General features: G+C 37.4%; 2 protein-coding genes across 9 annotated transcripts; one reads left to right on the top strand and one right to left on the bottom strand.

The window, feature by feature from the left end:
- Positions 1-5,115: 5,115 nt before the first annotated feature.
- On the bottom strand, positions 5,116-22,552 carry LOC129257522 (SAFB-like transcription modulator). Of its 6 annotated transcripts, none has more exons than XM_054895863.2 (11): positions 21,508-22,552; positions 21,072-21,094; positions 18,605-18,757; positions 17,995-18,114; positions 17,403-17,436; positions 15,357-15,858; positions 14,182-14,222; positions 13,169-13,278; positions 12,568-12,717; positions 10,476-10,719; positions 5,116-9,796 (listed from the first exon to the last, which is right to left on the bottom strand). In XM_054895863.2, the coding sequence occupies exons 1-11, from the start codon at positions 21,614-21,616 to the stop codon at positions 7,512-7,514; spliced, it is 3,771 nt and encodes a 1,256-aa protein (XP_054751838.2). In that variant the 5' UTR covers positions 21,617-22,552; the 3' UTR covers positions 5,116-7,511. The 6 variants fall into 6 exon arrangements, with proteins under 6 accessions (XP_054751838.2, XP_054751839.2, XP_054751840.2 ...); XM_054895864.2 differs by having other exon boundaries at positions 15,357-15,855; XM_054895865.2 differs by having other exon boundaries at positions 15,357-15,801.
- Positions 22,553-53,599: 31,047 nt separating this feature from the next.
- Positions 53,600-69,462, top strand: LOC129257524 (uncharacterized). Of its 3 annotated transcripts, none has more exons than XM_064096729.1 (11): positions 53,600-53,782; positions 54,530-54,580; positions 55,945-56,111; positions 58,035-58,132; positions 58,891-59,006; positions 59,971-60,086; positions 60,560-61,886; positions 62,888-63,020; positions 63,607-64,001; positions 65,074-65,236; positions 67,485-69,462. In XM_064096729.1, exons 1-10 carry the CDS (start codon positions 53,740-53,742, stop codon positions 65,223-65,225), a joined length of 2,598 nt encoding a protein of 865 aa, XP_063952799.1. In that variant the 5' UTR covers positions 53,600-53,739; the 3' UTR covers positions 65,226-65,236; positions 67,485-69,462. The 3 variants fall into 3 exon arrangements, with proteins under 3 accessions (XP_063952799.1, XP_063952800.1, XP_063952801.1); XM_064096730.1 differs by lacking the exon at positions 67,485-69,462 and adding an exon at positions 65,755-65,900; XM_064096731.1 differs by lacking the exon at positions 67,485-69,462 and having other exon boundaries at positions 53,643-53,782; positions 58,891-59,010; positions 59,975-60,086; positions 65,074-65,334.
- The last annotated feature ends 2,627 nt before the right edge of the window (positions 69,463-72,089 follow it).

The raw sequence follows: 72,089 nt of genomic DNA, 5'->3' as shown, positions 1-72,089 counted from the left end.
TCCTAGCATCCGAATGGGTGGATATACAAAGAATAAAGAAGAACGATGTCGAAAATTTTTTCGGGTCTCTCGCCCCACCCGCGACCTGATCGAAAGTATGGAAAATTGAGCAAAATAAGTATTTAAAAAAAAAGCCCCCAAAACCCCCCAAACAAGCCGTCTTCGCTCCGAGGGGTCTCCTAGCATCCGAATGGGTGGATATACAAAGAATAAAGAAGAACGATGTCGAAAATTTTTTCGGGTCTCTCGCCCCACCCGCGACCTGATCGAAAGTATGGAAAATTGAGCAAAATAAGTATTTTAAAAAAAAGCCCCCAAACCCCCCCAAACAAGCCGTCTTTGCTCCGAGGGGTCTCCTAGCATCCGAATGGGTGGATATACAAAGAATAAAGAAGAACGATGTCGAAAAATTTTTCGGGTCTCTCGCCCCACCCGCGACCTGATCGAAAGTATGGAAAATTGAGCAAAATAAGTATTTAAAAAAAAAGCCCCCAAAACCCCCCCCAAACAAGCCGTCTTCGCTCCGAGGGGTCTCCTAGCATCCGAATGGGTGGATATACAAAGAATAAAGAAGAACGATGTCGAAAATTTTTTCGGGTCTCTCGCCCCACCCGCGACCTGATCGAAAGTATGGAAAATTGAGCAAAATAAGTATTTAAAAAAAAAGCCCCCAAAACCCCCCAAACAAGCCGTCTTCGCTCCGAGGGGTCTCCTAGCATCCGAATGGGTGGATATACAAAGAATAAAAAAAGAACGATGTCGAAAATTTTTTCGGGTCTCTCGCCCCACCCGCGACCTGATCGAAAGTATGGAAAATTGAGCAAAATAAGTATTTTAAAAAAAAGCCCCCAAAACCCCCCAAACAAGCCGTCTTCGCTCCGAGGGGTCTCCTAGCATCCGAATGGGAGGATATACAAAGAATAAAGAAGAACGATGTCGAAAAATTTTTCGGGTCTCTCGCCCCACCCGCGACCTGATCGAAAGTATGGAAAATTGAGCAAAATAAGTATTTAAAAAAAAAGCCCCCAAAACCCCCCAAACAAGCCGTCTTCGCTCAGAGGGGTCTCCCAGCATCCGAATGGGTGGATATACAAAGAATAAAGAAGAACGATGTCGAAAATTTTTTCGGGTCTCTCGCCCCACCCGCGACCTGATCGAAAGTATGGAAAATTGAGCAAAATAAGTATTTTTAAAAAAAGCCCCCAAAACCCCCCAAACAAGCCGTCTTCGCTCCGAGGGGTCTCCTAGCATCCGAATGGGTGGATATACAAAGAATAAAGAAGAACGATGTCGAAAATTTTTTCGGGTCTCTCGCCCCACCCGCGACCTGATCGAAAGTATGGAAAATTGAGCAAAATAAGTATTTAAAAAAAAAGCCCCCCAAACCCCCCCAAACAAGCCGTCTTCGCTCCGAGGGGTCTCCTAGCATCCGAATGGGTGGATATACAAAGAATAAAGAAGAACGATGTCAAAAATTTTTTTGGGTCTCTTGCCCCACCCGCGACCTGATCGAAAGTATGGAAAATTGAGCAAAATAAGTATTTAAAAAAAAAGCCCCCAAAACCCCCCCAAACAAGCCGTCTTCGCTCCGAGGGGTCTCCTAGCATCCGAATGGGTGGATATACAAAGAATAAAGAAGAACGATGTCGAAAATGTTTTCGGGTCTCTCGCCCCACCCGCGACCTGATCGAAAGTATGGAAAATTGAGCAAAATAAGTATTTTAAAAAAAAGCCCCAAAACCCCCCCCCAAACAAGCCGTCTTCGCTCCGAGGGGTCTCCTAGCATCCGAATGGGTGGATATACAAAGAATAAAGAAGAACGATGTCGAAAAATTTTTCGGGTCTCTCGCCCCACCCGCGACCTGATCGAAAGTATGGAAAATTGAGCAAAATAAGTATTTAAAAAAAAAGCCCCCAAAACCCCCCAAACAAGCCGTCTTCGCTCCGAGGGGTCTCCTAGCATCCGAATGGGTGGATATACAAAGAATAAAGAAGAACGATGTCGAAAATTTTTTCGGGTCTCTCGCCCCACCCGCGACCTGATCGAAAGTATGGAAAATTGAGCAAAATAAGTATTTAAAAAAAAAGCCCCCAAAACCCCCCCAAACAAGCCGTCTTTGCTCCGAGGGGTCTCCTAGCATCCGAATGGGTGGATATACAAAGAATAAAGAAGAACGATGTCGAAAATTTTTTCGGGTCTCTCGCCCCACCCGCGACCTGATCGAAAGTATGGAAAATTCAGCAAAATAAGTATTTTAAAAAAAAGCCCCCAAAACCCCCCCAAACAAGCCGTCTTCGCTCCGAGGGGTCTCCTATCATCCGAATGAGTGGATATACAAAGAATTAAGAAGAACGATGTCGAAAAAATTTCCGGGTCTCTCGCCCCACCCGCGACCTGATCGAAAGTATGGAAAATTGAGCAAAATAAGTATTAAAAAAAAAAGCCCCCAAAACCCCCCCAAACAAGCCGTCTTCGCTCCGAGGGGTCTCCTAGCATCCGAATGGGTGGATATACAAAGAATAAAGAAGAACGATGTCGAAAATTTTTTCGGGTCTCTCGCCCCACCCGCGACCTGATCGAAAGTATGGAAAATTGAGCAAAATAAGTATTTTTTAAAAAAGCCCCCAAAACCCCCCCAAACAAGCCGTCTTCGCTCCGAGGGGTCTCTTAGCATCCGAATGGGTGGATATACAAAGAATAAAGAAGAACGATGTCGAAAAATTTTTCGGGTCTCTCGCCCCACCCGCGACCTGATCGAAAGTATGGAAAAGTGAGCAAAATAAGTATTAAAAAAAAAAGCCCCCAAAACCCCCCCAAACAAGCCGTCTTCGCTCCGAGGGGTCTCCTAGCATCCGAATGGGTGGATATACAAAGAATAAAGAAGAACGATGTCGAAAATTTTTTCGGGTCTCTCGCCCCACCCGCGACCTGATTGAAAGTATGGAAAATTGAGCAAAATAAGTATTTTTAAAAAAAGCCCCCAAAACCCCCCCAAACAAGCCGTCTTCGCTCCGAGGGGTCTCCTAGCATCCGAATGGGTGGATAAAAAAAGAATAAAGAAGAACGATGTCGAAAATTTTTTCGGGTCTCTTGCCCCACCCGCGACCTGATCGAAAGTATGGAAAATTGAGCAAAATAAGTATTTGAAAAAAAAGCCCCCAAACAAGCCGTCTTCGCTCCGAGGGGTCTCCTAGCATCCGAATGGGTGGATATACAAAGAATAAAGAAGAACGATGTCGAAAATTTTTTCGGGTCTCTCGCCCCACCCGCGACCTGATCGAAAGTATGGAAAATTGAGCAAAATAAGTATTTTAAAAAAAAGCCCCCAAAACCCCCCAAACAAGCCATCTTCGCTCCGAGGGGTCTCCTAGCATCCGAATGGGTGGATATACAAAGAATAAAGAAGAACGATGTCGAAATTTTTTCGGGTCTCTCGCCCCACCCGCGACCTGATCGAAAGTATGGAAAATTGAGCAAAATAAGTATTTTCCAAAAAAGCCCCCAAAACCCCCCCAAACAACCCGTCTTTGCTCCGAGGGGTCTTCTAGCATCGGAATGGGTGGATATACAAAGAATAAAGAAGAACGATGTCGAAAATTTTTTCGGGTCTCTCGCCCCACCCGCGACCTGGTCGAAATTATGGAAAATTGAGCAAAATAACTATTAAAAAAAAAAGCCCCCAAAACCCCTCCAAACAAGCCGTCTTTGCTCCGAGGGGTCTTCTAGCATCCGAATAGGTGGATATACAAAGAATAAAGAAGAACGATGTCGAAAAATTTTTCGGGTCTCTCGCCCCAACCAACAGTCATACTTTAATCTTTGTGAAACATCCCCCTGAATATGTAAGTTTTTCCACAAGTCAAATATACCCAATGTACATATTTCCACATCATATTGCATATTTATACCTTCTTAAGAACGCTAGCAAATAGAAATACAGCTACCGGTAATCACATAACTTTTAAGTCTCGCCTAATACAGATGGAGGGGATAAAAAGACACCCTAAACATGATGCATAATGGCATATATCTGAAAAAAATAAAAAAACCTTTTTAAATTGTTTGTCACCCTAGATGCCTCATGCTGCAAAAACACCATTTACATGTCTTTTTTCCTGTCAGGCGTGTGTAAAGCAATATAGTTGGGTGGCCCTCCTGGCCAAATAGAGATGCCAACATGAAAATGTGGTATAATTTGAGGGCTGAGCAAGATGTGTTTGCAAATGCATCTTTTTCCCAATCATTACTGGAACCAGAAATGTATAGCATTTATATTTTTGGTGAACAGGATTTTTCATGGTCAAATATAATCCAAAGCTCTTGGACAGGAGTATCATCAGCTGGCATCTCTGTAAAATCACATACTTCCAAGGAGGGATGACTAGTGCCACTGCTCCTAATTTGTGATTCACATCCGAAAAACCTTCCACAAAAAGGTGTTGCAACAACTAACAGATGCGATTGATTACTGTTTGTGCATTGAAGCATTTTTGTGAGAGGAGGCCAAGAATCACCGCAAAGAGCCCCTTAGAAAGGAAATACTTTGTCCATGGGTATAAGTTATAACAAGGGGGTATTTCACAAATATTACAAGTCGACTTTGAGAATTACTCGTAGTTGGTTTCACAAAGTGCTTGAAACATGTTTACCTCAGTACATGTTACACGTTAACATTTCAATGATAAACTGCACCAGAATGTACATCCATCGAGAGTATCTGACCAATGCAGTAATGTTATATATTGCATCACATTTTGCAATTCATGTGTGACCCAGTCACCCAAGTCAAATTTACTCTTTGTGAAACACCCCCAGGGGCCCGTCTTACAAAGAGTTGCGTTAATCCGATCAATCGCAATTATGGAAAGCCAGCTAAGTCAACATATGAAATGCATGTTTGTTCAAAAAAATTCTAGATATGAATATATATCCATAAAGTCTTTGATTTCTTGACAATTTGGTGAGTTTTCCTTTGTTTACAAAGGACATTTTGCAAATTTCCTGTAGAAAAAATTATGACACTGATGGATTTCCAGTGTTACAGTTGACTGGATCAATCGTAACTCTTTGTAAGACGGGGCCCAGAATATACGCATGAGCACAATTAGGACATATAAGGTTTTTTTTTTAATCTCATGTCAGCTGAATTTATTCTGAGTCACTGTTAAAAGAATTTACAAATCATCTGCAAGCCTTGTAGTTACACAATATCCATTTGCTCGAAACACTTCCTGGGTTACATGAGGTGAAATAAAACAAAAAAGGGTAAATTCACACTTTACGATCTCCAAAAAGAAAGTTACCTGCCCATTATAAATGTTATGCATTTTGAATTCCAATCATTAGTGCAGAAGTGTAATTTCTGTTCTTCTGAAAATACACATTTTCTAAAAAATTACATTTTCGGGGACAGGGTGGTCTCTCAAAGCTCCACTATCTGAGTTTTTATTTTCTTGCACATATAAGTGAACATTTTCTTTCCTAAAAACATGAATAAAAAAGAAGAAAAAAATGTACAAAAACCTGTGATTCAATGCAGAGCCATACACAACAAAAATACATACTATACTGAACCAGTTGGGTGCTTCTTTTGGGAAATATGAAATATTGGATTATTTAAAAACACACAGGATGAAGCTTGAGGTATGAAAAGCAAATACTTGCATACAAATCATGACAGTTTCCTTGACTGAAAAATATTCCAGTCACAAGATGCAGCTTTATCTTAAATGGGTAAAATATAATGACACATCATGAAAAATGAAATATGCAGTCTCAATACACACACCTAGACATGTACACATAAGCCTTGATTGAACCATCTAAACATATGAATTGGCATTGACAACGAGAGTACATCTTGGGGGGAAAGAAAAGGCAAATAGATCCCATAACCATTGGAAAGAATTTCTCCCACAATAATATACAAGCATATATATACAAATTACAGTGTAATAACAATAAATTTTTTGAATGACAAAAGCAAGAATGATCAATTTCCTATTGGCTTTGTGGCTAGATGTATCTCTAATTTGCGAGAAAAGGAGCAAAAACTAGGGCCTTAAATGTGCACATTATTTGGAAAAATTCAAAGGAAAAATCACTTGCCATATTACCTCATTATAGAAAAACAAAGTCTTACATTCTAAATATTCCTAATCATAACCAAAAATTGTAAATCTAAAAGAATGATCAAATCATAATGTACAACCAAATTCCTGTAAAACTGAAACTGTATACCGTAACCATTTACTTTATTTCTCAAGCAAAACTTTAGTGTATCATGTAAACATAATTAACCATATCTCCCAACAATTCAAATGAAAACAACTATCAATAGCTCTGTGTTGTATTCCTAAAACTAGACTCTAACAAAGCAGAAAAACAATAATTTTCTTGTTCATGTTCAGTACATGACTCGATTATCTCTAATATGATTTCAAAAAGACAATAATTTTATGTTCCAGTATCAATGTAGTAAATTGGGAAATCATGTATTTACAAACGCGAGTGCTCATTACATCTTAATCAATGGAGTTGATCAAAAGTTTGGTAAATCTTCGGTCATAATCATCAAGCATACTAGAACTCACCTAACGACGTGCACATGAAACTCTAACTATTAATCAAAACAGAAAAGCTCCTTCTATATTGATATATTCCATAAGGAAAAAAGAAATTTATTTCAATGACACATGTGATCAAGACATTAATCAAACTTGCACATATCTTTTAAAGTTAGAACGTTTTTTTATAACTTTTTCATTTTTATAATCTTAATATTTTCATGAATACTGTTAGAAAGGAATTGAAGACTTGAATTTCTATTTACAAAGGGGTAACAATATTTGAAAGTATTGGGGGAGGGAATTTTTATCAGAGCAAATCTGCAAATTATGTTTCTAATTACAGAAAAATAAAGATTAATCTAAAAGTGTTCTTTTTTAATCTTAACAGAAAATGATTACCCTTAACAGCAATAGTATAATATTTGGGAACATTGGCAGCACAAGGAAGCAAATACAATAAAATGTCTACTAAATACAACTCGAGTTGAGGGAAGGATCCCTATTATGCAGTCATTTCATAAGTTTGAACTAATGCAAAAAAGCTGAAGAAGGTGAAAATTACAGCATATCGCAGTAAAGCAATTACATAATCATGGGATAAAAAAAAACATACGTATCTTGAATTCTGGCTGTGTATAGGAACAAGATCAATTGAAATGCATCTAAAAGAGAAGAAAATGCTTGCATATCTTCCAGCACACAAAATTCAACTCATTGTTTTCTCCGCAAAGCATACTACTTGATACATGTAAGGGAACATAATGATATGTCCATGTTTAAAAAGTGCTGCCCCATGTTGCCATATTTTTCGTGAAATAAATCTTGTAAATAAAAGGGAACATAGACATTGATAAAAATATTTATACAGAGTACTTAACCAAGATATGATTTTGACACATCTGACCGTAAAATCTTTGCAACAAGGGCAAAAGAGACTGATATTAAAATCGGCGTATCCCTTGCGTACCTTGGAATGAATCAAAACGATTATCAGCTGGTAAGTTGTGTCTGTCTAATCCATAGCTAGACCCACCTGTACTGGCATTCATACTGCTGAGGAGGTTACCAAGCGCGTTATTGCCAAATGCAGTACTTCCAAAGCTGGATGATCCTGTGCCGCCAAGCATGGAGTTGAGGGGTTGGGAACTCTGAGAAATGCTTGAGGCGAGGGAGGAAGACATGGCTGATAGAGAATTACCCCCACCCCATCGGTCTGGTTGAGTGCCGAGGCCCGAATCTATCCTGCCGGCAGGCCACTTCTCTCCTCTGGAGGAACTCCCAATGATGCCCGTGCTGATGTCACTGCTCGGGGTGTGCCTTGGCAAGGGATCCTGTATGAGTGGTCTGTCGTTGAAACTACCAATAGGACGATTGTCGTTGCCTCCCGTCCATCCACTGGGTTCTTGGTTCATGTTTGGCTGGAAATCAGGCAACCTGTTACGACTGAAGGTAGAAGGGTGATCCACGATCTCTCTGGGGGCTGGACGCTCATGGTGGTGATCAACGGTTCTGAGCTCTACCCTGCGGTCACTGGTCTGACGGGGAGCTTGGTTCGGCTTCCAAGAATCATGGTCTCCACTGGTGACTCTCCTAGTATCACTATTGGATGAACCGCCATGATGATCTGGTTTCCAGTTGTCCCCTCTGCTAGGCTGGGGCTTGCTTCTTGCTGGAGGAGATCTACGCTGAAAGTGTGTATCTCCAGCTCCATCAAAGCGATTCCGGTCCTGGTTGAAGTTACCTCTGTCTCTCTCTGGTTCTCTGCGAGCATATGTGTCGGATAAAGGGCGATCTCTCTCTCGGTCATTCCTTCGCCTATCCTGGAACCCAGTATTGCCACGGTTGTTGAAATCTTCCTGTGGAGCTCTACCTCCCTGATTATCGTATCTTTCGTTACGGGTGTTGGTAGCTATGACACGCCTCTCATCCTTTTCTCCACCAAAACGCCCTTGAGAATGGGGTTCCCTCCTGGGAGGTTCCTCTCTTTTAGGAGGATCAACACGGCGAGGAGCTTCCTGCCTCTGATGTGGAGGAGCGGTGGTTCTTGGCTCTCTAGCTTCTCTTGTTTCTCTCGTTTCTCTGGGTTCTCGTGTTTCTCTGACATCTCTTCTCGGGAAATTCTCTTCTCTCCTGCCTGCTGATGATCTTCGCTGAGCGTCTGGTCTACGAGGGGCTTCTTCTCTCCTGACTGGCTCCTCTCTCCTAGCTGGCTCCTCTCTCCTAGCTGGCTCCTCTCTCCTAGCTGGCTCCTCCCTCCTCGAATGATGATCATCCCTTCTTGTTGGCCCATCACGACGATGAACCTCTTTCCGTACATCTTCTCTTCTTCCTTCATCCCTTCGAACATCATCTCTTCGCGCTTCATCTCTCCTGGTATCTTTTCTAGAATCATCGCGTCTTGAATCTTCTCTCCTGTCTTTCCTCGGCTCATCTCGGCGTGCCCCTGCCCTGTCGGCTCTCTGGTTCCGTCCATCATCTCGGAACCTTCCTCCACTGAAGCGTCCACCTGTATCATCCCGTCGATCACCTCCCCGATGGTGCGTCCTATCAAACCTCCGCTCGCCTCCCATGTCTGGCCCCCTCTGGTTCATCATCCCCCCAGCAACATCCATAGGACCTTGCATCATGACAGGTGGTGGCAACAGGCCAGTCTCCATAGCCATTCTGCGCTTCTGCTCTCCCATGTATGGATCCATCTCATGCATGGGCATACCTCTGGCATCCATGGTGCGTTTCATCGCTGTACGATGCTCTTGCTCAAGTCGTAGCTGCATGTTTAGAGCCCTTTCCCTTTCCAACCTCTCTTGCTCTCTCTGCCTCTCTTGCTGAAGACGCATTCTTTCTCGCTCAAGCCTCTCCCTTTCCTGTCGCTCCTGCTCAAGTTGCATGCGCTGCATTTTCAGTTGATCACGTTCCCTCCTAACCTTATCTTCCTCCTCCCTTTTGCGACGTCTCAGAATTTCTCGCTGCCTTCTGAAGTTTGCCATCCTCTCCCTCTCTTTGCGTCTCTCCATATCTCTCAATTCTCTTTCTCTTTTGGTAAGTCTGGTTCTATCACGCTGCTCTTTGATCTTATCAAAAGATAGGATGTCTTTCCTATCCCTCTCTTTGTCTTTATCAGACTTCTCCTTGCTTTCAGACTGTGATTTTGATTCTGTATCTGATACTGGTTCTGTCTTGGAAGTTGATTTGTTATCATCACCAGCCTTGGCAGGGGATTTTCCAGCTGAAAGAAAAAATTAAAAGATAAAAGGTAAATATCCTAAATGGTCTTTTCCCAATGAAACATAATTTTTGAAATTCTCAATAAAAAAACAATAAATGTGGGTACTGTAAAATTCATTTGTATGCATAAGCATTCCAGCTACGATGTCTACACTTCTTCCTTCTATATGTTCATTTCACAAAGCAATTGAGAAACAAAGAGTAGCTACAGGCTCTTTACCTATATCATTAGCACTTTTAAAGAATAACTAAGTTATACATCATCAAGTATTCTTCGTATCTAACAATCTGATCTCTAATTCTATTTTCTGTCTGTTGTTTGTGATCCTTTCCTGTGACTTTTCAGAAAAAAAAAGACGTAGCATAAGTCGACGTTCCATAAGTAGAATATTCTCCCAAGTCTAAGCAAATTTTTAAGACCATATTATGCAAAATAAGTATCATATACCTCTTCATAGACGATTTAACCTAGTCAGACAGATTTCTGTGTCTTAATAAATTTGACTTCATTAAAGTTACAATTTTGTACTGCATTCTTTGTTTCTTAATCAGCACAAGTGCACTTCTTGCTCTGCTTCCCTCTTGTCTATGATTCAGTTTTCTTTCTGCTGCTTATATTTTTTCCTCTTGATAATTTGCACGATTTTTTTTTTGTCCAAAAAATATATTTGATATCATACCTGGAGATGCTGCAGGCGGCTTTGTTTCCTTGCTATCACTGCCAGTCTTCTCTTCAGCAGGTTTGGTCTCTTCTTTTTCAGTTTTCACCGCCACAGAAGCAGCGGCATTGGCCTCTTCCTTAGCTTTCTCCTTCTCCTTCTCCTTCTCCTTTTCCCTTTCCTTCTCTTTCTCCTTCTCCGCCAGGAGCAGTGACGGTGGAATGAGAGGCGGCTTCCTCCCTCCTGGAACAGGATCATTACCAGCCTAGCAGAGGCCATGAAATGGAGAAAAAAAAGTTAGAGGAAATCGCTATGTATGCCTTTGCAGAAGCCAATGACATAAGTCAATCGTCTCTAAATAAAAAAGAACACGTTCATACACATGACACTGCATGCAATATTTTTCCTGTTGAGTAAAAAAAAATGTACTGTTGAGTAAAAAAAATAAAAAATAACAAAAAGAAATTTGACAAACAATCTATGAGACAATCTTTACACCTTACTTTTAATCTCTGGAAAAACTCTGCACAAAATCAGATCTTCTGAAAGGAAAGGACTAGGGAGGGGGGGGGGGTGCAGGGTGTCATATCTATTTCTCACTCTATCTCTTTAAATCCATATAAAATAATCTGGGAATAATTGCTACCACATAAAATCTGCACATTATGCAAAACAAAAACAAGTGGAATGCCTCTGGCAGTCTCGCCTGCATTACGCAATTTAATATAGCAGCAGTGCTAACTTTGAAAACTACTATAAAATAATCATTCACAAAAACATCATTCATATAATGACATAATACCACGTTCATTGACCATAAATGACATTTGAACGGAGACTTAAGACTGTCAACTACACCCATGTCCACATTTCGTTCACTCTATCCATAAACTTTCAAAGTTATGATGGCACTTCAACAATTACCCCAACATGGCCTAAGTTTATTGACCTTAACTGACCTTTGACTTGGTTTTGTGACCTGAAACTCACAGGGGATGTTCAGTGATGCTTGATTACTCTTATATCTCAAGTTTTATGAACTAGATCCATAAACTTTCACAGTTAGGATGGTAATTCAACAAATACCCCCAACACGGCCAAAGTTCATTGACCTTTAATGACCTTTGACCATGGTCATGTGACCTGAAACTCGTACAGGATGTTCAGTGATACTTGATTACTCTTATGTCCAAGTTTCATGAACTAAATCCATAAATTTTCAAAGTTATGATGGTAATTCAACAAATACCCCCAACTTGGCCAAAGTTCATTGACCCTAAATGACCTTTGACCTTGGTCACGTGACCTGAAACTCGACCAGGATGTTCACTAATACTTGATTAACCTTATGCCTAAGTTTCATGAACTAGGTCCATATACTTTCTAAGTTATGATGTCATTTCAAAAACTTAACCTTCGGTTAAGATTTTGAAAATAATTTTCCCAACATGGTCTAAGTTCATTGACCCTAAATGACCTTTGACCTTGGTCATGTGACCTGAAACTCGACCAGGATGTTCAGTAATACTTGATCAACCTTATGTCCAAGTTTCATGAACTAGGTCCATATACTTTGTTATGATGTCATTTCAAAAACTTAACCTTAGGTTAAGATTTGATGTTGACGCCGCCGTCGGAAAAGCGGCGCCTATAGTCTCGCTCTGCTATGCAGGCGAGACAAAAAACCTAACTCTGCATCAGACACTAAAACCCTATCTATGCCCTTTAATTACTCTGAAATTACCTAACCCCATCATAACACTACCCCTATCCTCACTGTTTTCAAAGAAATGAAGACAGATGCAACTGTTATGGGAACAGGCTTCTGGACCTCATCTTACAAAGAGTTGCCATTGATCCGATCAACCTCAACTACTGTATGACGAAATCCATCAATATCATAATTTTTCCTACAGGAAATTTGCACGACGACCTTTGTAAAGAAGAGCACACCAAATTGTCAAGACAACTATGAATGTATGAGTATACATCATATCTAGAAAACATTTTGAAAAAAAAAAAATGAAGTTGGCATTGCTGGCTTTCCATAGTTGTGGTTGATCGGATGAATCCAAACTCTGTAAGACGGGGCCCTGGTCTTCCTCTCTCTTACCCATTCAACATGGATAGTTCTGCCATGGAGCTCAGTACGATGGAGATGATTCATAGCCCTCTGAGCTTCGGAGCTTGCAGACATCATCACAAATCCATAGCATAAGGTTCCGGGACTACGGGCGTTGGTCACGACCTTGGCACCAGCAACCTTTGCAAGAGAGAACAGATATTAAACGGTGTTACATTAGCTCAATTTAAACCTCAAATACTGGGAGTAATCAAATTCCTCTTAATTAATCAAATAAAAGAAAATATAATGAATTCAATCAAGATTTAATAACTAAAGAAATTATTATGTTAGGAAGGAAATAAAGTGAATTTTAATTAGTTATTAGCTGTGTACGTATATAAGAAAGACATGTACTGCTCCATACTCTGTCATAAGCATAAAAAATTTGATAAGGCTATTGTGGCAATAAAACAATTCAACCGTTATTGCTAAAATTGTAATGAATAATGCAACCAAATCAAACATTTGCATTTTCTTCCCATTTCTCTTAAAACAAGTAAAAGAGTAAAGAACACAGGAAATTCTTAAATAAGATTAAAAATTTTGTTTTGGCCCAACTAATCATGTACACGGCAGAGAAAAATCTTACCTTCCCATACTTGCTGAATGCTGCCTTCAGATCGGCTGCACGTGTGGTCTTGGAGAGATTACACACCCAGAGGTTACGGCCACCTACTCTTCCGGTGCCTGGACGACGCTCTGCGGAACAATCAATGTCAACTAAGCATTGTAAGAAGCTCTTCAGTGCAAAAGCATAAGCCATCCATGTACCAAACTAAGATAACAGCACATGAGGCACTTAAAGACATATGAGCAAGTTCTGTATATTGCTTGTGGAAGCCAAAGTATTTTTATGCGAGAAACTTGACAAAATACCAGAAGATAATCCTATGGAGCCAGACCAATATGAAATTTCACACAATGCAAGTTAAAAAGGGAAGCACAATGTAAGGGGGTTTATACACTGGCTGGGAATCTATGCCACTAAATCAACTAAATGGTACAAGACCATAAAGATTCTTACTGGTATACACTACACTGTCAATACCATCTGGTTAAACTATTACTAAAATCAACACAAGGGGTGGAAATGCACTTCATCAGAATTGGAAAATAAAAAAATCTTTTTAATATCCGAGAGTCTTGTTGAATTATAAATCCATCAAATGAGAAATGGGCAAACATTTTAGAATACAGAAGTGACCTTTCAATGGGTAGCCCTTGGTAAACATTAATTTGTGGAATTTGACTTATAAACATAATTAAAAGGTCTTCTATTATACAAATACTTAAAATGTACCTATTCTGATTATCACACTTGCATATAAACTAATCTATACTTGCCCAGAGTGTACAAGTTTGGTTCTATGATATGAAATATGTAAATTCCAGTTGTAGCTCTTCAGAGAAATGTAAATGTGCAAGTTCAAATTCACACTTCATATTTTTAAAGAGGCTATGAAAACATTTCTACCAAGCATCTACCGACGAATATCTAAACCTACAATGTTGTATTGATTATGTTTTGCGAGTTTTATTACCTTCTAAACTTTACCTCAACACCTAAAAAAAACTGAGAATGAATGATCCAGAACGACTTACCCTTCTCTGAGCCAGGTTTGCCAGTGCTAGAACCAGTAGAGCTGTTAAAAATAGTGATAAATAATGGGTGTTAGACCCTGATTTTGTTGAGAGCATGCCCCCTCCCCTTTCTAGCTGATATACATATCACCAATTCCATATACACATCATGCATGCATGCTTAAGCAATATTTCAATTACGCTTTCAGCTTTTTTCTGTACATTTATTTATTTTTCCTTCCAGTGTCAAACACAAATCACAATCATACTCACATCATAATTGCTCACATCACAACTGCACACATGCAGACAGTCATTCATTTTAGAATATATACTCATGCATAACCAAACATTACAAATCCTTTGTTTCATTGTCTACAAGGATCTTTCCATTCTAAACCCAACTTGATAATATACTTAAAAAAAACATATTGAATTGATCCTCCATCTTGAAGAGCTAAATCTCTCTGCATATAAATGAAAATACATGGAAAAGTACTTCTGATCATTGACAAGTTTCCAATCCAGTGCGGCAACTCCACCAGGTTGCAGATCAAAGCTGAACTTCCGACAGCTTCAGCCAAGGAATATTTGTCCCCATCCTCAAAATCATACAATTTGGCACAACATACCAATCAGATTGCCTGACCACACTCGTCCACTTCGTCACAAAACACATAATATACATGAACATACTACAGGGAAGTATGCATGTACTTTTTTACTTGAAATGGTAACGGTGCTTTCTATGCAATCGTGTGTAAATTAGAATGTTTCTGAAAGACTTTCTTATAAGTTTGTTTAACTGTCCAGTACATTTACGTTATGAAACCAACCACTTTGCTACTAGTTAAAAACTTCAAAACAGCAAGGAGTAAGGCATAATTTTTTTATCAGTACCATGATTCTTTTTGGAGTTGGGAAGCAGGACCATTTGGTTTTCAATAAGTATTCATTAAATTGATCTTCATACATAAATTACCATGTACTCTTTGACAGCTACATGTATGCAATCCATCTTGTTATGATCATGTTATTTGCAATAGTTAACAACCTATACTACAACTAATCCACTTGGTATGCCCTTATATGTGCCAATAAAAGACTTTGTCTCAACCAGTTTGGCCAGTAATTTAGATCCAGGGCTTCTCTACTCTTACTTTTGAAAGAAAATGGATGATGTGATGGCAACAAACCTTCTCCGCTCGGCATCTTCCGTGGAGACTTCCTCAGGGGAATCTTTCTTGTCCCCCGTTGTCTCAACACTAGCAGTGCTATCCCCAGCTGTCTCCTCATCTGTCTTACTAACAGCTTGTTCGGCTTGCTCAGAAGATTCTCCTTCGTCTTTCTTCTCCTGAGTTTCCAACTCCCATTTCTCCTTCCCAGGGGTGGATTCCTTCTGGGTATCCGCATCAGCCTGCACGACTGCAGGTGTGTCTTCAGCTGCGGCCTTGTTTTCTGGTTTGGTTAGCACTCCTTCAAGCTCCAAGATTGAAGGCTCATCGACATGTACCACCAGGGACTCGTTATCAACTTCTTGCTTCTCTGTGGTGGATGCGTCAGTGGTTTCCTTCTCCACCTTGTTGGAATCAACGGCATCTTTAGCTCCCGTCGAGGATAACCCGGAATTATCTGTTTCAGCTGAGGTTTTAAAGTGATCTTCATAAGTAGAGCTTTCATGCCCAGAAACATTTGCTGCTAAATGTGGTCATGAGGGTAGATATTTCATAGCCATGGAAAGTGATTGAAAACAATACATTATTAGGATACCACAATTGAAACAGCAAAAACTCAGAAGTTGACTTGCAATGTCTTCTCTCTTCCTTAAAAGGCTTTCTGGTTGCCATACTCACCAAACCTGTGCACCTTTCCTATATCGCAAAGGCAAAAGTATTATACTTGAAGACACAAAGATATCTATTTTTAATCTAAAATATATTAGAAAAGTGCACTCTAAATAACTTGTTAGAACTTTGGCAATCTTTTTGTTTCTGTGGCTTTACGTATTGCATTCCAACAGTTCAGTCAAACTGGCAAGATTCCTTAGTTTGCAATCAAGATACATTAGTCTCTCAACTTGGGTCTCTGTTAAGGAGCGCTGACATCAATTTTCAGTTGTTACCTCTGATATATGACTTTGGTTGTAGTCGGAGTAACCTGATGGGTCATCAAGCAATTGCTGCAACACGTTCCTTTTGTCTCTGTCAATCTCAAGTTTTTAGCTTAGAGATGATTAAGGTCCAACATATGCTGTTAAAGTCATCTGTGGTTGAAAGTCTTTTCTTTTTTCACTGTGCCCGACAAGCAATGTAGATTGTTGACTATGGTAGTACCTTGATGATTTAGCATCGGCCAATGTAGATATACCTTAGTGTTGAAGTACATCAGGACTTCAGTAATTTGCAACACACTGCACTTCTCGTAAAACCTCAGTCGATCTGAAGAGTTGCCAGAGTGAAGATAGTTCAAACTGCATACTATCTTAAAGTAGAATGCCTTCTTTTCCCGATTTGTCCTGTACGACAGTTAACACTTGACATTTTTATGCCATCAATGATGAACAAGTCATCACAAAACTGACAATACATCTCAGTCTGCATGGTTACAAATTTATTTGAAGTCACTGTCAAATTCTGAGAAGTGATGAGTTCTTTTGCTGCAGATGGTCCCATTTTCTGGTTCTCCTTAGCTGAACAGCAACGATTTCATCGGTTTCATCAGATCCTGCTGGTTGAAGATACTGCTACAAAGGAGAAATTATTTTCACTCCAACCAGATAGGTAAACATTACGACCTTTAGATTTCTTATCTCATCATCGGCGTCAGAAGAGTTGGTTGCTGAAGGTGCAAATGATGTTGATTCTTGTTGCAAAGAAGTGAGTGCTTCAGCCATTCCTCTGCTCATTTCATGTTGCAATGTATGGTTGCTACATCTCAAGTTGCAAGGATTCCATATTAGTTTTTCCCACTTTTCTGTTCAAATGGTCACCTGCAAATTCCAAGGTAACATCTTCATCATCTATGTGGCACAAAATGCTCCAGAGTTTCAGAGTTCAACCCTTCCACGGTTGTCATGTACCTTTCCTTGTCTTCTTGTAAAAGCCACAGAAACATGCCATAATCGAACCTATTACTGAAATAACCACCACCCATAATATGAGTACTACCCCCTTAGCCAAATTAAGTATGTCTAATGTCTAACATAATGCTTTTGGTTATTGCCAGGACACAGATGGTCTTACCTTTGGTCTCCTCTACCTGGTCACCTAGTGCTTCCTGTAGAGCAAATGAAAGAAGAAAGTGGAGAGCATTATTAATAGTCTTTGAAATTTCACTGAAAGACTTTATACATGGTACGGACCAAGTCAGTGTGTAAACTAGCGAACTTGCATCACAACACTTTCACAGAATATCTCCATTAAAGTTCTATCCTTACATTTATAGGGATATTCTTTCAACATGCTTCAGGTTTCTCTGAGCTAATATGTTTGGTTGGTAAAATATAGCAAAAACTTTTTGTAAATAATTATCACCAAGATTCACAACCTATGGCTAACTTTTATCAACTACTGACTGCAAGAGCAAGATGTTGCACACCAGCCTGTTAATCTGCCATTGAGTAAACATTATTTTCTCTCTAAAATACATCTAAGAATTGACCTACACTGGAACTGCGTATGTGTGCTATTAAAGGAGATTTAAGTATGCTTTACAAAAGGCATGGACACACCACCATATGACTCTTGGCTCAAACCCTTCTCCTGCCCCCGGTTATCTGAAACACAAATTATTTGGAAGCCAAGCTCATCTACTCATTACATTGAGTAAACTTACATCTTCGGTGAGTAGTTGGTCATCATCGGCAGTGATGTTGATAGCATCGTCATTCATGTCGTCCATTTCACAATCCACTGAATCAATGACAGTCTCGGGGTCAAGCTTCCCAATTACATCCTGTAAAACATTAAAAGGACTTGTCAAATGTCTGTCGAAGAATAAAGTCAACCCTGCATAGGTCACTTTATAGAAAGTGATTTTGTTTGAGTTGAAGCAAATTATTTTGACCAATCTTTAGTGAAATATAAAAAATTATTTTTCACTGACAATTTGGCTCTGAGCCAATCAGATGCATGGATTTCAGTAACATAATGATAAATAGGAAGTGGGGCTCACTACTTATTTCATGAAATACTCCCCAGATTATGCAGTAATCTCCAAGAAATTCTTGTCACATATTAAAAAAAATCTCAAGGTGTGCTATGCTCAGAATAAATCAAATAAAAGGAGTAGAAGTTCAATTCACATTCCTTGTATCTTTCCTGGAGGAGGCGGTGAAAAATCAATGATTTTCATAAATCTAGACTATGAACATTTGTAAATGAATAATTTGTAATACACTAGAGCCACTGGTTTCATGTAATAGAGCCCATGGAAAATTGCCTACCTCGTCCGAGATCTGGAAGTCTACAGCACCAGCATCCATGCTCTCTTGAGAGAGACCATCCATACTGGGATCCCCGGTGGAATCGACCTGCAGATAGTCACCATCCATCAGCTCGTCTGGCTCTAATTCTTCCATATGTTCCTCCTGCTCCTCCTGAAAAATAAATATTTTAAAAAAATCATGAGATCACGACCTGTTAAAGGTATGTACAGATTAATAGCATAAAACAACAAATGTGCGGTGACCTGCAATTTGGTGATGTGCTGATCGCATACATGTATCTCCGAAAAATGATAGTTGCACAGCTGGCATGCGTAAGATGTTACATGCTCCAGTACTAGGCAAATGCTTCTCTAGTACATAATGACCATGCTGGTTTACCAAGGACTTGATTCTTAAGTAGAACGGGTCCCTCATCATGGTGTACGTATAAACACACTGCCATTTTATGTCATTCAGCAATAAGAACCCTCAATTGGGCTAACTTGCGAAAAAAAAAAAAAAAAAACAAAGTGAATGATGGTGGCTTTTAATCATTGCCACTATGATTAAGACAAACAAAATTACTTAACAGTTCTGTTTATTGCACATCCTCTTTAAAATAACCAGTGCAAAAACCCATTCTATGTGCACATGGATAGTGCAAGTGTTTCTCCCTTTTCACACAATGACAGGTACTATCTTGCTCAATAGGCTTGCTTCCACCAAATAATTCAAATTCTTAAGTTTCTTTCCTAGAAAGTTCTTTAAGAGGTGAAGACCCATAACTTTACATATTCATTATATGCTAACTTTTCAACACATTATATGCATACACATGTACTTTTCAAACAAAGGGAGTTCTTGACAACCCTAAAGCTTACCAGTAGCTACCCAGGCATACCATCATATTTATAATGTAGCAGTATTCAAACTGGATTACAAGTATTGTAGTTCATAGTATATGGCCACCAGGTTAAAAGAATGCCTTGTTACTAGGCTTCTAAGAAAGTAACTGCCATACATTTGAATGAATTACTAAACAGAAATATTCATTCAACCTGTTTAGTAATGAATAAACTTAAATGCTTGATATAGAGTTTGCATACTTATTCCTAGTCTGGAATGCTTTTTGGTCGTTAAGTTTTTGTCTACACATATATGCATAATTTTGAATAGGCTTAAACAATTCTATTAATGTTGGCAACTAATTATATTCAATTTTGCTTTGACTGTTTTGAACAGAGGAACATAACAATTTTGAGGTTATCATGTGTAAGACAAAAACCCATCAACAAAGTTTACAAAATCCCCTATTGTGAAATATGGTCAACAGTTAGCATGGGAACTACATGTATTACATTAAAATTGTGTGGAAAATTTCCTTTGAGAATTACTCTTTCAAACAGTTGGCATGGAAACTACATGTATTGCATAGATGCATGTGGTAAATCTCCTTTGTGAATGGCTCTTTTAAACGGTTGGTTGGCATGGAAATTACATGTACTGCATTAAATTGTGTAGGATATCTTCATTATTAATTAGTCTTTCAAACAGTTGGCATGGAAAATACACGGAAACTACATGTAATGAATTAAGTGTATAGAAAATCTTCTTTGTGAATTGCTCTTTCAAAACAGTTGGCATGATAACTACAAGTATAAAGATATAATAACTACTACATGTCTCTGCGAACCAATTCTACCATCTAATTTGGGAAGAAATAAATTCACACAATTTCTACTTACCTAAATTATGTAGCTTACAATAACTTTCAGAAATCAAATAATCTTTTAAAATAATATTGCAATCTTGAGTCTAATTTGCTAATTTTCATTAAAGTTGATGCAGATCATGTCAATATGACATCCCGATGATTAAAATCAAATCCTTTAAGAATTGAATTTGCCTTTCTATGTTATGAATTTTTTACTATTATTACTAACAATTCAAGGTCCTGTTTCATAAAGACTTGTTAAACAAATGTACAATTTCTTTAACAAATTTACCATCAGCCAATCAAATACATGAGATGGAATTCAGTAGCTTTTAACTGTTGTTTCAAATTTGTTATTATAACATCTTTACAGCAAATATCATAATAGTTTCTTCTAAACTGGGGTGTAAAGTAGACTATGAATGCAACACATACAAAGAAGCTTACATTGTATATACCGACAACTGATAGAATGATAGATCCATTCAATTCAGATCTACTTATGCATGTATGAATTAGTACTAGTATGAATGCAACATATATAAAGAAGCTTACATTGTAGACACCGACAACTGATAGAATGATAGATCCATTCAATTCAGATCTACTTATGCATGATTTCATGAATTTTGTCTCACCAATGCAATACAGAAAAGATTACTACATACACACAAAGATAATTTTATACTGTCGTATCATCTTCGTATAACACCATTCAAATCATGAATAATAAATACATGATAGGATGAAAAAAAAACATTGTATACTTACATCTTGTTTGCCAGCTGATCTCCCTGAAATAAAAAAAAAGTTAGAAAAGCTCTTAAGTATGTAGGCCTACATGCCATCTGGTAAAGTTCTCAAATATTCCATAATCAAATTTCAAACACATGTATTGATTTTATACCAATAAATGCTAAAATTTCTCACAGATATCAATATGCAGTAAGTCATTGAATTTCTCCATGGTGAAAACACATGTTTTCAATCAGAATACATTCAGTGAAAATGTGTAGACCCTAAAAATATGACATAGGCCTATTACAATTCATCTCTGTAGCTATTTGCATTAAATTGCCAAGGACAACAGATCGAAAAATAGTGAATAAGTAAATTTGTAGACTAATATTATTTGTATGAAGAAAACAAGTATCAAGTTGAAACAAGAATTAATCATCTGGGAAGAAAACAGCAGGAGATTGCTTACTTGGTGTTGCCTTTCGAGCTGTACCTTTGGCACCTGTTCCATCAATGACAATTGTGTTTGGATCTGCACCTTCTTCTGTTAGGGCCTGCAAAAAACAGCAAAATAACATCAGTCAATATATGCATTTCTCTTGAAAAAAAGGTTGAATCAAGTTATTACAAGAAAATGTAAATCTAGTCTTTATTTCCAATAGAACTCACTCAACTGCTCATATTTTGACAACCAAAACATTCATGCAGTTCTACCGGAAATTGCCTCATACTGCATTATTACTCTCTTAATATCACTCATAAATAATCATTGTTTAAGTACAGACATAATTGAAAAAAAAAAATCCAAACAGAATGTTGGTAGAAGGGTAATACACCCCAAATTCATTCAACATATGCCAAGATTTGACAACCAATTTTATTTTCTCAAGTCAGCGTATTTGATTCCAGGCCTAAAATCCCCTCTGAAAAAGCAAGGTTTGCCATTAAAAAATGCAGAATCTGGAGTATATTTACAAAGCAAATAGAGGCTTGCCCATATTTAAGAAACAAGGTCACCATGTTCATTTCAGTTCCATTTTTTTATGGTTATGAGTGAGATTAAGATTGTATATCCAAATTACAAACTGAAAACCAACTAAAAGCACTGAATTTGTACTGCAACTCCAGGGTCCCGTCATACAAAGAGTTACGATTGATCCAATCAATGGTAACTCTATGGAAATCCATCAGTGTCATATTCTTTTCTATAGGAAATTTGCAAAATGTCCTGTGCAAACAAAGGAGATCACACCAAATTGTCAAGAAATCAATGAATTTATGGATATACATTCGTATCTAGAATTTTTCTTGAACAAACAGGCATTTTATATGTTGACTTTGCTGGCTTTCCATAGTTACGATTGATCCGATCAATTGCAACTCTTTGTAAGACAGGCCCCAGATTTATCATGATTCGACTGCAAAGTAGGCATGAATATTCTGGGGATGCAGTAATGGGGAGTGAAAATAATTTGAGAATTCTCTGAAAGTATTTCATTTGACAACTTGTTACTTAGTGTGATAAAAAACACAACACTCGAGTACCAGTATTTGAAGGCGAGTTTCCTATGTAATTAGGCAAAACCCTCTAATTACAGACTCTAATTCAACAAATTAATGACATGTTATGTATGGGACATTTTGTCCCCATATAATACTGAAACAATTTTCTCCATGATTCTAAAAATTCAGATAATTTCAAAACTGGAAATAAGGTTTTTTTTCTTTTAAAATGTTCTATTGAGACATGAGATATGACTAAAGAATATAAGCCATTTCCACATTTGTGAAATTCACGCGTGAATTTCACACACGCAGCTGGCAGAAGAGAGGCCCAATGCTCACGTAAAAGACGAGATTTTTTGTCAGATTTTATCTCTATTTGTCCATGTAGTTTGCGCCTCAACACTAGGCACTTTTTGGTTAAAACACGACGCAATCCCGTCGGTTTACTGACGGATGGTCTATTATCACTTGGTCTAATCATCAGATGGGCTAACAACATTCCGGCTAAACCCACTAAGTCCAATTCTCTTTTAATTCACCATCCCGTCATTTGCACTTCAAGATATAACCCCGATAGACAGCGGGTTGAAAATCCTAAATTCCCAATAGACAGCCGGTTGAAAACTGCCTCGAGCGCACGCATCAGACACGTCCCCGCTAGAAATCCATGTGCCCAGCTCCTGACCGAGTGACCCAGTTATAGTTACATCTTTGGCTTAAAGGACGAGTAGATTCTCTTTCCACTGTTTATTTATGGAGCTAGCTCCATGGTTTATTTTTCAGTGTTTATGTTATCAATGACGTCTTCCGTTTAAAGGACAAGTAGATAATCTTTTTTTATCTTTTATTTTTATCTTTTGTTCTTCAATTCTGTAATTTTAATCAGGTACGTATTTCATTCAAAGAACGAGTATTTTATCATTTTTCTATTCATCATTCAAAGAAGATGATTCGCTTTCCATCATTTTCTGTTCATTGTTTTTTATTTTTTAATCAGTAATACGTCGTTCATTTAGGGACGAGTAGATTTGCTAACCATCATTTTCTGTTTATCAATTCTTTTTTTTTTTCAATTTCATCACTTACGTCTTTTATTCAAAGAAGATTCGCTTTCCATCATTTTTCTGTTCATAAATTCTGTATTTTTATTTTATCAGTTACGTTGTTCATTTAAAGGACGATTAGATTTGCTTACCATCATTTTCTGTTCATTGATTGACCCTTTTTTCATTTAATCGGTTACGGCGTTAATTCAAAGGACGAGTATAATTCAGATTTATAATAATAATAATATATCTGTAAAGCGCTTAGAGACGTCGTTCAGATGTGTTAAGCGCTATATAAATGCGGAATATTATATTATTATTTGATATGAAACTTACCAAACGATATGAAGCCAATTTCATTTCCTCTGTCTTTCTGGTAATTTATATCAGTGATTTTCCTTGATGTCGAAGAAGGCATGGATTTAATTCGCCTGATCCGGAATACGCATAGAGAGGGCGCGCAATATTATCTAATAAACTAGCTTGTTTACGTCGGATCAGCTGTACTGCTGGTTGCGTTCTAGGTGCTAAGCATTTTCCCCCCCTCTGTCCAGGGATGCCAGTGGCAAATTGCTCTTGGACCTAAAAATTTGTTTGTGAACTAAGTTGATGTGCGAATGCACATGACGAGCGCGAAGTCCTTTTGGTCAGGGTCCAGGGGTTCTTAGATGCTCTTTGGTGCATTCTGAGCATATCTGAGGGATATTTATCCCTCATATCTAATCCAATTTTGGGGTCATTTTTTATATATTCAAAAATACAAAATACATAAAAATTAAAACACTGATATTTTCTATTGTGATACTCATGCTCAGATCTACATGTACATGTAAATAATTACAATTACAAACTTACTCAAACCATGCGAGCTCTCGGGTCTCTGGCAAGGCGAAAAATTCATGTAAACTCATGAATTCATGTAAACACTAACAATCGGAAGATTAGTGTAAACTACTATAATGGCAATCAAAATTCCGTCAAACTTTCCAGACGTACGTTGGTAAACTATTGATCTGAGTCCAAATCCAATACCGGTAACAAAATAAATGAATTTGTAAAGTTCCGATCCCGTACTGACACTCAGTACATGTAATTCTGTCGTTTGCAATGTTCCATCACACTTTCCAGACAATAATGGTATCATTTTCTCCAAAGAAATGAAAATAAAGAAGTCCCAGTGCCGTAAAACTCTGTATTTTTGCTTCATTCTCACTCAGTTGACTCGATCGACTCACCACACTCTCGATCTCTCATAACCCAGGGAGCTCCAGCCTGGCCCGCCGGAGCTCCCCGGGTTAGATCTCTCAGCGCTTCAACGTACGTACACATCGCATAGAAACACTGGCCATGTTGAAATGACATCGCGCTAGTTTTGCGTGACAGTCGTTTTGCGATGTTCTTATGCCCAAATACACGGAACATACTTATGAAATTGTGAAAGTGAATATCCGATTAGTTTAGATGATCAGATCGGCCTGAAACCCGGAAATAAAATCTCGAAGCCGGAAATTTGATACCAAAAATATTAAAAAGCCGGAATTCCGGCAATTGCCGGAAAACTGGCCTCCCTGTCCGTCTGTTATTTCGCTGTTCAGCGGTATTTTAGGCCAAGTAAAAAAAGAAAGTAGTTGATCGTCCTCGCGCGCATCTATTTTGGCCGCCGCATGAAATTTTTTACTATTTACTATTTTCAAAAATTGGCAAAAAAAAAAAAAAAAAAAAAATTGTGATGTTTCTCATCAGCGTCCACTTCCCTTTTGGATTGCAGCATTAATTTTCTTGATATTTACAATTTTTATGGCTGCTTAATAGCAAAAAAAAATCACAATATTGGCGAGTGATTTGCTCTCATGTGCTCTGGGATCTCTCTCGCAACTTCAAAAACAATTGCAAAGTCCGATATCACCGTAACTGCAAGAAAGAAAAAAATTCTGATTTGATTTTTATTGGAATTTTGAAGATACCATCATAAATTAGCGAGAAAATAAAGAAATAAAAGGAAATGAAATAGCAGACTCCTGCGCAAAAAAAGCTTTATCAAACAAAATAGAAATTCATAATCAAATAACATTATCAGAAGTTATGCAACTTATTTCAAAAAGTTGTAAGATAGTTTGGCAAGAAAGATGGAACAAGTGGAATGCCTCTGGCCGTCTCACCTGCATCACGCGATTCAATATAGCAGCAGTGCTGATTTTGAAAACTACTATAACTCGCACAAGATGTTCAGTGATACTTGGTTACTCGTATTTCCACGTGTTATGAATTAGACCAATACACTTATAGAGATATGATGGCAATTCAACAAATACCCCCAACGTGGCCAAAGTTCTTTGACCTTACATGACCTTTGACCTTGTTCATGTGACCTGAAACTCGCACAGGATGTTCAGTGATACTTGATTACTCTTATGTCCAAGTTTTATGAACTAGACCAACACACTTTCAAATTTATGGCTGTAATTCAACAAATACCCCAATTTGGCCAAAGTTCATTGACCCTAAATGACCTTTGACCTTGATCATGTGACCTGAAACTTGCACAGGATGTTCAGTAATACTTGATTACTATTATGTCCAAGTTTCATGAATCAGATCCATAAACTTTCAAAGTTATGATGGTAATTCAACAGATACCCCCAAGTCGGCCAAAGTTCATTGACCCTAAATGACCTTTGACCTTGGTCATGTGTCGTGAAACTCATGCAGGATGTTCAGTGATACTTGATTAACCTTATGTATAAGTTTCATGAACTAGGTCCATATATTTTCTAATTTATGATGACATTTCAAAAACTTAACCTTAGGTTAAGATTTTGATGTTGATTCCCCCAACATGGTCTAAGTTCATTGACCTTTGACCTTGGTCATGTGACATGAAACTCAGGCAGGATGTTCAGTAATACTTGATTAACCTTATGGCCAAGTTTCATGAACTAGGTCCATATACTTTCTAAGTTATGCTGTCATTTCAAAAACTTAACCTCAGGTTAAGATTTGGTGTTGACGCCGCCGCCGCCGTCGCCGTCGGAAAAGCGGCGCCTATAGTCTCACTCTGCTATGCAGGTGAGACAATAAAACTAACTCAGCACTGAAAGAATTGCAACCATCAGTGTTATCCACATATAAATGTAATCTAGGGAGACAGGAAACTGTACTCCATCGTCTCTGTTTTGGAGTCGCTGGTCTTAACCAAGATCTACTAAGATTAGGGATCCATCCAACAGGGTTTTGTGATAGATGTCCTGAGGTAGAAACTGTCAGACATTATCTTTTACATTGTCCAAAATATATAATTGAAAGATCAATGCTCCTTGTAGAATTGAATGAATCACAGCCAGGACAAATAATGGAGTATTTAAAAAAAGATGACCCAGGGATACAGAAAGCATTTTTACGTTTCGTTTCAAGAACGAAACGTTTTAGTAAGGAGTGATGTACTATTTCTATATTGTATTGTCTATAAGAAATATGAAAGGATATGCTTGTACAAGTCTAATGTGAAAAGAAAAATATATATATATATGTACATAATAATGTATGATATAATATATACAAAATGATATGTTCTGCACATATAACTAACAAAGCCCACAAGTGTTTTCGCCTTGTTGTTGTTGTTGTTTATAAAAAAGAAACAAATTATTTTAATGTTTAACCCATCTGTAAGCACAGGTACACTAGCGCCCCCTCGTCTATGCATGGGTGACCTAGGCATTTATGTCTGAAAAATCGGCACACTGTACCGTGCTGACTGGTATGATTGCATCTTTGAAAGGGCAGGGCAAGCGCAACTAGTTGGAACTGAGCTGAAGATAGCGGTTTGTTTTTGGTGAAGATTTGTTTATATGCCATTTTGACAAGAGTTACGGCAAACTTTTGTACATACCATAATTATCCTTTTTCATATTAGAAGGATACACAAGAATAATATTTCATATATATGTATACATCATATTGGTAATAATATCATTATGTGAGAAGTGAGATTTTTTATTAATAGAGTCAATGGCGACAATAGTCAAATATGACTAATCGCCACTCAAACCAACATAAGAAGAAGAAGAAGAAGTTTGCAAACTCAGAAAAGATTAAGTATTTCTTCATTTTTAGTGCATTTTCGGGGACCCCGCTTCCTCAATCTGAACTAATCCGTCGCGTGCTTTGGAAATATGGCGCAGATAAATCAATTTTAATGACGTAATTTGTATTTCAGCGGGGTTTTTTGGTGAGTGATAGCGCCTGTACTTTGATGTGTGTTACGTGCTTGTGACTCTGTTGGGTAAATGCATATGTGCTGGGATGATGTGATTGACTGTGCTTGCGCGACATGTGAATTTGTGAAATGAATTGAATTTTCTAGCGAGTTTTCTAACGTCAGCAGGCAATGCATTCAACGTTCTCGCTACCACGCGTCACGGTTGGCGGGCGCCGACAACCCTGAAAATTTTCAGGGCAAATCCGCCAACCGTGAACTTCCCCGACAACCGTGGCCGACAACTGTAAAACAGGCCTAGATCCACACAAAAAACTGAATAATATATTTAAAATAAAAACAATCTGCTTTTCAGATCCTAAAATAAACTTGTCGATTATTTCTTCCACGATTTCTTCCCGGGATTTCTTTGCTTCGCTACTATGCTGTATACGATACGACCTCGACTCGAGGCCCAATTTAACTCTCTCTCTCTCTTATCTGGGAAGTGTGAAGATGTTTACCTCGCATTTGCATTGCTCTCATTATTTACGTCTTTAAAATGGTAGTAAAATACGCTCAAAAATAAAGTGAGAAGAGAGGGGTACCGTGGGTTACTGACTTACTGGGTTGGGCAATGTGATAGATGTTACGAATTTCAGTTGATATTGTCATTTATTTTGTCAAAAGTAAAGTGTGTCAAAAAATAATATAAAAATTCGATCGAAATTTAGTTTCATCTCGTCCCAGGCCCCAGCCTTATTATAGCTACATCTACATGAATTCATTGAATGCATTTCTGATGACACTGCCGTAGAACGAATTGAGAAAATTATTAAAAGATCACGTTAATAATGACAAAGCCACAGCCACAGGAATGGATTGATATAATGTCCAACTCATTTACTTACAGCAAAATGATTATTCACATTTATATTCCAATTTTACTCCATAATTTCCAAAGTCTTGATCTCTACATCGATCTTTTGAAAGTGTTGATTAATTTCGCGACGGTGTGTCTACCAAGTTCTGTGTCACTGCACTAGCGCTCGCCATGGCCACATACATAATACAAATCGCACATGGCATCAAAATCTATCCGAGTCTTCCAAAATTAGATGGGATCCAAAACCGATTTGAATGTTTTTTTTTTCTTCAGATATTCATTGAATCTGTTATAATTTTCATAAGTAATAATCTTTATTAATTTTATTCACGCTTTTTATCATATTACGACTAATTTTTTAATGTGAGTTATACGTACAGTGTATTTTCATTTGTATTGTTCTTTATTACTCTTTGCCTGCCAATTAGTCATTACAGTGAATGCTTCATGAATTTGTTGTACAATTGCTTAACAACTCCCGGTAACAACTACGATTTAAAATAAAATATTATTTGAAATTAATTTGTGTAAAGGAGAAAGAGAATAATGGGAGGTGGTCGTGGGCAATGTAAATGAAAATGATGGGATGTTTGTGACTTTGTGGGGGAGGGGATTGGCGAAAAGAAGTCAATGTTCGGAGCGAATTAAATTAATATTCTTTTATGGATGTGTCTACTGTGATTGTGGCTGCATAATCTTTATGGCGAGTGGAAAATCAACCCTTGGACTTGGTCGGGAGGGGTACGTGATTCAATAGATTTCAATAAAAGTACACATTCAACAAAGTGGAATTGACAATTCATTCACAGATATTCATTTCAGGGCCGCGGAAACAGGGGGGGGGGGGCTGGGTGGGCTTCAGCTCCCCCACTTTTCTTTTCCAAAACCGTGTACAAAAACAGGACCACCTGATTGCGTTTTTTGCATGGTGGTCAGCCCCCCCCCCCCACTTTCAAGACCTTTCCGCGGCCCCTGCATTTCAAGTACGAATTATTGAAGTTGATATGTGTGAACGTTTTAGAGGATATGTATTTCGTTTGCCCACGCCCACATGAGTCGCTAGTATAATTTGAATATCGCTGGATGAATTTTTCAATTTCACTTATGTCGTTATATATGTTTTATATCGGAATTGTGTTTTATATATAGAGTTATCTTTACAACGTCGTTAGCCTAATTACTGCGAGTGGATTATATTTATGAAATGAATTGGAATGTGAACGAGACGCCCCAAAGCCGATGGCACGTGATCTAATTAGTATTCACTTTCTGGGTTGAGCCAATCATTGTGCTTGAAAACGGGTTTCCCCGAATTCCCGCCCTTGGAATGACTGTGTACCATGTGCGTGACCTGTTAACCTGTTGTATGAATGCGAATCAGCTGGTTTCGTGACCTCAAATATTCTTCATGTTGTTTACGCTGGATGGGGGCTATAAAAAGATCTTTCTGACTCTTTTTTTTTTCAATTTTAATAATCTGTTCGTGAATTTCTGTAACTTGAAAACTGATGCAATTTATTGAATCACGTACCTCGATCTTCCCACTCATGGTGCAAGAAAATATTTAAAAAATTTAAAATCGCCAAAATATACATGTAAAGAAAGATTATTCAGCCGTCATCATCAGTAGTAGTATAGACATGTCTTTAAATATGCATTCGCTTCGAATATTGACTTCTTCACCAATCCCACACACACGTACGATCTCAACATCCCCTTGTCATTGTCCACGCCACGACCCCTCCCCTTTCGCGCTCCCCCTTCGACCATCCTAGCTACAACCTCCCCCCCCCCCTCTTCCTCTCTTTCACACACGCTGTATTTGTAGGCCTACATAGTGCATTATTTAAAAATACAAATCTGCTTTCCTGTCAATTAAGCTTTACTTTCTAAACATTTAAAATCGCAATTAATTATAATAAGAACAAAATCGTAATATTAAAGTATGATGAATGACTAAAAATATTTCTCCCGCTCGTGATGGACACATTCATTATTTTATAGGCGAGTATAGAACAATACAAATGAACATATAGCAATAATTGACAGTGAGTATAAATATACTTTCCTGTCAATTAAGCTTTACTTTTAAAACATTTTAAATCGCAATTAATTATAATAAGAACAAAATCGTAATATTAAAGTATGATGAATGACTAAAAATATTTCTCCCGCTCGTGATGGACACATTCATTATTTTATAGGCGAGTATAGAACAATACAAATGAACATAGCAATAATTGACAGTGATAAACGAATCTTGATTGGATATTATTAGTATAAACATCATCAGCAGAAGTCTTAATTATGAGAGTCATAGTTTCAGTGAGTATCTGAAAACAAAACAAACATGCAAATTATATCGTCTCATGAATACCGATGCCCATTATTTGGAAGCCTCGGAAGTTTTCTTCCGAGGCTTCCAAACAAAGTCGGAACAATCTTTGGATTGAGTAAGGGCGTGGCGCGGCGCGCATGCGGTCAGTAGATGTAGTCGGTCATTGACACGCATTCTCAAAATGAATCGCACTTTCTAAGGACGTAGCGATCTAGACATTGGAAAGTATGGAGTACATTATCGATGTCATTGATGTGAATAAATCTATAAACTGTAAGTATAAAATGAGATTGAATTTAAATCTTTTCTTTTGACCTTTTTCATCAGTACTTGCCTTTCTACTTCAATCGATCGCAATTCGCGCAACCGTTACGGCTGTGTGGCCGGAGAAGCATTAAATAGACATAAAATGTGGTGCATTTAGCAGCAATCTAAGCTCGTCGATATTGACATTTTCGATAGCTACCACGCTCCGCGAGGGAGGGGGGACACCCCCCTCCCGCGACCCTCCCCCCGTGCGTGCTTCGCACGCACACCAAGGCCGCTGCGCGGCTTGCGTATCATCGCTTCGCGCCGCCAAGCGTCAGAATGAACCTGGCGAGAACGTTGAATGCATTGCATATTCAAAACATAATTTCAAGTGGGTTATTCATTACCAAGATTGAAAATCATTAATGGGATTCCAGTAAGTGCCAATTCTGTTCAAATTTGATAAACTTCATTCTCCCTTGAGCTATTCAATTTGATGGACAATTGTAAAATTAGTTAGTAAATAGATCTTACTCTAACAAAACAGTTACAAATATTAAAATAATAAACATTATGTGAACAATTAACAATTCAATAATCATTTAAAATTTGATATCAATTAAAAAAATGAATAAAAATTGAACAGTATTAAACATTATGTAAACGAATATACAAGCAGCTGGAAACTGCGATGCGAAACCATGCCCAGAGCTAAAGAGATTGGCTCTGGAAAACTGAACATGGCTCCATGGTAATAAAAATGACCCCCCCCCCCCCAATGCATTTTTGACCCTTATTATATATATTAATATAGAATAATGTTTAAATCATTCACTTGACATGGACATTTTGTTTTACAACAATACAGTACCGGTATACATCAGTAATACATCAATAGATTTTTATCGCATAATACATTTTCCATAGATTTCCAATCAATTGTTTTATATATTATGCATATATATATATCTATATATATATATATATATATTTCTACTCATTTATTATTAATATTGAGCATGCATCGATCACATAATTCGAGCTTGACATGGCCAATCATTTGAATAAAAAATAGCAAAAAAAATAGTAAATAGTAAGGACCTCCCTCATCACCGATGTAAAAAAACGGGCCGAGAAAATGCCTCCTTGTTTTTAAAAAAAATAGTAAGATAGCAAATAGTAAGGACCTCCCTCATCACTGCTCTCAAAAAACCCGGACAATCAACTATCTTTTTTTACTTGGCCTTATAATGTAGCGCCATCAGCGCCAACGACTTGAATCCAGACTGTTCGGTTGGAAAAATTTGCATTTCGATTGTTGTTTGCGTAATTTACACCGCAGTATTAAGGATCTTCGGACGGAGTATCTTGGCCGAGATTTTGAGGTAAGCATTAAAAAATAATTTTTATAAATAATTTCGACTAGATCTATATTTTTAAATTTTAGTTGATAAGATTGAAAGTTATATAGATCTAGTGAATAAATGTAGAACAGAAGGTTTTGGCGTGTTTCATTCCCTCACATTCGTGTGATGAATGAAAACTTCAAAACTCATTGTCAAATCACAAGCGTTGTGCAAGGTTAGTATACAGTAGAGGCGCACGGCCAATATGGGAGACTCTCTCCAATAGGGGAGACAATCTCCCACATTGGAGACTTGCTTTGCAAAAGGCAAAAGAAACAACACCAACAAAAGCATGATTTTTTCCACCCAAAATTTTGTCTCACTGAGGTCAGAAGCCCATTTGTTTTGTATGTGATTGACAACAAAAATCCTTATCAAAACATAAGTAGACGGTGAATTTTTAAAGTAGACGGTGAAAAGGGGTAATTTTTCATGACGAATCTGCTTATCACATTTTTATTTGCCGCAAAGGTAATCCTTTTGCAGCAAATGTAAACAAAGGAAATTGGTCTCCAAAACTGGAGACTGTCTCTGAAATTGGATACCCAAATTCTTCACAAAAGTCTCTGATATTGGAGATAATCTCCCACATTGGAGACAGTCTCCAATATCGGCCGTGCGCCTCTACTGGTATAGCTAACCTCGCATGCTTGTGTGAGTGAGTTTTGTGTGAATATATCATGCTTTCGTTTCAGCATGTGTTGGGGTGATTGAATGTGCTGGTTTGTGAAAATGAGTTTGGCCATTGGCCATTTTGGTGGGTGAATTTCGGCATGACACATCAATCATGTCAATGGCAATGCATTCTCGAGGTCGGACATCCGGGGATTTTCACTCGCGAAAGTAACTTCTGCATAGCAACCGATCGTGAAGGTGCAAACAAAGCCGGAACAAGCCGGGCGCGCACACAAATGTCCATTGACTCAGCTGGGTTGAGATATACGTTGAGACGCCACCCCTCTTATTTTGATAACAATTGTCACCCCCACTTTCAAAATGAAATGATCGTGAGCATTTTTTTATATTCTATATTTTGATACCAAATATTGGTAACTTGAGCGGGCAGCTTTGGAAACATCGATTGCTTAGTGTGGGTGTCTCAAATCGTCGCCCGAGAAAAATGGCAGCTAAAATGCGCACCGTACAGACCAAGCTTGCAAGTCCGAATTTGACTGCGCTAAACTCCTTTTTCTTTTGCTGGATCTTTTAGCCAAATGTTGCAGCATTTCAGGGAATTACTGAGGATTAATATCAGATGCCACAAGACACTTTTCAACATTGTAAATGATTTCTAGAACCATTTTGGTCATGCAGTGACAGGTGAGTGGCGCAACAGTAAAAAAATTGCACATGGCGACTCACTGCGCATGTAGTGATGTACGTTAAAACTTAGGATAAAGCTGGCCATCTTGCCTTGTTCTTGGAACACCCGTACACACAACATATTTTCACCATTTTCCAGCAATTAAAATCAAAATGCAGTACAAAACGCGATGAAAATATAATGGAGAAACAGTTCAAATCAACGAGTTCCAAAAAACGTCAAGGAAACTGCACAGCCAACACGTACACTCGCACCCTTTGTTTGCACCTTTGCCCTTTGTTGTTAGGGAAATCATGTGACTGTGACGTCATGCCGACCTCGAGAATGTCGTCTCGTCATGCTCGTAGATAAATCTAAAATACTATTACTAAATTGCTGAAATTTTTCTTAGATTTTTGCCATAGACCACTCTACAAAATCATATTCATGATATTTAACCAAAAAACATGCGATATATGACAAAATTTAACATTTGATATTGGGTTCAAGCTACCTGCAAAAAGCGGGGCATGCTGCACAAACATCCCCACACACATGTCATGACACACACACACACTCGATCTGTCGATCGATCGCGGGCAGCTCGCCGCATGCAGTCTAGTCAGCGTGTACTGTATGTAGCAGACTCAACTCTGACCTCTACTCTGACTCTCGAGCCTCTGGCTCTGCATCTGTCGAGCTGTCTCTCTACTAAATCCCACTCGATTTTTTTCACTCTCAAATTATACATTACCTTTTGCAATCTCTCGACAAGTAAAGCTTTGATTCCAGTTCTTTCCAAACCTCTCTTTTCAAGCTCGAGTCGCAAATCAACAACTCTCAAATCTGCTATTTTCCTTCGGAAAAAATTTTCTTCACAAGACGCCATGATGTCGATGAAGTCCGCTCCTTCAAATCACGTGATACAACGTACTACGTCAGCGCGCTTTCGTTTCCCGGATGTATCACTACAGTGCATCCCAAAAAACTATACACTTTTGAAATGGCTTCCAAATAAAAAAATATATCACTTTGGGGGGAAAGACTTATATATATGGAAGCAAATAAAGTCAACTTTCAAACGACACCAAAAAGTTGGAAAACTATTCATGCTTGAGCCACTGAAACAAAGGGTATGAAAATTAGGCTGGGCCGGAATTAGTCTTCCAATTTCTTTCAGGGTTTTTTTGTTTGGTACTTGCAAAGTTGAGGGATTTGTGATGAATTAGCTAACTACAGATTTATTGAAATGTTTAATACATAGGCACAACGCACAACTAGACTTAGAACATGTAAAAACATTGCTTGTATTCAGAGGCCTACCCAGGGACCTGGGAACGATTTTTTCAGTGGGGGTGCTGAAATCTCTCCTCAAAGGTGGGGGGGGGGGGGGACACCCGCACCTTGCTCAATAGGGTGATATGTAGTTTAACATATCAACTTTTGAAGTCAATACATATTTCAGCTCGGACATCTAGCTTTTATTATTTTTAAGTACTCTGTAAAATGTCCGTTTTATGGTGTGAATATCATATGCAGCTTTTTGCGCTGTGTGCTTATGAGATTATTACATTGTTTTAATATTGTTTCATAAGAATAAAGCTAAGAAATGACTGTTAGGACATCGGCGTTTTGCCCCTCCCCCAATTTTTCATGACCAGGAAATGGGGAGAAAAGGAAAGGGATAAATGAAATATAGGCCTATAATTTTTAAAATGTAATGTCAAAATCTATCACAAATTTTGATATTTGTAATCAAAATGTCAAAATGTTTGCTCGCTCGTTTCGCTCGCTCGCAACTTATTTTTAATTTCCATTGACTCAGCTGGGTTGAGATATACGTTGAGACGCCACCCCTCTTATTTTGATAACAATTGTCACCCCCACTTTCAAAATGAAATGATCGTGAGCATTTTTTTATATTCTATATTTTGATACCAAATATTGGTAACTTGAGCGGGCAGCTTTGGAAACATCGATTGCTTAGTGTGGGCGTCTCAAATCGTCGCCCGAGAAAAATGGCAGCTAAAATGCGCACCGTACAGACCAAGCTTGCAAGTCCGAATTTGACTGCGCTAAACTCCTTTTTCTTTTGCTGGATCTTTTAGCCAAATGTTGCAGCATTTCAGTCTGAGGATTAATATCAGATGCCACAAGACACTTTTCAACATTGTAAATGATTTCTAGAACCATTTTGGTCATGCAGTGACAGGTGAGTGGCGCAACAGTAAAAAAATTGCACATGGCGACTCACTGCGCATGTAGTGATGTACGTTAAAACTTAGGATAAAGCTGGCCATCTTGCCTTGTTCTTGGAACACCCGTACACACAACATATTTTCACCATTTTCCAGCAATTAAAATCAAAATGCAGTACAAAACGCAATGAAAATATAATGGAGAAACAGTTCAAATCAACGAGTTCCAAAAAACGTCAAGGAAACTGCACAGCCAACACGTACACTCGCACCCTTTGTTTGCACCTTTGCCCTTTGTTGTTAGGGAAATCATGTGACTGTGACGTCATGCCGACCTCGAGAATGTCGTCTCGTCATGCTCGTAGATAAATCTAAAATACTATTACTAAATTGCTGAAATTTTTCTTAGATTTTTGCCATAGACCACTCTACAAAATCATATTCATGATATTTAACCAAAAAACATGCGATATATGACAAAATTTAACATTTGATATTGGGTTCAAGCTACCTGCAAAAAGCGGGGCATGCTGCACAAACATCCCCACACACATGTCATGACACACACACACACTCGATCTGTCGATCGATCGCGGGCAGCTCGCCGCATGCAGTCTAGTCAGCGTGTACTGTATGTAGCAGACTCAACTCTGACCTCTACTCTGACTCTCGAGCCTCTGGCTCTGCATCTGTCGAGCTGTCTCTCTACTAAATCCCACTCGATTTTTTTCACTCTCAAATTATACATTACCTTTTGCAATCTCTCGACAAGTAAAGCTTTGATTCCAGTTCTTTCCAAACCTCTCTTTTCAAGCTCGAGTCGCAAATCAACAACTCTCAAATCTGCTATTTTCCTTCGGAAAAAATTTTCTTCACAAGACGCCATGATGTCGATGAAGTCCGCTCCTTCAAATCACGTGATACAACGTACTACGTCAGCGCGCTTTCGTTTCCCGGATGTATCACTACAGTGCATCCCAAAAAACTATACACTTTTGAAATGGCTTCCAAATAAAAAAATATATCACTTTGGGGGGAAAGACTTATATATATGGAAGCAAATAAAGTCAACTTTCAAACGACACCAAAAAGTTGGAAAACTATTCATGCTTGAGCCACTGAAACAAAGGGTATGAAAATTAGGCTGGGCCGGAATTAGTCTTCCAATTTCTTTCAGGGTTTTTTTGTTTGGTACTTGCAAAGTTGAGGGATTTGTGATGAATTAGCTAACTACAGATTTATTGAAATGTTTAATACATAGGCACAACGCACAACTAGACTTAGAACATGTAAAAACATTGCTTGTATTCAGAGGCCTACCCAGGGACCTGGGAACGATTTTTTCAGTGGGGGTGCTGAAATCTCTCCTCAAAGGTGGGGGGGGGGGGGGACACCCGCACCTTGCTCAATAGGGTGATATGTAGTTTAACATATCAACTTTTGAAGTCAATACATATTTCAGCTCGGACATCTAGCTTTTATTATTTTTAAGTACTCTGTAAAATGTCCGTTTTATGGTGTGAATATCATATGCAGCTTTTTGCGCTGTGTGCTCGCATTATTTGCTTTGCCGAGTAGGCCTACATATTGTCTTTGTTTATTCCATAATAAGATTCTTTATATATTAATTCTATAATTAAAACCCCCTTTTATGACAGTTTATCAAAAATTTCGTCTCGCGATTTCCGCTCGCATCAATAGTTAAAAATATATCAACTCATAAATTCTATTCATGATTACAAAAGTGCTTAAAATATCCAGTTTTAATGCCTCAAATGTCAACAAACTTCACTCACTCATTAGGCTTATATTACATTAATAAATATGATAATAAAATGTTCATGAATTGTTACTAACTGTCCCTTTTTCAGAAAGGAATTTCGACAAGTTTTATATCGCGCTTAGGAAGAGGAATAGGAAGATATGACAAACTGTCCTTAGGCCTAGAATGTCCAGGTCCTAGGTCAAAATAATAATAAAAATCTCAGCTCATGCTTCGCACTCGCATCATTAAGTGCTATCCACATACACTTCACAATTCATCCTTTTCATACCGGAATATCAAATATTTTCCGCTCGCGCTTTGCGCTCGCATTATTGATTTTCATGATAAAAAATGAAATATATTCAGAATGCCCAGATTATGTCTAACTCTAAAACACGCGCACACATGTTTATTGAGATACGCAGCTTGATCTTTATTCAAAACGTGCTAAAATTATCCAGTTTGCGCTCGCTTTATTAATGTAGGAACTTCCTTTTTCATGAATTACAAACATGAATAGAGTGTCCCATTTTTAGGTCTGAAAGCTCAATTTTTTTCTGCTGGCGTTTCGCGCTCGCATGCATCAATTTTTTTGTTTTATACCTATACCGTTTATTTCAAAAAGTGCTTAAGATGTTCATTTTTTAGGACGGAATGTCAAAAAAATTTCAGCTCGCGCTTCGCGCTCGCATTATCTAAAAGTTGAAATATGTATCGTCTTAATGGCTAACTGCAAATCGTCCTTAACAGGTCCCTTTTCGATCAAGCCAGGACCCATATTAAAAATTTCTGCTCGCGCTTCGCGCTCGCAGTAATTATCTAGTTACATACGCATCTTGTTCAGGTTCACAAACAGAATATTCAATTTTCAGGACAAAATACATGAAATTCCAAAATTTTCAGCTCGAATATTCAAATAGGGCTTATGAGATTATTACATTGTTTTAATATTGTTTCATAAGAATAAAGCTAAGAAATGACTGTTAGGACATCGGCGTTTTGCCCCTCCCCCAATTTTTCATGACCAGGAAATGGGGAGAAAAGGAAAGGGATAAATGAAATATAGGCCTATAATTTTTAAAATGTAATGTCAAAATCTATCACAAATTTTGATATTTGTAATCAAAATGTCAAAATGTTTGCTCGCTCGTTTCGCTCGCTCGCAACTTATTTTTAATTTTACGCGATATGCCGTATCAAGCCCCCTCAAAATTTTTGGCTCATTACGCCACTGAGACAACCCCTTCAATGAAACAAACAAAAATCAGTGTGTAGGGAAATTGTGAAATGTATGTGGATAACAATTAATAAATGATGCGAGTGCGAAGCGCGAGCTGATATATTATTTTGACATATTGGACCTGGACATTCTAGGCCTGAGGACATCTTGTCATCATATGAAAATGATGACTATCTTCTTATTCCTCTTCCTAAGCGCGATATGAAACTTGTCGATATTCCTTTCTGAAGAAGGGACAATTTAGTTATTAGACATTTGAGGCCTGAAAATAAGATATTCTAAGCACTTTTGTAATCATGAATAGGATTTATGAGTTGATATATTTTGAACTATTAATGCGAGCGCAAATCGCGAGACGAAATTTTCGATAAACTGCAACTGTCATAAGAGGGGGATTTTCAGTAGTTTGTTATAATATATAAAGAATCTTATGGAATAAACAAATACAATATGTAGGCCTACTTGGCAAATCAAATAATGCGAGCGCACAGCGCAAAAAGCTGCAAATGATATTCACACCATAAAACGGACATTTTACAGAGCACTTGAAAAAATCAATTTGTAAATCAAACAAATTAATAAAAGCTCGATGTCCGAGCTGAAATACGTTTTGTATATTGACTTCAAACTTGATATTTTAAGCTACATATTAGCCTATTGAGCTAGATATGTATCTCATCGAACAGGCTATGCGAGCGCGAAGCGCGAGCGAAAATTTAACAAAGTGACATGAAATATATATTTTCAGATCATTTTCCAAGTCTTCCCCTGACATTATTTAATTCACTCGCCCCCCTCCTCTTATTTTTCCTCTTCCTTTTTTCCTCCTTTCTTTCCCCTTCTTTTTCTTTCTTTCCCCTTTTTTTCTTTTTTTGCTCCGCCAGTAGGGGGGGGGGCGGGCCCCTCGGGGCCTCCCCTGGATCCGCCTATGATTAACATTATTAATTTCAAAATATTTACGAGGCTCTTACATTACCCTAACATTACATTGGATTACCCTTACATTACACAAGATTCAAGCAGTTATTCCCCCACACAATATATGGACATTTTACACTCCCAGGGACCTGTTGCATAAAACTTTTAACCTGAGAAAACTCTGGTAAAAACTGAAAACTAAGGTTAGTCTGATTTCTACCATTGACTTAACACAGGGAAAAAACTCTGGTAAAAACAACCTGAGTTTTCTCAGGTAAAAAGTTTTATGCAACGGGCCCCTGGGGAGTAATTTCAGCTAGCCGCCATATCAAAATGCTGGAAAGCTACAAGGGCTTTTATACTGAGTACATTTAACACCAGGATGGAAAGTGACAAACTGTGGATTGATAATCAGAACCACTGATTAATGATCAGTTTGTTGTTTGAGAAAATTTTATGCGCTATTAAATTGAAATTTAATGCAAGAGTGATCATGAATTGCAATTTTTAGTGCAGCATTTTGACTTTATCATGTGGATCTCAGCAATGTGTTCATGAGAGTCAGGAGAATAGGGGGGAAGTTGATGGGATAAAGGTCAACAGAACATTTAGCAACCCCTCCCTCCATCTCTACCCCCCCCCCTCCTCACTTCTCTCCTCCTGAGAGACTGAGCTCGGCTAGGCTGGACAGGAATTAGCCTTACAGTTGTTTGAGTGGTTAGTCCTTTGGAACTTGCAAAGCTAAGGGTGTTGTGCTAAATTAATGAGTGAGATAAGTTTTGGTTTCTTAGGCGAATTTCATGAGTTACTGAATTGAAATTTAAGGCATGAGTGAACAGGAATTGTAATTTTGGTGTAGCATATTCATCTTGTGGACCTCAGCAGTGTGTTCGTGAGAGTCAGGAGTAATGTGATGGTACCTGTTACAAGCAAGAGGGCGAGATATGGTAAGACTTGGTTAAAATGGCATTCCTCTTCTTTTTGTCCTTATAAATTACAAATTAAAAGTCATTATGTACCCTCCTCCTCCACCTCCATTTCCCAGGCTCCCTCTCTCTGTCACTCTGTCTCACTTCCTGGATTGTAGCCTATATTCAAAACTTAACTGCCAAGTGACCGGTGGCTGATGGTCATTTTTTTTTTCATTGAATGATTACCAAGAAATTTACTAAATATGATGATTAATGAAATAATTTATTGAAAAAAAGTGAATGTTTGATTGATCACATTGCACATTGAATGAGTTGATTTACTGATAAATTGTTGATTAAATGATTGATAGGAAAAAGTTGATGCCCCAATTCAGAATTTATCATTAAATCAACATTCTGCTCTGGACTTCACGCGTACATGACAATAGCAATCAGTCTCTCAACAGGAGGGGAGGGTGGGAAAGAGGGGGGGGGGGTCTAAATGTTCTGTTGACCCTTATTCCATCAACCTACTTCTCCCACTTGAGTCCCATCTCACCCCCTATTCTCTCGACTCCCATGAACACATTGCTGAAATCCACATGATGAAGTTGAAATGCTGCCCAAAAAGTGTAATTTGTGTTCACTCATGCATTAAAGTTCAATTTAATAATTTATGAAATTTACTTAAACATCCCAAAGTGTTCACGGTTGATCATTAATTTATCACAACGCCCTTAACTTTGCAAGTTCCAAAGGATATGCCTCTCAAATACTGACATAAATTGGAAGGCTAATTCCGGCACAGCTTAATTTTCATACACACTCAGTGGGCAATGCGCGCTCAAGCATGAATAGTTTTTCAAATTTTTGGTGTTATTTGAAAGTTGACTTTATTGGCTTCCATATATGTATAGTGTTTTTCCTCAAAGTGCTATATTTTGTATTTGGCAGCCATTTCAAAAGTGTATAGTTTTTTTGGGATGCACTGTATAGGCCTAATAGCCCCTGTAAGGAGCATTTAGAAAAATTAAAAAATGACCCTATGGGGGAAAGGGGGAGATTAGGGGATATGGCCAAAATAGTATCATGACTTAGAAAAAGGGAGGGGAAAAAAAAGAAATGGAAAGGGAAAACCAGGGGGAATATATAGGATATCATTTTCTGGATATAAGTAAAAAACTATCAAAAGATTTATAGATTTTTGTAGTAAAACGGTCAAGCAAATTGAAACTATTTTAAAGATTGTGCCCTACACACCAGGTATTGGCCTTCATTGTTTTTAGGGGGGGGGGTTATTATACCACAGTGCCCTACACGTATATTGCGACCTTTCATTCATTTTTAGAAATAATGATTATATTTGTACTTGCATGCCAATACTAATATCGCTTAACCAAGTTAACACTTACTTTAGCAGCTGTCTCTATAAGCGCTCTACAATAATGCAGCATAATCACCCTGGATAATTACCCTTAATTCATTACCCGTTGCTTACACCCCATTATCATGCAAGCCCGTAGCCAGGGGGGGGGGTTCAAAATCAAGAAAAATATGGGATGAAACATTCTTTTGGAGACGAAATGGCAACCTATATCCTTTTTCGGGAGGGGGTTATTTTGATTTGTGTTTTTGTTTTGTTTTGTTTTATTTCGAATACAAACAACAAAAAGAGTAAGTCCCCCCTAAAACAAACATCCGTATTTTCCGAACCACTGGAAGTTTTTAATATATTTTTACATGAACGTGTACGTAATTTTATAAGCTACCCTCTGAGTGACAACCGCGTAGCCAGGATTTCATTTTGGAGGGGGCGATAAATGCACGCGAAGCGTGCCAACACATACAGAGCGCGCGAAGCGCGCGCTCCCTAGGGGGTGAAGCTTTCGGTGTTTCTTAAATTAAAATGAAAAGGAGCCGTCTCTCTTGTCTCTAGTACCTATATCAGCTCAAATTCAATTGACTATATTTTGATTTTGAACCTTGTTTTTAAAAGTGATTGTGAACGCACAAAATGGGATAAAATGGAGGAAATTAAAATAATATTTACCCCGCGCGAAGCGCGAAAGCTAAAGCGTTTTATCAATTTTTTTCTAAAGAAAAGGGTCCCGAGATAAGGGTATTCCCTAAGTTATACTGAATGCTTCCCTTGGAAAGATCAGATTTGATTACAAACAATTTAGCGGCAGTGCATATCTTTAACTCGCAAAACGAGAAGGGTATATGCCGGGAGGAAGAAAAATTCTCCCCGTGCAGAGCAATGAAACTCTGAAATTTCAAAGGGCGGACGTTTCATCAAATGTAGATATCTCTACCCTATCGGCTCTAATTCAATTGATTCTCTAAGATTATTGAACTTCACTACAAGGAAAATAGTGCGCAAAAAGTTAAAACTTCTGTGATTTATTGAAATCATATAAAAAAAGATGATGTATAATTTCTTTAATTTATCCTGAAGCGCTTAATTTTGAATGATAAAGAAATCTAAGTGTCATTCAAAATTTCTAACTGAGGGCGCAAAACAGGATAGGAGATGAATGTGCAGGGAAATTTTAATAGAATATGATTTTAAAAATATTGTTCTTTTTTTATCTAATACGATACGAATTTTAGACCTTCCTCTTTTGAAATTAGGAACCTGTTTGCCCCCAAATTATGGTTGTTTAGTAATGAGCTGAAAAGCGGGAGAAGTTGCCTATATGGAGGTGACGGCAGAAAATGATATAAAGATTTTACCCGCCCGGAGTCGACCCGACCAGAAGTTGCGCGATCAATTTGAAAAAAAATAACTTCATATACTTCGGCCTAACCTTACTCTTATTTCATGCCCTAATGTATACATTAAACTTTAACTGGCAAGAAACACATAGCTGAGGTCGAAAAACAGGGTTAGAGAAAGGGTTAGGGAAACAAAGGAGAACTGCAATATATCATTTAACCGCGCGCAGCGCGGAAGCAAAATTCATATGAATTTAGAGCAAGAGTGAAAGAGTTTTTCTTTTGAGAAAAAAATAGAGAATAAAAAGAAAAACCCACAAAGCTACCTTTCCTCCCTCCGCTTTTCCTTTTCTCCTCTCTTTTTTTCTCTTCTTTTTTTTTTCTTTTTGGGGACGTTTTTGGGGGCGACCGCCCCCCCCCCCCTGGCTACGCGCCTGCTGAGTGAATGTTACGGACAGATTTTATGTCATGCTTCAGTGAGCACCGCCAGAAGGCAAAATATCATGACTTTGATTCCTGTTTATTGGAACGAATCCCACATTCTCATCATGAAAAATAGTCAGAAGGCTTGTAAAAGGTACTTTCTAAAAGATGATACCACTTATTTTGTTAAATTTCACGGTTGAATAAACACAGTCAAAATTTGCTATAATTTGATTTTTTACACATTTCTATCGATAAAAATGATCGAATATGATGACAATTACTTTTAGGAAGAGTATCCTCAACAATATTCATTATTTCACGGTGCAATTAACATTCAATGAAAACAAAAAATACGATTTTCAAATATCATTGGCAAGTATTGTTTCAATTTGATAACTGAAATAATTCTTTTCTCAACCTCTTTCGTTATGTTCATGACCAATTAACATGCTTCAATGATTCAAAGGTATTTAATTAAACATTCACGCTTGAATGAACATGAGGAATGTGATTAGCGCTTTTTTTATGTTATTGGAAAAAAATAAATTGCAAACTATGGATATCCTTCACATACCTACTTGCATAGCTCTAGTTCATTTGATTTGATGTTCATGAAAATCTCGATGTTTAATGCTTCAGTGAGCACAAAAGATTCGAAAATTATGCAAATGAGAAGAAAGTTCAAGGCATTGGCCCCATTCTGTGCCGTATCGAATGGTTATTTTGGTGTGCGCGCCTTTTGCTTAGTATGTCACTCTGAAGCCATGTGCGAAGTTTCATAAAAAAAAACATGTTGGCAGAAGTAACAAAAACCGTCCATGAAACGAACCCCTATTTCACTTTTGTTGAAATTCTGACTTCCTCTCTCATAGACATTGTGTACACGGGTTCATAATTATGTTTAGGAATAAGTAACCCCTTATTCAATGTGGTGGAACTTTTTTTTTCAATGCTGTCTTGAGTATTATCATTTGGCAGCAGGGGCGTCGATCCATTTTTCAGATTGGGGGGGGGGGCAAAATCATTAACGTTCCAAAGGCGCTCGATCGTACAAAACACCCACCCACCCACCCACCCACACACACACACACACACACACACACACACATATATATATATATATATATATATATATATATATATACATATATATATATATATATATATATATATATATATATTATATATACACACACACACACCCACACATATATATATGTATGACTCATGAGACACAGACACGTATCTCACTACACAGATAGTACGAGTGCCGAGAGTGAGCTCAAATTTCTTTATATTCTGAGCTGAAAACTTGATATTCTAAGCATTTTTGGTACCAATGATTAAGATTTGTATCTAAAAATAGAATAGATGCGAGCGCGAAGCGCGAAGCGCGAGCTGAAAATTTTGATATTTCGATCTGAAAAAATGACAGTTTACTGGACGTTTTTGATAAAGAACAAGCTATATATCCAAGTAAAGATGATTGCAAATTGAAGCAGTTCTTTTGAGGCTTAGAACTGAAAACGGGACATTTACATTCACCAATTTAATCATGAAAAGTATGGGTTTTTTCTACAGAAATGATGCGAGCGCGAAGCGCGAGCTAAAATTTTTTATATTCCAATCTGAAAAGCGGACATTTTGAGCACGATTTTAAATAAAGAACGAGTTGTGTATCTCAATCTCGCTTGCTGAACATTACAATCTTGTGTTTTTTATGCATATCCGGAATTATTGGGGGGGGGGGGGGCAAAATGATATGTTTGCCCCCTCCCCAATATTTTCATTGGTGGGGCGATCGCCCCCCTGCCCCCCCCCCCCCCCCAGGATCGACGCCTCTGTTTTGCAGTAGTGTTTATCAACCTATGGGCAGAATTCTATGCAAAAATGAAATCGATTTGTTTATTTATGGATGAGTGATGCGTGCTCACACAAAGGGGGAAAGGGGGATTTTCAATGTCACAGACCCATTTTGAGGGGTTATAAAGTGAATATTGGGGGCAAATTTGGATTCAAATGTTACTTAAGTGCTGTTGTTTTTATCATCCATCATTTTTATCACCACGCATGTATGGTGACCCTGAAGGGACATCGCAAATATACCAAATCGCGAATATTCACGACGTCGCCAATTTCGTCGTCAATTTGAATATTCACGACGAAATTGGCGACGAAATTCACGACATCGTGAATTTCGTCGCGAATTATTCACGACGTCGTGAATTTCGTCGCCAATTTCGTCGTGAATTTGTTTTGCTTGCCTGGGCGGTATGCAGGTTGAAAGCAATTCGTCTGCTGCTAATTTCTCCACTCACAACAGGGTCTACATTCATTTAGTCTAACGCCTAACAACCATATGGTCAAATAACCATTTGGTCCAGTCATCACTTCGTCTAATCACCAGTTCGTCTATGACCATTTCGTCTCATAACTAGTTGGTCTAATATCAATTTTGTTTTCCTTAATTTCGCCCAATTAACACTTAGTTCAATTAGACCAAATGGCATGTGGAATAAATGGCAATTGGACCAACTTGGTTATTAGACGAAATGGCAGTTAGACCATGTGGATAGTGGACGAACTGATGGTAGACCAAAATGATAGCAGACGAGTTGGCATTAGACCAATTGAAAATAAACCATTGAAACGACAGAACGATGTCCATGCACTGCTATCCATATGCATAGGCGGATCCAGGGGGGAGGGGAGCCGAAGGGCCCGCCCCCCCCCCCCTATTGGCGGAGCAAAAAAAAGAAAAAAGGGAAGAAAGAAATTTTAAAAAGGAGGGAAAAGAGAGGAGAAAAAAAGAAGAGGAGGAAGACGAGTGGAAAATATAAGATGAAGGGAAGACATGGAAATAAAAAGAATCTTTCATGTCACTATATAAAATTTTCGCTCGCGCTTCGCGCTCGCATTGCCTGTTGGGTGTCCCAGGGGCGGATCCAGCCTTCGCCAATAGGGGGGGGGGCCGGAATTATTTTTTAGCCATATTTTCCCCGATCGGCCGCTCGAAGATGATTTTTGGTTTCTGTAAAGGGGTAGTCTTTTTAGCCTTATTCTTATAAATCAACATAGATATATAATATCATAATCCTTATTTATATAATGTGAGCGCGAAGCGCGAGCTAAATTTTTTTGGAAATCTTATGTATTTTTCCTAAAATTTGAACATTCTGGGCAATGTTTGTTTTCCTAAAAAAAGATGTGTATGCAAATAAATAATTACTACGAACGCGAAGCGCGAGCAGAAACAAACTGGTGGAAAAGGTACCTGTTAAAGACTGCATGCAATTAGTCATGAAGACGTTATATATTTTAAACATCAAATAATGCGAGCGCGATGCGCGAGCTGAATTTTTTTGACATTTTTACCTAAAGAATGTAAATTCTAAGGACTATTTGTAACTTAAACAGAATAGGTATATAATAAACAATTGATGCGAGCGCGAAGTGCGAGCGGAAAAAAAATCGAGATTTAGACCTAAATACGGGACACTCTATTCATGTTTTGTAAATTTTGAAAAGAATGAGTAATTCCTACATCAATGATGCGAGTACAAAGCGCGAGCAGAAAATTGTTTATATTGTGATCTGAAACTGGATAATGATTTAAATGGAGAACAAGTTGAATATCTGAATAAACATGCGCACGCGTGTTTCATATTTAGACCTAGAATCTATAGGCATTCTAAATACATCTTTTATAATGAAAATCAAAGCGAGCGCGAAGCGCGAGCTTAAACTATTTGATATTCCGATCTGAAAAAAGAGTAAATTTCAGCTCTATATTTCAAGCACTTTATAAGAAAATTGTAAGGTGGATATGAATTGCACAGAGCTGATTTTTTCATTATAATTACAATGGCCCGTATTCTGAAGTCGGGTTTAACTTAAACTCAGGTTTAAAGTTGTGGTTTAAGTATGGCGAGCCAATTGTTACATAAATCACTAATAGTAGAGATATCATACTTCAGCTCATTTGGCTTTCAAATCATTCATAATTGTCTAGGAAGTATAAAAAGATTATTGGCTTCACCATCGATGAATCTGGAAAGAGCACAGTAAACATAAGAAACATACAACTTAATAACAAATTTGATACTTTTGGCTTCCCATACTTAAACCACAACTTTAAACCTGAGTTTAACTTAAACCCGACTTCAGAATATGGGCCTTTGAGTTTTGACATAGGACCGGTAAATCCTTAATTAGGACATGTAGGACATGTCATCATATGAAATTGATGACTGTGTTCCTATTCCTCTTGCTAAGCGCGAGATGAAACAAAAGGGACAATTCAATTGTTAAATTAATATCTTATTCATTAATGCCTAATGAGGGCGCGAAGTCTGATGATATTATGGCCTGAAAACTGGAAATTTCAAGCTCTTTTGTAATTATAAATATGATGCATCAGTTAATATATTTTCAACAATTAATGCGAGCGCAAATTGCGAGCCTAAATCTTTGTATACATTGTCATGAAAAGGGGATTGTATAATCAATATCGAGACATACAATCAAAATGCGAGCGTGCAGCGCTAGCTGATACGTTTTGACAATCATACCTGAAAAGGGATATTTTGAAAACCTTATGGAATACACGAAAATATAATAGGTACCTGATAAATCGAAATTTGCGAGCGCGCAGCGCAAGCGGAAAATGTTAATATTCAGACCATAAAACTGTCATAGGCAGAGCACTTAAAAAAAATCAATTTGTAAATCACGCAAAATAATGAAAGTTTGATTTTTGAGATGAAATATGTTTTGTATATTGACTTCCAAACTTGATATTTAAACTCCATATTGAACAAGATATGAAAATCACCTAACAGGCAATGTGAGCGCGAAGCGTGAGCGAAATTTTTATATAGTGACATGAAAGATTCTTTTTATTTCCATGTCTTCCCCTCATCTTACTTTATTCACTCGTCTCCTCTTCTTTTTTCTACTCTCTTTCCCTCCTTTTTTTTCTTTCTTTCATTTTTTCCTTTTTTTGCTCCGCCAATAGGGGGGGGGGATGCCCCTCCCTCGCCCCCCCCCCCCTGGATCCGCCTATGCATATGGATAGCAGTGCATGGACATCGTTCTGTCGTTTCAATGGTTTATTTTCAATTGGTCTAATGCCAACTCGTCTGCTATCATATTGGTATACCATCAGTTCGTCCACTATCCACATGGTCTAACTGCCATTTCGTCTAATAACCAAGTTGGTCCAATTGCCATTTATTCTACATGCCATTTGGTCTAATTGAACTAAGTGTTAATTGGGCGAAATTAAGGAAAATAAAATTGATATTAGACCAACTAGTTATGAGACGAAATGGTCATAGATGAAGTGATGACTGGACCAAATGGTTATTGGACCATATAGTTGTCAGGCGAAAAGTTAATAGACAGAATTGCATTAGACTAAATGAATGTAGACTCTGTTGTGAGTGGAGGAATTAGCAGCAGACGAATTGGTTTCAACCCGCATACCGCCCAGGCAAACAAAACAAATTCATGACGAAATTGGCGACGAAATTCACGACGTCGTGAATTTCGTCGTGAATAATTCGCGACGAAATTGGCGACGAAATTCACGACGAAATTGGCGACGTCGTGAATTTCGTCACCAATTTCGTCGTGAATATTCGCGATTTGGTCTATTTGCGATGTCCCTTCAGGGCCACCATACGCATGCACTTTCCGAACTTTTTACACTTTCATGGTTGAGCGAGCACACTCGAAAACTATACTCTTTTTACTGCATAAATGTAAACTTTTCCTAACAATTTCTCAGGATCAGTATAATTTATGGACAATCAGTGGTAGAGCCAGAATTTGAAAGTGGGCAGGGGCCAAGAAATTGGGGGAGGGGAGCCACTTACATTTTCCAATTTTAACATGTACCATAACCCCCTATACAATGTACGTCACAAAAAAAATTGTGCTCACTCAACCATAAACATAATACGTTATCAAAATTTTGTGTGGAGTGGCTAATTGATGGATAGTAAAACAGCATTAACACCATAAAATTCACCAAAAAACAATCATTGCCCTACTTTGTATTTACACAATCTGAAAAACGACTCTTGTGACTTTCGAGAATGGTCATTTTTAATTCAATCTTTGATTACTCATGCATGACCCAACCGATCAATCTCATTTCCCCCCAGGAGTTGCGTAACGAGTGTAGAAAACCACCTACGAAATATTATATCTAAAAATTATTCCGTTCAAAAGTAAGAGCATTTTGATTCAAGGGGGACTTACTTTTTTGTTGTGTATATTTTAGACATGTTTTGTCATCTTTCATACCTTATTTTCAAAATTGACGGTGGTGATACGTGAGTGGATTAAAAAAATCTTAAGTATGGAATTCTCAAATGAAAATTCGGTGGAATTTTGATGGATTTTGACTAAATAATAGACGTATAAACTGAACTTTGTGATGGCGTGGGTCTAAAAAGCAATATTATTTTTATTGCGTATAGAATGGATGAACTTCAAAGCTCGATAACAAAAATTCAAGCACATGAGCCCATGTTAATTTTTGCATATTTCGAATGTGCTAAAGTAACTCTGTGCAAAATTTGGTGAAAATGACATGAATTTAATTTTAACTGTGGAAAGTCCTTAATCAATCCCTGGCAACAGGCCTGGTTGTCCAAGTATAGATCGACGTACTCACAAAACCCTGCATAATATCCCGGAATCAACAAATTCCCCCTTCTCTATAAAGATGAATTCATTTTAAAGCATTTCGAGGATCCTCGAGAGCAGAAAAATAAAGAAACTGAGGACAGGGAAAATGGTAAACTACCACGTTTTTTTTTTGACAACCCATGCAAGGGACATATCCCTGCCCCCCCCCTGACGAGTCTTGAAGACCTTTTTTTTAATTTTTTAATTTTTTTGCCGGTCAAATTTTTTTCTGGTACGAAATCCTTTATTTGTGGTTGAAGCCCTTTTTTTTTTTTTTTTTTGCTTGTCAAATTTTTTGGCGGACGAATTTGCCCCCCTAGGTACGCCACTGCCGCTGAGGATAAGTTTTAACTGAGACCTACACATTTTGTTTGTGCAAGTTTCAAGATTAATCCATTTATCATTTATAAAGGACAAAGTTGATTTGAATATAAAGGGGAAAAATCAAACAAACATATTAACATTGAAAATGTCATCAAATTCGGATGTAAAATAAGAAAGTTATGCCATTTTCTATTTCGCTTATTTCACAAAATAATTATGCACCTCGATCTTGGTCTGTATGCAAATAAGGAGACTGATGACGTAACTCACTCACTATTTCTTTTGTATTTTATGTGAGATGTGACATATTCTAATTTTCTCCTCATTGTCCTGTGAAGATAAGTGTTATTATTCCATGAACATTTGGAAGTACCAATGTTTTTACATTTTAGTTCAGTCAAGTTAGTCCTTATTGTCAAATCTGTAAAAAAAAAATGAAATATTGTACAATTCAAACAAAAAGAAACACGTGGGTGAGGTACATGCATGTCACTGAGTTCTGCATAATAATCATAACTATTTTGTGAAAAATAAGATAAAATTTAAAATGTCAGGCAAACTTTCTTATTTTACATTTTTTTCAGCAATATATGCTTGTTTGATTTGTCTAAATATTTATTCAAATCAACATTTTTCTGGAGAAGACTTGAAAGATAAAGGGATGCTCTGGGCCGACCGGGGCTTCGGGCTGACAGGATTTATATTAAAAATAGAGTAAAATTCGCCTAGCAAAATGCTAAAAATTTCATCAAAATCTGATAACAAATAGAGAAGTTATTGTGAAAACAGTTACATGCATGCACGTCGTCATGAATATTAATTAGATGGGCTGATGATGTCACATCCCACTTTCCCTTTTTTATACTATTATACATGAAATAAGAAGTGTTTCATTTTTTTTTTAATATGTGAATGATATGTCTCCCTTGTAATGAAATAAATTGAAACAATTAATATGTAATGCACTAAAGCAGTTGTTGTTCCAATATTTTTGGTTCTTGGAGGAAAAAAATCGAATAAACATAATTTCATATAACAAAACGCAAAATAAGTGGGGATATGTCATCATCAGTTTGCTCATTGAATATTCATGAAGACATGCCTAGAACTGTTCCACCAGAATAATTATTCCATAACTTTGTTATTCCTTGTCCCGATTTTTATCAAAGTTCAGTGTTTTGTTTGTCTGATTTTTCTTAATCTGTTCAAATCATATTATTTTCAGCCTGGATCACCCCTTTAACAAGGACTTGGAAGATATGATGTTGACGTAATAGTCCGGGCTTAGAACATTTTCTGTATGAGACAATTTTATGAAGATGTATCATTAAGTAATCAATAACATGATCTAACACTCAATCTTCCCAGGCCTAACATCCTTTATACGTGATATCAAATATTAGGCCACTAGAATGTAATTTTACCCAGACTATTTTTAGGATTTTGATCAAAATGATCAATGCATAAAATTGATCCGAATGGATGGAAAATGTTGATCTATAAACTTTTGGTAGGCACGTACTTGACAGAAAGGAAAGGGAGGGTACTTAGGTGTACCTCAGAGACGGTGTGGGTCATAGAGAAATTAGTATACATCTCTATGGTGTGGGTCTACTTCTTGTGTGATTAAAGGTAAAGTTCACTCCAGAAAATGTTGATTTGAATAAATAGAGAAAAATTAGACTAGCATAACGCTGAAAATTTCATCAAAATCGGATGTAAAATAAAAAAAGAGATGATATTTTAAAGTTTCGCTTATTTTTCACAAAACAGTGATATGCACAACTCAGTGACATGCAAATGAGACAGTCGATGATGTCCCTCACCCACTATTTCTTTTGCTTTTTATGTTTTTACAGAATTGACAATATAACTTGACTGAACTGTGGTATTAGACAATGCGAATTCTACATGTTCAGAGACGAATTTATCGTTGTTTCGAACTTGACAATGAGGAGAAAATTAGAATATTTAACATTTCGTATAATAGAATACAAAAGAAATAGTGAGTGGATGATCATCAGTCTCATAATTTGCATACTGACCATGCAGGATGTACATTATGTATCTCTTTTGTGAAATTACGCAAAACTTTGAAATGTCATAACTTTCTTATTTTACATCCGATTTTGATGAAATTTTCAGCGTAATGCTTGTTGGATTTTTCTGTTTTTATTCAAATCAACTTTTTTGGAGGTGGACTTGTCCTTAAATTATTACTGCCAAATCGTTCAAATTCATGATTATTTGTTTATAATTATAATGATGTATTCATATTTAATATCCCGGTAATATCTAATTTGATAATGTAATTAAAATGTAAATAAAAACAAAACCAGGGATCGGGACGGGTTTTCTACCAATATTACTCCCTGCCCCCCCCCCCCCCCCCCAATTTCTGGGACAGGAATATAATGAGCATAACGTTCGGCCCCCGGCGCGGCCCTAGCTAGCTAGCTCGTCTCGCCGCGGCGCGCGCCTATATATATAAAGAACGTCCCTTTCAAATTCGAATATTCGCAGCATTCGATCGCAAGCAGCCGGCCCGACCGGCGTCGCGAACGAAAGTGCAAATGGAAAACAGAGAGTATTCATGCGTATTTTGGTCTAGAGATGGTAAGTTTTGACATGTTATGCCATTGATCAAAGTCATGTTATGTATTAATTTTCACAATGGTATTCGTACAGTTTGTGAAATATGATAGACTATTATCGTGACTGTTGTTTTGACTGTTGTTTTAGTTTTACTCACTGAAAAATCAATATGTGGGACTACTATATTTGTTAACTTCTACTCCAAGGAAGAAGAATAATAAGGAGGAGAACGAAGCAGAAAAAGGGAAGGAGGAGTAGTAGAAGAAGGATCGATGAAAAGAAGAAGAAGTAGGAGGAGTAGTAGAAGAAGAAGGATGAAAAGAAGTAGAAGGAGGATAAAAAGAGAAGGTGAGGAAAGGAGAGAAGAGGATATCAAAAAAGAAATGGGAAGAGAAGGAGGCAGGTTGGAAGGAGGTAGGACAAGGAGAGGGTGGTGAAAGAGGAGGAGGAAAAGAAAAGGAAACAGGAAAAGAAGAAGGTTGAAAGGAGGAGGAGAAGAAAAATGAGGAAAGAAGAGGAGGATGAGGAAAAGAAGAAAAAGTTTGAGCCATATTCTTGACAATATGTCTTTTGTCTTTATTAATGTTTTCATAGGTTTTATACTTAAACTTAAAGATCTATGTTTAATTCATTATGAATTTATTGAATATTCTTTTCCTTTTTTTTTAAAGTACATTCTCTTTAATCTCAATGTTTTTATTTTTCTTCCTCTTATTTTATCTTTACCGACCCTTTCCTTCCTCCTCCTGGCCTTCCTTATATTATTAGAAAGTGATGCTGACTTAACAGACATGGCGCAGAGAAATTCGCATGTGCCTGGTAAGTTTCAACAAAATTAATCAGCATTTAATTACCGGTACTTCTGTTTCAGTTAAATGCAAATAAGAATAAATCAAAAGTTAGCCTACAGTCTGTTTTTGAAAGTTTATTTTTGTATTAAACATTGTTAATATTAATCAAATGAATAAACAAACAGGAATCAAGAATTATATTTTTTGTTCGATTGTATGGTGGTGTGACCTTAATTCGCGCGTTACCTAATTTTGCGCATGGTTGAATATCTCAATTTCTAATTAATATCTTGAAAAACTGATATCACCAACAGAAAGAGCGACTTCAAATTACTTGGTAAGGTAATTTTCTTGAAGGTAAGGTCTCTATTTGTGAAAATATTGGCAAAACATCGGCAAATTTTGTCACCTATTGCGTCCGCTCCGAGAAAATTTGATCTTCTCGACAAGCATCAAGAAATCGCCAATTTGCAAGCAGAGCTCTCCAAATAAATAAGTAAAATGTGGTACCAACCGAATTCATGGCATTTTAACCTCGATCTGATATAATTATCTTACCTTTGTCTGCTTGATTTCTTTTCTAAATCCTTGCAAAACAATCGTGCGCAAATTAAGATCACACTTTTTCAGCCGAGCGCGCACTAGTCGATCGCCATGGAATTTTGAGATCGTGATACCAGCGAAACCCTTGACCTATACTTTATAATTCCGTCAAGCGAATTGGACTTTAGGATCTTGCCTTCCGTTTGGTATTAATGGTTTTGATTAATTTTGTGTGAGCTGTGAGAAATCATTGATTGAAAATCAACTTCATGATTATTTTTAAAATGTGCGCAAATTATGGTCACCCCATCATACATTCAACGTTTAAAGTAAACTGTGAGAAAACATAAAGGAAACTTTTACTTTGCCTAGTCAGAGGTACTTTGAAGTGACCCCTCTCTTTTTTTTTAGGTTTTGTCTGATCAGTCTACATACCGGTACATGTACTTTTTGTTGATATTAATTAGATTTACTCCTATCAGGTTTGACTAAGTCAGACTTGGGTATATTTAAATTAAAAGAATAATTTGAGAACTTTTAATGCAAAGTACTAAAAAAATATTTCTTCCACTAGCATTTCTTTATAAAGTCTATGCCCTTAAGCAATAAGAATCATAAATGATACTGCTATTTTTCAATTATTTCTATTTTGGGGACAGAATTTTAGTTTTGACTACCGTATATGAAGTGGAAAAAAACTTCAACATATGAGTAGGGGAAGAGACACCTGTGGGTCATAGTGATTCATTTTGCTTTTCATCTTCCAGGCACAGGTGACGCCAAACAAATGATAATGATAATTATAATAAACTGATTTTAATTAAGTATTCATTGTTTATTCTTATTAAGGTGTCACTGATACAGCAGCTAGTAGGAAGAGGAATGATTCTTCTGAAGCAAACTTTTCATCCTTGACCAACAAGCAGAAAACCAGCATGTATCATAGTCAGAAAAAGAAAGGAGTGGTCACTAGCTCTGTGATAAAGTCAAGCCTAAAAAGTGAAAATCTATCAAAGGTATGATTTAAACATTCAAAGCATTCATGATTTGACAATTGCAAACATTTTTTGTAGCTTGTAATAATGAAAATATTGCTGAATGAATTTGTTAACTGAATCAAATAATGACTAGGATTAATTTTTTTTTATTCTTCAGCTTTACTTTTTTAGCAAGAAATAGTGTTCATGTTACACAAAATAATAATTGAGTTCATGTACCATTTTATAGAGTTTATTTAATCGTTTAGAGTGATACTACTTTGTCCCGATTGAATTCTATCATAGTTTTTGAAAAAAAGTGAAGTTTGGTTATTTGATTAGACAAGAGCACATCTAATATTCTGCTAGGCACTGATGCAAATCTTTTCACACTAATATACCACTGAAATAGAGAATGCATAACAAAATCATTTGAAAACTAGATTTCTGTGATTTTTAAAAGCTTGCACTCAATGATTTCAAAGTTTTACAAAGGACCTGTAATCTTGATAATGCAGCTAGAACCTTTTTTTTTAATAAAAAATAGAATATTTGTTGAATCTTCTTCTTAATATTTCATAATGATATGCACCAATTGAAAAGATAAGTGATATAATGTATAATATTACATGTATGTTGCATAATTATATATTTTTTTACATATGTGCATATTTCAGTGTATTTCTTGTTTGGCAAAAAATATATTTTATAATGCCATGGTGTATAAATATCTGTAAGCAATATTGTGATGTTGTATGTTACTAATATCAATATCATGTATTATTATGTAATTTTATTGATGTTATCAATTTTTGTCTCGCCTGCACAGCAGAGCGAGACAATAGGCGCCGCTTTTCTGATGGCGACGGCGGCGGCGTCGTCAACATTGAAATCTTAACCAAGGTTTAGTTTTTTTAATCAAATATCATAACTTGGAAAGTATATGGACCTAGTTCATGAAACTTAGACATAAGAGTAATCAGGTACTACTGAACACCCTGCCTGAGTTTCAGGTCACATGACCAAGGTCATTTAGGGTCAATGAACTTAGACCATGTTGAGGGACTCAATATCGAAATCTTAACCAAGGTTAAGTTTTTGAAATGTCATCATAACTTAGAAAGTATATGGACCTAGTTCATGAAACTAAGACATAAGGGTAATAGTGTATCACTGAAGATTCTGCCTGAGTTTCAGGTCACATGATTAAGGTCAAAGGTCACTTATGGTCAACAAACTATGGCCATGTTGGGGTTATTTGAGGAATTGTCATCATAACTTCAAAAGTTTGTGGATCTAGTTCATAAAACGTGGACATAAGAGCAACTATGTACCGTATCCCTGAATATCCTGTGCGAGTTTTAGGTCACATGACCAAGGTCAAAAGTCATTTAGAATCAACAAACTTTGGTAATGTTTGGGGTGTTTGTGGAATGGTCATCATACATGTAACTTTAAAAGTTTATGGATCTAGTTTATGAAACTTGGACATAAGAGCAGCAATATATCCCTGAATACCATGTGCGTGTTTCAGGAACATGGCCATGATCAAAGGTCATTTAAAGGTCAATGAACTCTGGCCGTGTTGGGAGTATGTGTTGAATTGGCATCATAACTTAGAAAGTTTATGGATCTAGCTCATGAAACATTGACATAAGGGTAATCAAGGGTAATCAAGTATGAATGTTTTGCACATGTCTTAGGTCACATGATCATGGTCAAAGGTCTTTTTGGGTCAATGGACATAATATTTTATTATCACATTAGTGTTTTCTTCTGTGAATAATTATTAATTAGCTGTTTTCAAAGGCAGCACTCCTGCTATAATAAATTGCATAATGCAGGCGAGACTGCCAGAGGTGTTTCACTTGTTTTATTGAAATAGCCAAACACAATGAATTAGAAACTTGGTTTTGGACATTTGTTCATATTTCAATCATAGTCTTAAATCTTGTTTGACAGGTTAACAAGCAGAGTACCACAAAAGAACAACCTTCCCTGAAGGATCTAAAACCAGAGGATAAGAAGAGGATTGCAAATCTTATCAAAGAACTTGCAAAGTAAGTTTAATATGTTGTTGATAAATGATTTTGGGAGTATTAGCCATTTTTTTAAAGAAAGAAATAAAGCAGGACCAATGATTGTATGTACACGTTTAGAAGATAAATGCTAGAAAACACATGCATTCTTATCCGTTTAGCTATTGATAGAAATGTACGCCTCTTCAACTGTTGCTCAACTCAACATTGTATTGTAAGAAGAAGCGCAGATATAGTGCATTTTTCACTTCTGAAACATTAATTGTCTGGTTTATAACTTTACTTGGGCAGATTTCCCCTGATTAATCTTTAATTGTTATGGTAACAACAAGAAATACAGTGCATGTCAGAAATTCAATTGTGAATCTGAACCCACTCTTGTTATTAGATTAGCAAAAAAAAGTAAACAAAGAATTAAAAAGATATACTCCTGCACCACTTAAAATCTTGTTTACAAGGTTTTGAATGTGAAGGCTCTGTCACATTGTTCCGTGCAAGCCTTGCAGGTGAGTTGCCCACAACTCACCCGCAAAAATGTTCAAAACTTTTCTGCGTGCAAATCAGACTTCTGCGTGTGAGTTGCGGGCAAAATACTGTCAATGGGGCCGACCTGTGGGTAGCAAAAATAATAGCCCGCAAGTCACACGCAAGGCTTACATGGAATGATGTGACTGGGCCTCAAAGTTTGAGATAAGTTTCAACCAGCATTTTACATATAGGAGGTTTAGATGGGTAGTTGTTTGATGTTTCAGTTTGTCATTTATCATCGATTCTTTCAGGATCGGGGAGGAGAAGGAAGTTGCCAAAGAACAGCTGGAAGTGGAGAGGAAAGAAAACGAGATGAAGACCAGGAATTTGCAAGCTCAGATACAAGCTATCTTATGTGAACGAGAAAATATCCTTTTAACAAAAAAACTGGTTATGAATTTTTATTTCTTCAGCACATCAGCCACCATTATCATCCTATTGCCCATATCCTGAACTCGTGTTTGATTTTAAACTCTTGTTTAAAGTTGTGGTTTAACTATGGTTAGCCAATCGTGACACAAATCTTTAACAGAACAGGTTCAACTTTTCAGCTCATCTCTTACTCGGGTCATTTATAACTGAATAATTCATCTGTGAATAATGTTAAACTGAATCAGTTTTCTTTGCAATTGTAGCATAATGAAAGAGAAGAGGGAACAAAAGAAAGATGCAGTGTTAACAAAATTTTACCAATTTCAACTTCCCATAATTTTAGCACAGGGTTGGAGAATGGCCTTTTTTAAAGTGGACTTCAGATTTTGGGCCATTGTGTCCCTTCCTGCTATCTTTCTTATCCTTCCTGTATCCTCCCGTCACTGAACATTATTTTTGAGATGCTGCTAGTTAGATCCCAGTTTTTCACATTTAAATCTTTTATAAATGAATTGGCTCAAATGAGCACTTCTCCCTGTAGAATGTTAAATTCTGAATAGTTGCTCTATGTAATAGGCCTTGCAGTCATTGCACTTCAGCCAACAGCAGACTCATGTGAGTTTTCTATACAAATTTTGTTATATTAGGGGTAAACCCATAAAAACATTTTTATATAGCGCTTAATACATCAGAACATGTCTAAGCGCTTTACAGATACATTATTACCCCGGTCATCGGATTCAATCAGTCATTCCCACACACAGTGTGTGCAAATCCTCCGCTCCCTTGGGAGTATTACAGTCAGTCGCCGGTGAGATGAAATTCTTCCTGAAGGAAGAGAATGCCTGATGTAGGATTTGAACCCTTGAGCTTTGATTAAAAAAAAGAGTCAAACCTACTACACCATGCTGCTTTCACTTTGATACTTAGTAGGATGATTCCTTGACCCACTGTTTTACATATTCAGCAGCAGTACCTAGAATGTCAGAAGCTTCTGTCATCCTACCAATCTAAGGTCTCTCAAGAACAGAAGAATACCTCAGACCCAGTTCATGATGGTTCATCATCGCAAAAGGTACAAATCCTAATTTTGTTAATTATTATCCTTTTAAGTGATTTCATGTACATTTTACTGTTAGATAACTAGAGAGATTGATTTGACATCCTTATTCTGTCATTTCTGTTATGTTATGAAATTCTTAATAACTAAAATTATACTTGTTAACTTGTCTGACATTCATCTTATCAAAAATTCATAAGTGCTCTACAGTATTGTAGCACAATCCACCTGATTTTGCTCAGTGAGATTGCCCCCTCCCAAAATAATTTTTGTAATATCATTATATCAATATATATTTTAAAAGCTTGCATAAGCATTCATAAAATTCTATTTTCACCTTCAAGACCCTATTCTCATTGTTTAATGTACAGTGTATTTTTCAATAGTTTGTATTGTGTCATGAATACTATTGCTTTATGTCTACCAGGGGCTTTAATTTCATTTCCTAATTTCTTATGATCTGGTGTCTTTTCTGCTTTATCATTCAGGGACACAAGTCAAAAGATGGCTGGTCTCCCTTGAAGGAGAGTGTCCGAACAATATCTCCAACATCTGATCATCCTCCATCAAAAGCAGACCAGGAATTTGTGGAGCTGCAGTCTGTGCCTGTATATCCCAGTGATGAGAAGAGCCGTTTTCCCAAAGACGACCTTACAGGACACAGACGGAGTGGTGGTCCTGATGGGAGTTATTCCACAAACAAGCATGTGATCTCTGAAAAGCAGTTCAATCCAGTTTTGAGTAGTACACACCGGAAGCATCACCGATCCAGGATTCCTTCATCTGGTGCAGAAGACATGAGAGCTGCCCAAAGTGGAAATTCTTTAAATGGGTTTCCATCCCTACAAGCACAGAGACATGGAGAGCCAAGCTTGAGTGACTCTCATCACCTGTCAACTGTTCATGGATCCAACAGAAAGATATCAAGGAGCCAAGACACTTTCTTGCCCATGACCGAAGTCACAGACGATTCTGCAATTACTCCTACATTGCATGCTCCAAGGCGAGAGAGAAGAGAAGTAAGGAATAGCTCAGAAAGAACCTCCTGGGTATCCTTGCCAGAGGTGGATGGACAACCTGCATACAGCTATGAGCTCCATGAGCAAGGGCCAGGAGCCAGTGAGACCTACAGTGGCTCTATATCTCACCAAAAGAGAGAGGAGAGAAAGGATTATCGCAGCCTGACACCAGAGCAAAGACAGCGACAACTTGGGTCATTGAAAGAGAAGCTTCAGCAGGAACAGGAATGGCTGCAGCATAAACTACAAGAACAGGAACACTTGCTCCATCAAAAGAGGTTCGAGATAGAGAGGCAGAAGGAAGAACTAAGTCAGTTGGAAGACACAGGGTATGAGCAAGTCAGGAGGAAGTATCTCAGAGGCAGTGCTTGGGGGAAGCAGAGGGAACGCACAGGGGTAGGTGGGGAAGGCAGATCAAGGTTTAATGATGTGGGTAATGGTTTCCCAGAAGACCAATATCATAGGGTGGTTCCTGGAGAAGGAAGAGAGGATGTTACATCGTCATGGCAACAGCATGGTTCTTGGGATGAGGAGCAACCATTATCCACAAACTATGACGAACCTAGGGAGATGGCTCAACAAAACCTGACTGAAAGGAGAAGTCAGTTTGGCCATAACCAGGAAGAAGGCATTGCTGGTTATGAGGACAATTATTACCAAGGTTACGATGAAGAGGATGAGGTGGAAGATGCGGAGACTTGGTATCAGATGAGGAAAGAGACAGAAGGAGCAGATAATGGAGGAAGCATTCAAGGTTATGTATCGCTACATCCACAGCAGCCGATAAGGAAACAAGGTAGTTGTTTTCATCTTGTCTCTTTAGACTTTACTGGTAGTAGTTGTTGTGGTGATGATTATATTGATGACAATGATAATGATGGTGATGATGATGATGGTGATGATGATGATGATGATGATAAAGATGAAGATAATGGTGTTGATGATGGTTATGGTGATGATGGTTATGATGATGATGATGCAATATTTATAAAATAACATGTAGACAAAATCACATGTCTCAATGTACTTCAGAGAAACAAGAGAAGTACATGTATAAACTTGAAAATATTCTTTCTGTTCGTAATTTAACAATTACCGAAATGCTGAATAAAAACAGTTTAAATAAGTGTTTACTATGTTTGCAGGCATTCAATTGATTTTTACATTTTATTATGAGATACAGTACAATAGAATACCAATTTAAACAGTATTGTCACAGTTACAATAATGAAACCAGTGTTATCTTTAAAAAAATATTTTAAAAAAAAATCCGTCCTGGAACCATCATGGTATCATTTCAGTTCTTTGATTCAGGAACCGTCCCTGACAATGCACCTTCTCGGAGCATAAAACCATTCAGGTTTAATTACGATACCAAAGGGATAACATAACTTAATGAAACCAACCCTTGAATAATCCAAGGTACCGGTACTACATTATTTCAGTTGGCACACCAGGGCCCTGTTTTACAAAGAGTTACCATTGATCCAATAACCACAACTATGGAAAGCCAGAAATGCCAACTTCGAAAATACATATCTGTTCAAAATAATATCTAGGTATGATGTATACTCATACATTTATCATTGTCTTGACAATTCAGCGTGCTTCCTCTCTTTGTTTACAAAGGACATTGTGTAAATTTCCAGTCATGAAATTTATGACAATGATGGATTTCTATTTCAGCAGTGCATTAGTATTGATTTGACTGCAACATATTACTAGTATTATTCTATTAATGTTTGATTGCTTTAATGCAAATGTTAAATATTAACATGATACCCTTTTACATTTAAGGTGCCCTTCACCAATCAGCAGCTGTTGATACTGCCACCTCCCCTATCTACCAGTCTCGTCACAACTCCGGTCTTAAGCACACTACAAATTATACTGAGGCAGGAATGAAAAAGGGTTATACTTCTGCTTCAAGGTAAAGTCTGTTTCTCCTTGATCAATGATAGCATGATCTTTAAACTGCTATATAGCATTGCTTTGATTGATTGGTAAAATGGGAGTATATTTTTACATAAGTAGACTATTTTGGGTTTCCATGTAGAGTTGGCAAACATCATGTGTATCCTGGGTGCATTGGTTGCTTGTATGCCAAAAGCTTTTCAGATGTTTATCTATAAGAGAATCAATGGAGAAAAATAAGAAAACAGAATGGTGTGAAAGAATCGGACCAGGAATGAAAAAGTTGATTCTAAGTGAGATCACTAAGACTATGTGAATCTCAAATTGGCAAGTTGCTAAGTATATTGTGACAAGTGGTTGTCTGCAGGCACAGACCCTGGTTGAACCTTTGATCAACAAGTAGGTCTTGATACAAGACCGGCACATATTTCATTAAAAAATACTGTTTTAAAATCATTGTGTACTAGGCTGCACAATCAGACCCCTTACTCGAGTGAAGGGTTTGCACAGCAGACGAGACAAGTGGTAGGAAAATCTCTCCCTGATTTTGATGATTTGTGTTATTTTTATATTCAAATTGGTTCCATCTCATTTATTATCAGGACAAGTGAGCCCCCCAAACAGTATGGAAATATTTCAACTCTCTTGGATGAAGAGGGATTGACTGGTCTTTCATTGAATGGGTCTAATCCACCATACATTAGACCAGAATCGAAGTCTAGACCCGGGACAAACATCACCACCACCAACCCCAACCTTAAGAGAAGAGGCATCATCCAACCACCGCACCAGACCCATCTGCACTCTCAGGATCAACCTGAGAGGAGAATACATTCAGCCGGTCAAGATAGTGCGAGGGTGAGACATAGAGCGGGAGAGGAGCTATACAAACCCCAATTACAAAGAGGAAAGGTTCAGGATATAAACAAACACCCCACACCAAGTCAAGCCCTGAGGGACTCTTCTCAGGAGAAAGGGTCATTGCATTCCTATACAGGTAGATATCAAATCAAAGAATTATGAAACTTACCATTTCATCATTTTTCCTACTGTGTCTTATCTGCATCCATGTATTTTTTGTCCACCCTCTATCTACATGTAGTTCCTTCCCTTTCTTCTTACTCTTTACTCTCTGTTTCCCATATAAAGGATTTACCATTTAAAATTGTGGTTTACTTAACTGCTGTGAAATGCTTAGTAAGTCAAGTAGTAAACCATACACAATTTTACCTCAATCATTCAGGAGTTTGAGGAGAGTTTGTGTCTTTTTTACTTTTCTACTAATCATAGTAAGAAAATATTTTGAACAAACGTATATTAGATTTTGACGTTGCTGGCTTTCCATAGTTGTGGTTGATCAGATCAATCGCGCAACTCTTTGTAAGATGGGGACCTGATCTTTGACGAAAGAGAGAGCCTCTGCAACCACTGTGTGTCTATTTTCAGCCTCTGTCTTCCAATATTCAGCCTCTCCCTTCCTATTTTTCACTATTTCTTAGATTTCATTATGATTGGCTCTTGGCATGTATGCTAAAGGCTTGGTCCCACTGCACTTACGGACGCAGAGAGAATGTAAAACGGAAAAGAATCTTGCCATCCGTTGGAAAATGTTATGTATCCGTTGTGTACTCTTTGCATATGTGTTTCATACGCTCTATATCCATCGAGCATCCGTCCACGGTGATTTCATTGTTCGCCCATTTTGCCCAAATTCTGGAGCAGATGAAAACGGATGGAGCCACCCCAAAATTTTGCTTGTCTGCTGTATCCGTTATGAATACGTTTTGTGTCCATTGGCCAGTGGGACCAGGCCTTTACTTTGAAACTTAGAATATAGTAGAATCTGCCTAAATCAACCTTCCATAAGTCGAATAATCATTTAAATCAAAGCAATAAGTCTTTCAGACCAGAATATGAAAAACATGTCTTATTTACATTTTCTAAGTTGAGTTTCACATAATGCAAACAGGTTTCTATGGTCACAAGAGGCAGAGTCACCTGTAGTTGCACTTTGTCAGTCGATATCTCTTTTCCAATACACTTTATGAAGAATTTGATCCCTCCTGCAGATGCTGCCAGAGAAGACGACGCCCTCCACGCACACCTAGTTCAAAGGTCACATCAGGTCATTCGGGAGATTGGGATGTTACTCAATCAGAGTGCTGAGATGGGAGAAGAGGAGGAGTCCAAGGTTCTAGAAGATATCTTCTTCCTCAAGTGAATATCTCTGAGGTAGGGCTGTAATGATAGAATTTTGACCATTCTTCTGGGGGAAGGGCGTTATAGTTGAGGATCATCCATTTGATTGGATGTCACTCATCAGATTGCTGAAAGAGGAAAAGAGGAGGAATCTAACATTTTAGAAGATATATTCTTCCTCAAGGGAATATCTCAGAGGTAGGGCTGTTAGAAAGGAAGTTACCATGAAAGAGATGTTTTGAGCCATCTCACTTCCAGGAAGGGGTGGTTAGGGCGCTGTGACAGGGGATCATCCAGTTGATTGGATAGCACTCATCAGAGCGCTGAGACAGGAAAAAGAGGAGTGCAAGGTTCTAGATGATGTCTTTTCTTCCTGAAGTGAATGTATCAGAGGGAGGGCTGTTAATAATTGATCCATCTTTGATTGAGGGTTATCCATTTCCTGGTGACATCAATACTTGTTTTCTCCCTAATTCCATATGCGCATTGAGCACTCTGCAAATTGGATTTGGTGCTTTGTAAGTTACATTATCATTACTTTTATTTGATAGGAATCTTACTCGTTCAAATTATTGAAGAGTGAGAACAGGAGTTGAATATTTCTGAAGGGGGGTGCACTGTGATGGGGATGATCTGTTTGATTGGAATGGCATTCATTCATGTGCAAAGATGGAAGAAGAACAGGAGAAATTCAAAGGTATTGAAGTTATTCCTGTCTCATGTGAATATATCATTCATTCATTTTTTTTTCCATATTCAAATTCAAAGACAAAAACCCCCAATAATATCATCAGTAAAAAAAAATCACAAACAAGAACATATTTCTTATAAAATATAACCAAAATATAAATCTGATTAAAAGGGGGAAAGACATCTTTACAATATGTACATGAAATATACAGTAAGGACAATTAAAATTGAATAGGGGGCTTCTCAATGGTGCTCTCAAATCATAGTATGTGTATTCAAGGCAGTATTACATGTATGCTTCATTCAAATTCTTGATGTTCAAGCCATAGTTATGGAGATGTGATTATAATTCATGTGTGACCATATTTTGTGTAGGTTTGCATACTTGAAAAGTTAATTAATATCTTAAAAAGCTTAGATAAGGTCTATTTTTGTGAAAATATTTGGAAAACATTGGCAAATTTTGTCACCGTTTGAGTCCATTCTGAGAAAATACAATATCCTCTGCAGGCATCGAGAAATCACCATTTTGCAAGCAGATGTCTTCAAACAAGTGAGTAAAGTGTGATGCCAACTACTTGTAATTATATGGCATCTTAACCGGCATCTGATATAATTATCTTACCTTTGTCTGCTTGACTTCTTTTCTTAAACTGTGCAAAGCTATCGTGCGTGAATAAGGTCACACTTTTTATGACTTTTTTCTAGCCAAGTTCGCACTTACAAACAGCATAGAATTTTTAGATTAGGATACCAGCGAAACCCTTTGACCAAATTATAATTCTGTCAAGTGATTTTGACTCTAGGATCTTGCCTTCCATCTAATGTTCATAATTTTAGTTAATTTATGTAAACTGAGATGAATCTTTTTGCTTGAATATCACTTTTATGATAATATCTAAAATGTGCCCAAATTATTGCTACCCCATCCTATATGTAAAACAAAGAAGATATTACCAGAAGATATTACCATACCTATGTTTCCATTATGAGAGCAATAAAACATTTTTTTCTCAAACATTTAAGGGTTTTATTCAAATTATTGAATTTCCTGTGTTTCTTTATTTTTTGGGCCACCAAAATGAATTGCGATGATTTTGGGTTCCTGAACAGGCCATCAAGAAAATAAGTTAGTGTGGAGCCTTGGAAATACATTCAAGTGTAAACGATCCTATAGGGTTCCCAGCCCATCAGGGAAAATTATTTTATTTTTTTCCAGTCAGGGAAACATCAGGGAATTTTTTTTTTTTTTTAATACCTCAAATAAGAGAAAAATGCCTCAAATAAGGGAAAATCAGGGAATTTTGATCAGCCCAAAAGTCAAATGCATGGTAGTCAGTTATACCGGTATTTTGTTGCATATCAAAACAACATCCATTGAATGACTGGCCATGGTGTTTTTTTTAGTGTAGCCTCTTTGGTTGTTCCAACTCACCCGACTCTCCCCTATTACCTTCACCCTTGCCACTGTAACCAGGCAGCCAGTGTTTGCTGAGGCAGGACAGTACCAGAACAATTTATATAAACTTGTTCAAGTTTGAGGATTATGAGTGTGTAAATGTATTTTTACATGGATGCTATTCCATAACAGAGGTTGATTCAACTTATACCCCATCACACGGAATCAGCAGGAATCGAGCAGAACCAGCCGGAATGAAGAACTTTCAAAATTCGTGCCACATTCGGGAAGGAATTTGAAATTTTCACTACTTTTGCAAAAATGTCGTTCGAATACTTAGAACATCCTTGATCCCGCCTCGAATGATTCTTGCACATTCCGGGTGTATTGACTGTCGAATGCAGCTCGAATACAGTCGGAACACAGGAAGAATATTAAGAATGCTGTTAGAATGCAGCAAGAATATTTAGAATGCAGTCAGAGAGCAGTCAGAATCCACTTCGAATGTCGTTCGATATTTCTCCACTTCGAAAGTTTTGAACATGAGCAAAACATTCGGGCCGGTCACAAGAATGGACCCGAATGTCTGGAATGCACTCAGAATGCAGTCAGAATTTTTAGAATGCGCTTCGAATATCCAGGAATGTACCAAGAATTTTCATTCCGACGGCATTCCGGCTCATTCCGCCTCTAGTGTGACGGGGGTTAAAATCCCAGGAAGCATAGCAGCCATCATTTTCAAATTTGAAATGGACTTGTGATATCATGATGTAGGCCTACAATGAAACAATATGTCTGTATTCAGAATTGTGCTGATGTCCTCATTTTATTCCCTTCAAACTTCATACATGGTTCCAAATCCCTTCAGTATGTTTTGTTATTGAAACTACAGTTATGTTGATTGAACTCTCTATGACATGTATGACATACATCTATCTTCATGTCTTTGCACATTCCATTGTGAACCAATGTTGAAAGTGGCGTCTTTAACAGTGTGTTGTAATATAATGATATGTACTAGGATTGCCTTGAATCGACCTCTTTCTGTATAAGGTGAGGAAAGGGTGGCTGTATGAGGAGAAGGGAGGCCATTACATGCCTGTGTAATAGTACTTACTAGTTTTACATTATTGTTTTTATACTGAAAATACATGTAATTCATTGCAAAAACTTAAAAAACATGTGAAACTGGGAATTTTTTAACTTCATCCTGAAGGGAAAAATCAGGAAATTTGTTTTCTTGAAAAGCTGGGGACCCCTGTCATATGATTCAACTATTGACATAGTTGCCAACCATTGTAGTTATGACATTGTAATCCCATATCCCATTGTCAAATAGGCCTTTAAACTGTCAATTATTATTTACAGTCACATTCTTTCTTAGAAAATGGTGTAAAAAGACCAGGATCTAAGCTGTGTAAATCATCAAATAATTGCTGGTATGTACATGATCAAATGTCTTTATTATTATTATTCTGGTTTTTCATTTCTTCAGGGTGTCATGCTGACAGAATCGCCTGAAAGTCTTAATGAAAAAAAAAAGACTTCAAACATTGTTGCAATTTGATAGATATGGCCCCGTTTTTGTGTATATCCCCCAGTCTTCCGAAATACTGAAAACAGACAAATTCCATGGAAGGAACACAGAATTTCCCCCCAAAAATCCACTTTTTCTTGCAGAAAGTTTTCGTTATGCAAAATACAGTAACTTCATCTTGGACATGGCCTTTGTGGATTTGGGTTAATTTTATATGTTGAAAGACCATGCTGTACCTATGAGAAGCTGAATAATGTAAAAAGTATATATTTTTTATTTCATATTATAAAGTACCCTCAAAAATGGTGTGTGATTCTTCGACCAGTGATTTTTTTTTTTCGGGGGCTACTTTTCACAACTTACTGCCTAAATCTGCAATGTTGGATGAGCTTTAATATTGCAGTGAATGGGGTTTTTCAGGGCTCCTTTTTTTTTTAGTTTCCAGGGCTCTGTTGAGCATTTCAGGAGCTAAATCGCTGCCAGCCCCCGTAATTTTTTTTTTCCGTCTGTGACATCACCTCCCTCACTTGCATACTGCCACTTTTGTGCATTTTGTTATAAATGTTAAATTATGCAAAAATTTCAAATTTCATAATCTCTTATTTTATATTCATTAAATTGTGATTAAATTTCAGCATTATGCCTAGTATATTTTTTTCATTGGGTGTAATTGGCCTTTAAATGATCGTTTTAAGGTTCAACGTAGCCCAGCTTATTTTGTATTGTGCTTTGAATGTGTAACATATATACACAACAAAAAAAGTCCCCCCTAAATCAAATTGCTGTAACTTTTGAACGGAATTATTTTGAGATATGATATTCCGTAGGTGGTTTTCTACACTCATTAAGCAACTCCTGGGGAAAAATAAGATTGATCGGTTGAGTCATGCATGAGTAATTAAAGATTGAATTAAAAATGACCATTTTTGAAAGTCACAAGAATCGTTTTTCAGATTGTGCAAATACAAAGTTGGGCAAATGTTGTCTTTAGGTGAATTTTATGGTGTTATGCTGTTTTACTATCCATCATTTAGCCACTCCACACACAATTTTGATATCATAATGTTCATGGTTGAGTGAGCATGATGTATTGCAGGGGCCGCAGAAGGGGGGGGGGCTGGGCGGGGAGCTTCAGTCCCCCCCCCCACTTTTTTCCAAAAGCATGTACAAAAATGTAAAAATGACCATACGATTGTGATTTTTTGCATGGCCAGCCCCCCCCCCCCCCCCACTTTGAAAACCCTTCCCCGGCCCCTGTATTGTGACGTATCATCATAGGGGTTTATGGTAGTATCCTCTTCAACTTGTTAGATCATGTTAAAATTTGAAAATGTTGGTGGCTCCCCCGATTATAGGCCCCTCCCCCATTTTAAAATTCTGGACCCACCACTGATTTGTCCATAGATTAAACTGATCATGAGGAATTGTTAGGAAAAGAATACATTTATGCAGTATAAAGAGTATTCATTCCTAAGTTTTCGAATGTGCTCGCTCAACCATGAAAATGTTTAAAGTTCGGAAAGTGTGTGGTGATAGAAATGATGGATGATAAAAACAATAGCAATTTGAAACCGAATTTGCCCCGAATATTCACTTTATTACCCTTTAAAATGAGTCTTAGACATTGAAAATACCAATTTTCCCACTCTGATGCGTGCTCACTCATCCATAAATAAACAAATCGATTTAATTTTTTGCACAGAATTCTGCCCATAGGTTGATAAACATTACTGCCAAATGACATTGCTAAAGACAGCCGTGAAAAAAAGTTCCACTATATTGAATAAGGGGTTACTTATTCTTAAACAGGTGCACCCATAATGTACGCAAGTCTATGAGAGACGAAGTCAAAATTTTAACAAATATGAAATGAGGGTTTGTTTCATGGACGGTTTTTGTTACTTCTGCCAATAGTTATTTCATGAAACTTCGTACATGGCTTCAGAGTAACACTATCCAAAAGGCGCGCACACCAAAATAACCATTCGATACGACACAGAGTGGGGCCAAGGCCTTGAACTTTCTTCTCATTTGCATAATTTTCGAATATTGTGTGCTCACTGATGCATTAAACATCGGGATTTTCATAAAAATCAAATCAAATGAACTATGCAAGGAGGTTTGTGACAGATATCCATAGTAACAAATTGCATTTTTTCCAATAACGTAAAAAAGAGCTAATCGCATTCCACATGTTCATTCAAGCGTGGATATCTAATTAAACGCGTTTGAATCACTGAAGCATGTTAATTGGTCATGAACATAATGAAAAAGTTGAGAAAAGATCATTTTCAGTTCCCAAAATGAACCAATACTTGCCTATGATATTTGAAAATCATATTTTTTTTTTCAATAAATGTCCATGGAACCGTAAAATGATGAATATTGTTGAAGAAATTCTTCCAAAAATAACTTTCATCATATTCTATCATTTTATTGATATAAATGTGTAAAAAATCAAATTAGAGCAAATTTGGACTTGTGTTTATTCAACCGTGAAATTTAGCCAAACAAGTTGTATCGTCGTTTAGAGAGTACCTTTTACAAGCCTTCTGACTATTTTTTATGATGAGAATGTGAAATTAGTTCCAATAAGATGGAATCAAAGTCATGATATTTGGCTTGTGACTTTTGAAAAGTGACATTTTTGCCTTCTGACGGTGCTCACTGAAGCATGAAGTGAAATACGTCTATAACGTTTACTCAGAGGGTAGCTTATAAAATTACCTACACGCTCATGTAAAAATATATTAAAAACTCGCATTGGTTCGGAAATTATTGATGTTTGTTTAAGGGGGGACTTACTTTTTTTGTTGTGTATATATATTCTTTATTTATTCTGGCTGAACAATCTGTTTTGACCGGTGGTCATACAATTTGACACAACTATTGGTTATCAAAGATGGGAAAGACATATTTTCCCATGTATTGGAAAAAGTTTTGCCATGTTAAATGCATGGATCAGGGGTATTAATCACCTTCATTCTAGTTTATAAGAGGATAAATCTGCCAAATTAGCTTTTGTTTCAATTCATGAGCATTTTAAAGCAGGAAGAAATAAATTACTATCCCAGAGGAAGCTCATGTTCACAATGCTTTATATTAAATCATGGATATTTATGATAGGCTCAGTACTTGTACTGTCGGGGTAATTGATTCATCCACCAATTTATGATTAATGTACTTGTTATTCTAGAAATGATCTCTTTCACTTTCTTTCTTTGTGATGATCATGATAATTATGAAAAGATGTTACACAA

The sequence above is a fragment of the Lytechinus pictus genome, chromosome 3 (genome assembly GCF_037042905.1).
Source record: "Lytechinus pictus isolate F3 Inbred chromosome 3, Lp3.0, whole genome shotgun sequence".
Lineage (NCBI taxonomy): Eukaryota > Metazoa > Echinodermata > Echinoidea > Temnopleuroida > Toxopneustidae > Lytechinus > Lytechinus pictus.
This window is presented reverse-complemented; position numbering and strand designations above follow the sequence as displayed.

Excerpts from the sequence above, each read along its gene's own strand:
- LOC129257522 (XM_054895863.2), bottom strand. The coding sequence starts at position 21,616 with ATGTTATTTTGCTGTTTTTTGCAGGCCCTAACAGAAGAAGGTGCAGAT. Across the intron at positions 17,437-17,994 it reads ACCAACTACTCACCGAAGAT|GAAGCACTAGGTGACCAGGT; the intron begins GTAAGTTTACTC and ends TTTGCTCTACAG. Across the intron at positions 15,859-17,402 it reads CCAGGTAGAGGAGACCAAAG|CAGCAAATGTTTCTGGGCAT; the intron begins GTAAGACCATCT and ends GACCACATTTAG.
- LOC129257524 (XM_064096729.1), top strand. The coding sequence starts at position 53,740 with ATGGAAAACAGAGAGTATTCATGCGTATTTTGGTCTAGAGATG. Across the intron at positions 54,581-55,944 it reads GAGAAATTCGCATGTGCCTG|GTGTCACTGATACAGCAGCT; the intron begins GTAAGTTTCAAC and ends ATTCTTATTAAG. Across the intron at positions 64,002-65,073 it reads GTCATTGCATTCCTATACAG|ATGCTGCCAGAGAAGACGAC; the intron begins GTAGATATCAAA and ends TCCCTCCTGCAG.